The 72,089-nt window shown below is 40.5% G+C and overlaps 2 protein-coding genes and 2 long non-coding RNA genes across 8 annotated transcripts; all 4 read left to right on the top strand.

The window, feature by feature from the left end:
* Window positions 4,056-7,036, top strand: LOC109719680 (geranylgeranyl transferase type-2 subunit alpha 1-like). 2 transcript variants are annotated; one of them, XM_020246464.1, is made up of 5 exons: window positions 4,056-4,309; window positions 5,242-5,372; window positions 5,479-5,668; window positions 6,107-6,293; window positions 6,878-7,036. In XM_020246464.1, exons 1-5 carry the CDS (start codon window positions 4,262-4,264, stop codon window positions 6,898-6,900), a joined length of 579 nt encoding a protein of 192 aa, XP_020102053.1. In that variant the 5' UTR covers window positions 4,056-4,261; the 3' UTR covers window positions 6,901-7,036. The 2 variants fall into 2 exon arrangements, with proteins under 2 accessions (XP_020102053.1, XP_020102061.1); XM_020246472.1 differs by having other exon boundaries at window positions 4,057-4,309; window positions 5,272-5,372.
* Window positions 31,724-33,934, top strand: LOC109709636. 2 transcript variants are annotated; one of them, XR_002216183.1, is made up of 8 exons: window positions 31,724-31,760; window positions 31,857-31,961; window positions 32,037-32,133; window positions 32,220-32,274; window positions 32,379-32,443; window positions 32,548-32,659; window positions 32,752-32,903; window positions 33,857-33,934. It is a non-coding gene; the product is annotated as an uncharacterized LOC109709636 (long non-coding RNA). The 2 variants fall into 2 exon arrangements; XR_002216180.1 differs by lacking the exon at window positions 33,857-33,934 and having other exon boundaries at window positions 32,752-33,044.
* On the top strand, window positions 39,732-51,618 carry LOC109709625. Of its 3 annotated transcripts, XR_002216179.1 has the most exons (6): window positions 39,732-39,815; window positions 39,911-40,015; window positions 40,091-40,187; window positions 40,445-40,496; window positions 40,601-40,958; window positions 51,365-51,618. It is a non-coding gene; the product is annotated as an uncharacterized LOC109709625 (long non-coding RNA). The 3 variants fall into 3 exon arrangements; XR_002216177.1 differs by having other exon boundaries at window positions 40,445-40,958; XR_002216178.1 differs by having other exon boundaries at window positions 40,442-40,958.
* Window positions 56,415-67,550, top strand: LOC109711193 (NADH dehydrogenase [ubiquinone] iron-sulfur protein 1, mitochondrial). Its single transcript, XM_020234124.1, has 5 exons — window positions 56,415-56,982; window positions 57,129-57,375; window positions 58,750-59,044; window positions 64,114-64,488; window positions 66,431-67,550. Exons 1-5 carry the CDS (start codon window positions 56,556-56,558, stop codon window positions 67,328-67,330), a joined length of 2,244 nt encoding a protein of 747 aa, XP_020089713.1. The 5' UTR covers window positions 56,415-56,555; the 3' UTR covers window positions 67,331-67,550.

Raw genomic sequence — 72,089 nt, 5'->3', positions numbered from 1 at the left:
CAAGCCGGCACTCCGGAGTTAGCCTACGCGACTTTTGATCGCTCGTGCGGTATTGAGAAGCCTACGGGGTCGAGTGGGACAGACACATTCCAAGAGTAGGAATGTCGGGCTACCACAGGCACTTAGGCGGCACAAGCTGGACTACCTTGGGTAGGTCCCTAATTGGAAATGGAAATCGACACGGGGTTGAGGATGAATGATCACTACTAGATAGACTTAGTAGTTGGGTTACATTTACATGCTTTTAGCATAGTGTGAGACATGTAGTATACTTGGTTGCCATATTAGAACTTCTACATCATGTATTGACAAAGGTTAACAACATTAAACTAGTGTGATTGGACTTAATTGTAATGATAGAATAGATGTACATTTTGGTTGACATCATGCTTATTTGAGACACAGTAGACTAGCATTTCATTTATGCTTTCTTTCAGCAGTTTATGTATATGCTCCTTATTGCTTTTATTATTATCGTTACTTACCCTTGTTTTTGGGGCCTAGTGGAGCAAGAGCTGAGGTCAGTAATTGCCCACTGGGAACTATAAATTATAGTTCTCACGCCCTCTTTTTCTCGATGTTTTTCAGAGCCTTCCACTCAGGGAGAGGCCAGGGATCGCGGAAAGGGTATCGCCTCGGGCTAGCGTGCTTACCGAGGGATCGTTCGATAGGTGGTCTACCTCTCGTGTTATCTTTTTGTGAGAGGTTGAGAGTTGTACCCGTATATGTATAGAGACCACCATTTTTGTACTAGAGACAGATATTGTACTACTTATGATTTCCTTTATTGTCTATCCTTATCTGCTTACTTTGGTGTAGATGCTAGAACTATATTTGCTCTGATATCATTAGTTGCTGGTTATTTCACTTCTTTTATTTGTTCTATTTCTTGCTTTTCTTCCGCTTTTATTGTAGACGCCTTATATGTGTAGACATATGGCGGGTCTGGGCACGCCACCGGGAGGGCCTCCGCCGGTCCCGGGGCGTGACACAAGGTTTAACCACTAGTGGCATTATGGCAAGAGTAGCCTAGAGAGTGGCAAATATGATAAGATAGAAACCTATCATTGATATAGTGGCATTGTGGCTAGTGGCTATGCATCCTCCAAATGAGGATTGGATTTTACTCACATTGGGTTTTTGGCTTGAGGGAGGTCGCTCCTTCTCAAGCGTTTACTCCGGAGTGTAGACACCATGGGGAGAGTGCCCCGTTGATGGTCCCTCGGGTGGTAGTGCATGGAGCCTCCCCCGGTAGACGGGATATTAAGTTGTGAGTTGTTGGACTTAACAAATGTTAACAGGTTTAATTGGGTATAAGCCAAGGTAAAAGTAGAAGAGCATGCATGCATATTCATCATACATATGATTATCTATCTGTTGACAGTTTTCTTGCAGGCATAGTATTAGCATTAGTTTGGTTTCCTATTTCCTTTCTTTGAAATACTTATGCCTAAATAGACCTAATGGATAAGTCGGCGAGGTCGGTGGCCGAACCCACTGGAAACTTCATTGTAGTTCTCACACCACTAACCCTACAGATCCGAGCACGAGTGGGGCGGCGGAGGATCGAGACAAGGGTATAGCGTCATAGCTAGTGGCCGCCAGAGTATTTACATCTTAGTCATTCCCTTTTGTTCATGTATCACCTTTTATTTTGTTGATCAAGTGATGTAAAAGTTGTAAACAATCATGTATTTTGGGGTTGGATGATTATGATGTAAAGAAATTATTAATGAAAGTAAAAATGAATATAATAGTTTTAGTTTACTTGTATCTGGTTAAAATGTAATCAAATATTATGTATGTGGTTGCTTGTAGTAGATTAGAGCTTTCATTCTCATTGTTGCTTACCCTCGTACAAACCTTGTATAATTGCAAATCTCATTGTTTGATTGCTTAATTATACTCGTTGCTAGAGCCTTGGGCGGGCAAGGAAGGCTCTGTCCGTTCGGCGTCTGTTGACGTGGCCCAAATCCGACCAAATTGGCGTAACTCGGGGCGTGACATATGTAGAGTGTACTTTGTTCCTATCTGTTGTAATAAGGTTATGTGTTGCATAAGTTTATGAACTTTTAAGTTTTGCTCTGATTACCAGTTAAAACATTATACTTTTGCTATGTTAATTGTAAACGCCTAGTATACACTTGAGGTCGTGGTGTATACGGCGGGTCTGTGCACGTGACTGGTGAGCTTCCGCTGAAGTCCAGGGTGTGACATTAGACTTGAGACATCATAGTTGTTTCACGTATAGTTTGCTACATTTGACAGTACTAATACTTAGACTCTAGACACGGATTTATGTTCGGTACTGATTAGCTGTAGTGATGTATGCAGGGAGGCATGTGAATGTGCAAAAAGGAATCCAACACTCTCAATGATGAGGGAGAACATCATATACAGTTTATCAGACTCGACTCGAAAAACCTCTGGCCAGGATACATAGTATATAAAAAGAGTTTCCAACTGTGTTGCTATATTGAGTTTAGGGGTGGAAATGGGCCGGCTTGGGTCGGGTAATACTATGCCCAAGCCCGGCCCAAAAGAAAATGTTGGGCTTCGAGTCAGGCTTTTACCCAATTTTGTTTAAAAATTAAGGCCCGGCCCAAGCCCAAGCCCAATGCCCAATACCCATCGGGCTTTGTGAAGGCCCATTTTATACATTTATCATATAATACATAAATACTTTTATTTGTATAATAATATGTACCATATATTTACTCATAGATATTTATAATTAATTAATTATATATAATAATACTATTTAATATATCCTAATATGGAACTAAATATTTTGTTAATATATAATATATCCTCATATATATATATATATATATAAGTATATACCATTAATAACACTATATAGTATATATGATATATTATATAATTTATTCTTTTATAAATAAATATTATATATATATAATTAAATATATTATTTTAATAATTAATATATCGGGCTTTTGGGTCGGGCTGGGGCCGGGCTTGGACATGCCCAAATAGGCCCAAAATTTTTTCGGGCCTAAATTTTGAAGCCCGGCCCGAACCCAAAGTTAAGTTTTTAATACCCAAAGCCTGGCCCAAACATGGCCCATCGGGCCGGGCCTTGTTTAGGCCCGGGCCCAGTTCCACCCCTAATTGAGTTAATTTCAGATATTCTAGTCATATGGTCGAATCATAAGGTTTGGCGAGTAACCATGATCTTAGTTCGCTTGGGACATTATATGTTGGAAGGAATTAATCACACGGTAATTGTAAGCGGAAAGTTTCATTCTTCATCACCATTCTGAACTGCCATGATATTGTCATGCCCCAACCCGAGGCATAACAGACGCCACATACCTGCTAAACTAGCAAATATACAAGGCTATAGAACCAGACAGAAACTAGCAAAAAGATGATCGCCAATTTTTCACTAAATTCAAATAATCAAAAGATGGGACTAAGAAATTGAATTTCAACTGGAATCAAACTGAATTCTAAGCTTGCTACGAAACACAAGAGAAATTCGGTCCACTAAATACCATAATTACACTACAAGAAAAGATAGTATTGGTGGCAAAAATAAAATGGCGACAAAATTTATCGCCACTATATAACTACTTATGGTGGCGATAAAAAAAATTGCCACTAATTAATTAACTTAAAGTGGCAATAAAAAAAATTGCCACTAATTAATTAAGTTAAAGTGGCGATAGTATTTTTACCACTAAATTACTATTTTGTCGCCACTATTTTCTTATCTATGGTGGCGATAAAAAAAATCGCCACCGATTAATTACTTTAAAGTGGCGATACTAGTTTCACCACTAAATGACTATTTTGTCGCCACTATTTAGTTATTTATGGTGGCGATAAAATAAATCACCATTATTTAGTTACATATAATGGCAATAAAAAATATTGCCACAAATTAATTAAATTTAATTTAATTTTTAAATTAAATTAAATTAATATTTTAATTTAATTTTAAAATTAATAATTTAAATTTTTAGAAAATTAAAAAAATTCGTATTCCCTGAGCTGACCTGGCCTCTCCCCTGACCCCTCCACATCCTCTCAGCTGCACTAAAGAAAAAGCCCTAACCCCCTCGAAACCTATTTCCTTAATCCGCTCCCACCCTCTCCGTCTCTTCCTTGACGAGCTCTCGTCACGGCGAACTCCTCGCCGGTGAGCTCGTCACCGGCGAGCTCCTCACCTAGGGTTAGTGCTTCGCCGCTCCCGATCCGACCGTCTCGATCTCCCCCGACGCCTCCCTCTTCTCCCATGGATCAATCTCCCATGGCGGCGGATCACTCCCTCGGAAGATCCGCTGTAAGTGATCGTGCTCTATTTGTTCCATTCATGAGCTCAGATTTGTGTTTCTACGGTTTCTTCTCAAGCATTTGTGATCGAATGAGGTGTTGATTGCTTCGTTTTCTCTGGTTTCTTTACTTCGTTGCTCTTTGATGTATGGAGACTCTTCGATCGGTGGTTCTGATTCTATTCTTGTTTGATTGGGTTATTGATCGCTTAGAATAAGTTTTCTTATCTCGTTACTGTGGAGTTAGGCCCTTTCATGTCCTTTGGCATGCTTCTTCGTTACTAATTGTGCACTTGTCATCCGAAGGTCTTCCCGATTTGAAGAATTTATTTGATTATATTGATTTTATCTCTTGATTGTTTTACGGTTGAAGGTTTTCGGAGATGTTTACATTCTTTGTTTCATTGAGAACTTCTGTTTGTGTACGAGAGATTTCTCTAGCTGGTTGAGATAACGTTTATTGGAGTGCTATATCACATTTTATGTGTTAATTATTGTATATATTGCATGTCGGCAGTTCAATTAGTGTTCCTAACTATATCTTGAGAGAATAATGCAGGATTGGTCCTCAATTTTCTGGCAATTCAGCAGAAACATTGGGATCTTCCTCCTCCATATGCAATGGATCGTCAGTATTATCTGTTGTTTGTTTGTCAGAGAAATTTATTTCCCCATGGTTAGATTAGTGAATTAGTGCAATCCATCAGATTGCTGGACTACTTATCTTGTGATTCTCGAGGGAAATTGCAGTACTTCACAAACTTATTCAGTTGAAGTAGAAGTTGGCTGCTCGGAGGGTATTGTGTCAGTTAGTGGCTTGCATTACAATCCTTCGAAGTTCAAATTTAGCATAGAGTTTGATCATAATGTTCCAGAGCAGGCTCATGGAAATTTGGCTCAGGAGCCATTTTCATGGAATTATTCGGAAAAATTCTATTCTCAGGAAAATTCAGATTTCACTTCATTTGATCAGCTGAAGATCAATGATGATGCTCTGAAAGAGGATTTAAAGTGGCACTTAGACACTTTGTCTGAAGAGATAACTCTATTTAAAGAGATGTCTGAAGAAAATTGGTTAGTGTTATCATTATTATTATTATTATTACCTTTATTTTTGTTGTTTCTATTTTTTTTTCCCTTTTTCGGCTGATTCTTGTCTCAAGTTATTCGTTCTTTGCAGTAAATTTGTGAAGTTAACATTAGCACGCCTCTTGATTGCATATGATGCAATGAAGTCTCCTGAAAATTCTCTACTACAAAAGAGGAAGCACTGTGAGGAGGCTTTAGATCTCTTTGATGTTTTGATCAAATTAGATCCATCTCATAAAAGGTATAATGAGGACGAACAGAGCTTAGTTCTATTGGATCAGGTAATCATTTCGTACACACTTCTTAACCATGTATTATTCAGTTGATGCTAGGGTGAGGGTGATAATGGTTTGAGTAATATCTGTTTTGTCCGCTTTTATGTTCGAGTTCAGCGTGACATGGATGTAGATTTCCTTATCCTACATAAAATCCGGCTTTCGAAAAAAACCTTTTTGGGGATAGATACATGCAAGTGACTTTGAACTCCAAAATTATTGGACATGACTCTTTATAGTTTTATGTAGGTGGAAAAGCCAAAGCTACAGCAAAGCTAGGCTTTGTGAAGTTTTCTGCTGGAAATATATGTATTTTTTTTAGATGATTTTCTTCTGCTAATATTGAGCATGTCTTTAATATTTCATATAATTTAATAGAAGTTTACTGTTTGGAAATTCTTTCGAGGTTTCCCAGCTCATTCTAACTTCGCTTTCACTTTGCAGGCAACTTCAGACAGAGAGTCTTTGGTGAAATATTGTTGGCAATATGATAACCCATACTTCTCTACTTTTCGTCACCACAATTGCTTACAGCTTAGCAGACTATCATTAACACGTGTTGGGTGTGTTGAACTCATGTTGTGGGTTCAGATACTGGATCTTAGTCATAACAAGCTTAGATCTATTGCAGGTTAGATCTTTTGGCTTTCATGTAATGAATAATAGTAAGGTCTCTAGGTGGCTATAGATCTTAATTTCACCCCTTTTAGAAACAAGGAATCAGCATTTTATCTTTTTTTTTTTTTACTATTTTACTTGGGACTGGTTGGAACAAAAATAAACAAATGAGAATGAATTTACTGACTTAAAGCGATCAGCATTTTACCTTATAATAGAAAATCAGATTGAACTGAGTCATGTTTGAAACGATAGGAGATCAAATTGGGCTCAATCAAGTTCGAAGTGGCAGTTGGCTAGATTGGGCCAAGCCTCAAATCAAGACCTATGTTATATTTGTGTTTGTATACTTTAAATAAATTAATTATATTTTTTTAACAGTTCGAACATTTAGAATTAACAGTTAGCGCTAAAAAAAAAAGTCTTCTGCATCCAGCTCTAGTTTTTTTGCAGATCAAAGTAGATTGTTAATAATCCATTAAATCAAAAATTCAAAAAGACAAATTGTTTGTGTATCCAACTATGCTAAAAATACTCCAACTTGTTGTAGATTGTTTAATTTATATAATTTGCTTTTCTTTTTTTTGTTTGTTGCAGGAAATGAATTGCTGTTGAAATAGGAGCTGAAGCATTTTTTTATCGTTTTTAAGTATTTTCTATTTTCAAAGTTGAGAGAGTTAGGATTGATGTTGAACTATATATCGAATATTATTACTCTTTGCCTTTAAATTGATTTTGCTATTATTTTGTTTTTAAGCTGTTGTGGATCAGAAGTTAATTAGCCTTTTAAATTGTTGTTAAAAGAATAATTTTGTTTACTTTAATATTTTGTTTGTTATTTTGTATATGTTCTGTTTATAAAATATAAGCTGTATATTTTTATATTTAGTTTATTACCTTTTTATTATTGGTGGCCATTAATTGCACAATTGGTGGCGACAAAATGTTGCCTTTATATTTTCAACTAAGGTGGCGACCGTGATAGTTGCCACTTAAGGTAAATATTTGGTGGCAAAAACGTATTGCCACCTTATCTCCATAAAAGGTGGCAACTAGTAAGGGCCACTAAAAAGTCATATTTGATGGCAACAAAATATCGCCATGCTATTTTTAATAAGGCGGCGACTAATAGTTGCCACTAAAAGTCATATTTGGTGGCGACAAAATATCGCCACACTATCTTTACTAAAGTGGCGATAAATAATGGCCACTAAAAGTCATATTTGGTGGCGATAAAATGTCGCCACACTATTTTCAAAAAGGTGGCGATTTTTCATACTTCGCCACAATTTCATTTAGCGGCAACACTTTAGGTGGCAGCTTGTGGCGACTTTAAAAGTCGCCACCTTTTGAAAAGGTGGCAACTTTTTATATATATGGTGGCGACATTACTCGCCACCAATATATAATATTCTTGTAGTGTTAACAAAGGTGGGTACAAAAAAAAAGCTAAACAAAAGAAGATAACAAACGATCATCTATGTAGCCCTAAGATTCACATCCGAAAATACTAGATATAAAAACAAAATGGACTAAAATCAAAACTGGCTACGTCTAACGTTCACTCGATCGGGAGCCCGCCCTACGAATCAGTCTCGGAACCTAGATAAGCAACCATACACCATATTAATTGGATTAAACATACAAATAAATAAATACAAAAAATAATTTAAGCGACTAGTTTTTCATTTACAAAATTTCAGAAAACAAGAATTATCAAAACCTGAAATTCAGATCAGATTGAAACTATAAATTTACAAAGCATTTCTCTTTCAGTAAATGAACGAAATAAATATTAAGTCTCCGGCAACTAAAAGGTACCCAAGGCACCCGAAGGCGCAAACAGAACAGAGGCACCCGAAGGCGTAAACAGAACAGAGGCACCCGAAGGCGCAAACAGAACAGAGGCACTCAAAGGTACATATGCAAAATAGAGGCACCCGAAGGCGCAAACAGAACAGAGGCGCGGATAGGCGCAGGCACCTAAAGGTGCAATACAGAGACGAAGCCAACTTCTATAACAGAATATATGTCGACATGACCAACATTGCATAGCGAAACACCAAGAGACATCATAATTCAAAATTTATCCAGTCACTAATTTACAGAACAAATTATCAAATTTCAAAAATTCTTTTCTTCCAAAAGAACTTGTCGATTACAATTGAAGCTCAATTTACATAAATATTTAATAATATGCATAACCCTTATACAATGAAGATCTACACCTTACTTATACTATCCTTCACCTTAGAAACACATAAGCAAATAAGATATAACCAAATAAGAGGAAAGCTAAATATCCTAAAAGATATGCTCAACAAATCTAATCTAATTAAAAAAATAATAAACTAAATCGGTTTAACCCGATCAACGTTGGTAAAAGTTCAGGCCTATTCTGCATCAAAACTCCCTTCTAAGTTTAACTAATATATTGTCTTTGCCTTTTTCAAAACTTATATGCCGGTTTTAACTTTTTATTTTCTTATTATAACTTTTTATTTTGTTAGTATAATAGCTCTATTGTAATTGCAAAATAAAACTATGTCAAAGCTGCAAGCAATCGCATGGACGTTTGATCAACTGTTTACCAACAACCACCATCGAGTCTTGGTCTTGTGGTCAAACCACCCTTGTAGATCATTAAGTTAGGGTCTCTTTCTTTTTTCACTCCGTGATATTCTTTCTCTCTTCCCTTAGTCGGGATACTTTCAATGATCCAATTTATGAAAGCATTGCTGCACTACAAATTGGTTAATACAATTCAGATTCAAGGCTCCAAAAGGTGGTGGTTTTTGTGACAACATATGCATGTCGGACCGTCAACCGCACTGCATATATGCTGTGCAATATGCTGTCAAACACGTGGTCCACATTTGGCAGTTTTTTCAGTTTTTTAAATCTAAGGTGTGATTGATTTTTTTTTAATTAAGTTTTTTTGCTTTTCATGTGGGATTGAAATGCAGTGTTGGATGGAATCATTCATTGATGATCATACATGCACACATCTATCTTCACACAAGTTTTGTTAATTATTATGCATATAAATGTAATTATTTTCATATAAATATTGTGTGTTAAGTAACTATTTTCAGATAAATATAAGCATCTTCTTATTTTTCATGTTTAGAATTTGTGGCACTATTCTTAACATATCTAATAATTACGCATGTAAATATTGGTTACTATTTTTGTAGTTGTTAAATGTTATTTTGCTAAGGTTTTTAAATGTTGGCTTGTTGGAATGACTACAAGTGACGGTAAATAACAGTTTATGAAAAGAATTATTACTTATGGAAATACATTATTTGAATTACTTCAATCTATGCGGCAGCCTCTCCTCCATGCTTTCGCTCTCTCCCTTTTCTCGATCTTATCCCTTCCTCTCTGTCTCCTTCTTTCGATCATATCCCCTGCTCTCTCTGCTTTGTCCGATCATATCCCTTCCTCTCTCTCTCTCCTACTCTCGACCTTATTCACCCCTCTCTCTTCTTCTACGATGCATCTCTCTACTCCATCCGATGCCTCCCTCTCACTTTCTCTTTTTTCCCGATCTTATCTCCTTTTACTCCCCTCTCTCGCCCATCCTCTTGACCTTATTCACCCCTCTCCTCATTCGATGCCTCCCCCCCCTCCCCCTCCGATGCCTTTTTCTCTCCCTCTCCCTTCCTATTTGCTCGGCCGCTCTTTCTCTCCACAATTGCCCTGCTGGTCGATTGAAGATCTCAAAGCAATAGCGCGATGGAGAAGGTGATATATAGATTACGGTTTGATTTGTCTTTAATCCATCGCTGAGGTTCAATTTCCTGATTGGGGTTTTCGATTCTCTATTAAGACTGATTATACTCGACATTTTAATTTTTTTTGGTTTACAATATTTACCCTTTTTTTGTAAACTGGGTGATTTATGAGAGGATTTGGTTGCTTTCGACTGGCTTTGGTTTCTTGTGCGTTGGAAAGCATACAAGAGTTCTTCATTTGTAGACAATGTGGTCATCGTGGCATGAGCATCTTTACATCTTTACATTTTTTGTAAATTACGGTATGGTTTGCCTTGATCCATCACTGAGCTTCTATTCCTGATTAGGGTTTTTGATTCTCTATTTACCGTGATTATAAAGAGAATTAAGGTATCCTTTTTTTTCTTAATTCGTAACAAAACTTACAAGAACTTTAAATTTTTTTCGTTTCCAAGTATCTTTTTTTCCCCTCAAATAATTGATGGAAAATTGTTGTTGCTGATTCAGAAATCTTCTTCTTTGAAAAAGATACTCTAATTATGATCATGTCTTCTAAGAATGTGCCTTCCAAAATAAGCAGATGAGAAGAATTTCACTAAGAGATTTAATCTCAAAAAAGTCTCAAACATACTTCTATTTTTTTCTTTTGGTATCATTTTTTCTACTGTGCCTTCTAGAATCAACAGGTGAGGAGAAATTCACTAAGAGATTTAATATCAAAAAAGTCCAAAACATACTTCTATTTTTTTCTTTTTATATCTTTTTTTTACTATTTATATCGTTTATATTGTTTTTCTTATATTTTTTTAAACTATTTATATCATCTTAGTTCTGGTAGTGCGTATGTATATATCTTCCATTATAGCTGATCTTTAAATTAGTCACCAAAGTTTATATTTTTTTATTTCTTCTAATTTATCTTGGTCATATAAATTGATAATTTTATCAATTTAATCAGTAGCCTAGCTAATATCATTAGTAATTTTATAAAGTTTTAAATTTAATTGTGCAAAATAGTTCAAACCAAATTTAATAAACAATAAAAAAATTACCAATTCAAAAAATCCTGAAAAATTTTAGGAGCCTGTTACAAAATGCTCTATTAATGAGGGGATTTCAAATAGTTTAGCCGACCGTTCTAATAGTCGTTGAAGGTAAATAATTTAAGATGTTGAACTGCAGCAAATGTTTTCTACTGTGCCTTCTAGAATCAAACAGGTGAGGAGAAATTCACTAAGAGATTTAATATCAAAAAAGTCCAAAACATACTTCTATTTTTTCTTTTTATATCTTTTTTTTAGTATTTATATCGTTTATATTGTTTTTTTATATTTTTTTAAACTATTTATATCATGTTAGTTCTGGTAGCGCGTATGTATATATCTTCCATTATAGGTGATCTTTAAATTAGTCTCCAAATTTTATATTTTTTTATTTCTTCTAATTTATCTTGGTCATATAAATTGATAATTTTATCAATTTAATTAGTAGCCTAGCTAATATCATTAGTAATTTTATAAAGTTTTAAATTTAATTGTGTAAAACAGTTCAAACCAAATTTAATAAACAATAAAAAAATTACCAATTCAAAAAATCCTGAAAAATTTCAAGAGCCTGTTACAAAATGCTCTATAGATGAGGGGATTTCAAATAGTTTAGCCGACCGTTCTAATAGTCGTTGAAGGTAAATAATTTAAGATGCTCGACTGCAGCAAATGTTTTCTCTTTTTTTTTGTTTGAGTCCTTTTCCTTTTGGTTTGAGTAAATAGACGGTAGGAAATGTATTTTTATTGTTGTATGTAGAGGTACAAAACGAATAGGTAAATTCTTCTTATGTTATGATTTGTTGTTGTTCGTTATTCTTACTGTTTGTTATTTGACTCACATTTAAATAACAAACTATGTTTTAGGACATGAATTAACTATTGCTTTAATTAATTGTTTTTACACCTTTTATCATTTGCTTCACTTGGGGATAAATATCTAATAAAATAGAAACTTACTTTGTTTAGTTAGCAAATTAAATTATTTTGTTCGTTCGTATTGCTTGATTCGTATTTCTAAATGTAATTATTTCTTCGCATATTGCTTGATTCATACTTTTAAATGTAATATACTCATTTTGGCAAAGGTGGCAAGCTACAGGATCTAGTAACAAGGTTTTAGTAGGTTCAGACAACTTAGAGCCATTTTGGCACAAAATAGTTGCGAAAGTGGAGCTCGAAAATAAAATCTGGTCAATTTTGAGAATTTTGCAGCAATTCGAGCACCGAAACATGATTAGGGCGCTCGAAAGTGCTTATGCTGAGAAGTTAGATTCGGACCTTGCTTGCAGGTGACAATTTCGGGCCCTGAAACTGGGCACCTGAAACTTACTGTAACAGCCCAAAAGTTTGGCGGTTAGATAATTAAATTGGAACTGGTAATTAGGGCTCTGAATTCAGACAACTGAATTTATTGTAGCAGCCCGAAACATTCGCGGTTAGTTAAGTCAATTGGTTGGTGACTAAGCACGCTGACCCACCACGCTGACTCACCACACTTTTGGACGCAAAACCGGGCGCCAAAAATAGGATTCTTTTTGAGATAAAAAATTTTGAATTCGAATTCAAATTGGGATGTAGAAGGAAAGAAAATAAATTGTGATTTGATTGCTATCTTCCTTAAAAGAACAAGGAATCAACAAGGAAAGAAATAAAAAAATATAGTATTGACTTATTTTCAAAATTTTTTGAATCATTTCCTAAAATGAAGTGGTCCAAAAAACCACTATAAATTGGACCATAAAAAAAAAAAACTTTTTGGGCTGGGAGAAGGAAAAAAAAAAAAAAAAAAGAGAAACGAAAAAAGAAAAGAAAGAGGCCGCCAGGAGGAGGGGCGCCCTCCTCTCTCTCTCTCTCTCTCTCTCTCTCTGATTCGTAGAGAGAGAGAGAGAGAGAGAGAGAGAGGGAGTTGGCCCCTCCCTCTCTCAGCAAACAAAAAAAAAATAAAATAAAATAAAGAAAGAAAAAAAAAGCGAAAGCAAAAAAAAAAAGAGAAAAAGAGAACGACGACGGCGCGACGATTTCGACAACGGCGCGACGACGACAGCAACGACGATGTTGACGACTTCTACGACAATAGGAGATATGCATGCATACAGATAGCGTAAGTGCGCTTTTTTGTCAATTTGATCAACCCGACCATCTTCGTGATAGGTTTCAAACCGATCAAATTTGACATTAAATCATCACTTACGCCCTACGTATGCATCGCTAATCTTCAAACCGCGCGGCCATCTTCGTGATAGGCTCGACATGGTCAAAATGATTGATCGAACCGGATATTTTATTACGTAAACCGTGCTGCCATCTTCGTGATAGGCTCGACATGGTCAAAATGGTGACCGAGCACCATTTATTTTGTTACGAAAACCGTGCGGCCATCTTCGCGATAGCCTCGGACCGATCAAATAAAAAAATAATTAAGAATGATAAACATATTTTGATTTGCCATCTTCACGATAGGCATTGTTCGAATCATTCGCCATCTTCGTGATAGGCTCGACACGATCGAACCCGCCGCATATTTGGACAGTAAAAAAAAACGATGAACATATTTTGATTTGCCATCTTCACGATAGGCATTGTTCGAATCATTCGCCATCTTCGTGATAGGCACGATTCGACTTGATCAACACGACCATCTTCGCGATAGCCTCGGACCGATCAAATAAAAAAATAATTAAGAATGATAAACATATTTTGATTTGCCATCTTTACGATAAGCATTGTTCGAATCATTCGCCATCTTCGTGATAGGCACGATTCGACTTGATCAACACGACCATCTTCGCGATAGGTTCGAACCGATCAAATAAATATATATATAGCGATAGGTTCGAACCGATCAAATAAATAAATAAATAAATATATATATATATATATATATATATATAAATATATATATATATATATATATATATATATATAAATGATGAACATATGAACCGAACCAAAAATTGAGTTGAACCTAACCCAAGGAGATAAACCGAACACAAAATGATGAACTGAATCGACTCGTGAACCGGTTCAACTCAAATTGAACTGAGACTCAAGAGCTTTGAACCAAACCAAATAATTAACTGGTTCGACCTGAACCGAACTAAAAGCTGGTTCAACTCAAACTGAACCACATGAGGATCGAGTAGACCGAACCACGAGTTAGTTCAAATCAAACTGAACCACAGAGGGGTTCCAAGTCAAGCTGAACCACAGCATATGCCGGGTTCAACTCAAATAAAAGCACAGGAGGTTCGAGCCAAGCCAAGTCGAACAAATTACAAATCGGTTCAGCCTGCACCGAACCATAAGGGATTCGACTTGAACTAAAGTGAATCCGATCTGAACTGAACCGAACCGAACCGTATCCGAACCGAACCGGATCCGGTTTGAACCATAGAGGATTCGACTTAAACCAAAGTAAATCCGATCTTAACTGAACCGGACCAGATCCTGTCTGAACTAAACCGAACAGGATTCAACTCGAACCAAGTGAGTCCAATCCAAACCGAACAAGATTCAACTTGAACTAAAGTGGATCCGAACCAAACCAGACCTAGTCTAAACCGAACCACAAAGGAACCGAACCAAATGGATTCAACTTGATCCGACTTGAACCGAACCAGGAAGGAGTCAACTTGAACTGAAGTGGATCCGATCCGAACCGAACCAAATGGATTCAATTTGATCCAAAGTGGATCCGATCTGAACCGAATCGAACAAGATTCAACTTGAACCAAAGTGGATCCGAACCGGACTATATTTGGTTTGAACCGAACCACAACGGATTCAACTTAAACCAAAGTGAATCCGATCTGAACCGAACCGAACAAAATTCGACTTGAACCGACTCGAACCGAATTCGGTCCAATCCGATCAGAACCATAAAGGATCCGACTCGAACCAAAGTGGGTCCAATCCGAACCGAATAGGATTTGACTTGAACCAAAGTGAATCCGATTTGAACTGAACCGAACCGGATCCAAGCCGAACCGGATTCTGTCCGAACCGAATCATAAAATATTCAACTTGAACCAAAGTGAGTCTGATCCGAACCGGAGTGGGTCCAATCTGAACTGAACTCAACTCAAACCGACCATGAAGGATCTGACTCGAACCGAACCATGAAGGATCTGACTCGAACCGAACCAAACCATGAAGGATCTGACTCGAACCGAACCAAACCATGAAGGATCCGACTCGAACCGAAGTGGGACTAATCCAAACCATGAAGGATCCAACTCGAACTGAAGGAGGTCCAATCCGAACCGAACAGGATCCGACTTGAACCGACTCAAGCTAAATTCGGTTCAACCCGATCAGGATCCGACTCGAACTGAAATGGGTCCAATCCGAACCGAACAGGATCCGACTTGAACCGACTCGAGCTGAATTCGGTTCAATTCGACCAGGGTCCGACTCGAACCAAGGTGGGTCCGACCCGAACCAAACCATGCAGAATCCGACTCGAACCAAACTATGAAGGACCCGATTAGAATCGAACCATGAAGGATTTGACTCGAACCGAACTAAAGCATAACAGTTCAACCCAAACCAAGTCTTGATGGGTCCCGAACCAAAGCATAACGGTTCAACCGAAACCAAATCCAAAGCGACCAAACAAACTTGAAGTCACCCAACTCAAACCAAGTCTTGATGGGTCCCGAACCAAAGCATAACAGTTCAACCCAAACCAAGTCTCGATGGATCTCGAACCAAAGTATAACGGTCGACCCAAACGAAACTTAAAAGGGGTAAACCAAGTGAAAACCAAAGGCGGTTCATCCCAAATCAAATACAAGAGGTTCAAGCCAACCCAAAACCAAAGTCCATAAATAAATCCCAAAATCCAAAGTCCACAAATAAATCCCAAAACCAAAGTCTACAAATAAATCTCAAAACCAAAGTCCACAAATAAATCCCAAAACCCAAAGTCCACAAATAAATCCCAAAATCCAAAGTCTACAAATAAAATCCCAAAATCTAAAGTTCATAAATAAAACCCAAATTCAAACGACTGAAACGTCGCTAAACTAAACCCAAATTCAAACGACCGAAACGTCATTAAACTAAACCCAAATTCAAACGACCGAAACGTCATTAAACTAAACCCATATTCAAATGACCGAAACGTCGCTTAACTAAACCCAAATTCAAACGACCGAAACGTCGTTAAACTAAACCCAAATTCAAACGACCGAAACATTGCTAAACTAAACCCAAATTCAAACGACTGCAAAGTCGTTAAACTAAATCCAAATTCAAACGACCGTAAAGTCGTTAAACTAAACAATCAAACTAAACCCAATCCAAAACATCTCCAAATCGACAGAGTTCTAAATTACATACTTAGAACTCAGTCAAATGATATCAAATTTATTCGGACTCTCATACATATACTTAGAGTTCATCTGACTAACCCTAACACATATCCTTAGGGTCTAGTCAACCTTTTGCTCTAACACATATACTTAGAGTGGAAGTCAAACCGTGCTTGACTAGTCCTAACCCATATACTTAGGGTCTAGTCAGCTTTTTGCTCTAGCACATATACTTAGAGTGAAATCCATACCCGATCGAGCTCCAATACATATACTTGGAGCTCATACAAATCAAATCCGACTACCCCTAATACATATACTTAGGGCTTAGTCAGATTTTCATTTAAGCACATATAACTAGAGTGAAAATATATTAAACTCGGTTAATCCTGATACATATACTCAGGGATTAGCCACTCTGTACTTTCGGGTAATTCGACCCACCTCAATACACATACTTGAGGTCTGGTCACATCTCCACCTTGGAACATACAACTAAGGTGAATATAATCAGACTCTAAGACATATACTTAGAGCCAATTAGACTCTAATACATAGAGTCTAATATTGACTAAGCCTTAACACATATACTTAGGGCCTAGTCAATCTCAAATCCAACTGAATCCTAATACATATACTTAGGATTCAATTTATGTACAGTGGGGGTATGCCCCTGCTTAAGCTATGTACACGGCAAATCATATTAATAAAAGTTTATTTGCCTGTTTGGCCTCCTTTATTATCAGCATTTATATTTGGTCTCTTAATTGAGAGTTCCTTAACACCGAAAGTATGGGGTAATTAACAGCAGATTCTTGAGTCTATTGAAAGCCATGAACCTATAATCCTGATTTCAAAATAAAATTCAAACAAATTTTATCTCTACCATGAATGACCACTCGCCCTAGAAACAACCTACGGCGGGGCCGGTTCGTTCGCGGCAGATAGATTCGGGCACTCCCTCAATGATTATGGACATCCATATTGGGGCAAGGGCCTCAGAAAGGCTTGAACAAGAGGTTTCGGATGCCCGAAACCTAAGAATCAGACACCCTAAACCTGTATCTGGAATGAACTACGATATCTTCAATTTATTGGATTTTGGTGTAAATCCAACCTCTATAAATAGGACCCAAGGGCTGGCATTTCTAGGCAACCAAGGAGAGTTAGAGTGAGAGGTGATAGAGAAGAGAGAGAGAGAGAAGATAAAGAAAGGAGAAGAAGAGGAAAGAAGGATCAGGAGGAAAGCTCAAGACGTAAAGATCTTAAGAGTGCAATCCACGAGGTAAGTAGAGTATGATTTGGGGCTTAATCATCTTTAAGAATACAATTCTATAATGACAAACTAGTAAATCTAGGGAATTGATTTACCCGGATTTCATGATAAAGTACTGCTATCTTGTACTCCTAACTTTCTTAAAGACATCTATTCATGTGTGTTTTCTTGTTCTCGAAAATGGTGATCTATTTTTTTATTCAGCCCAGCATGATTTCTCGCTAATACTAGGATTACAATCATTACTCTTTGATATATTCGTATGCTTATATTTGAAGTAAAAGTTATTGAAAGTCTGATTAGATATGATCAATCTAAATCTCAAGTCTGATTAGATATGATCAATCTAAATCTCAATCTTCTAAACTATATTTACAATAGTATGATCTCATTCAACATATGAAAAGGAAAAACTGTTGAATGGTCATAGAAGCTAAAGCAACTCATGATTTATGGTTATAACTGAGGATTCAGAACTAATGATTATGATTTGATTGACCGTTGCGATGACCATACCCTGCAAGGCCATGATGTGCATGACAGGTGATGATAACAGTGATATATGATACTCGGTGTGGTCACTCCCTACGAGCGCCACTTCGAACGCTAGCTGATAGATGTGTTAGACAGCCTACGTGTTGATAGTACACCTACGAAAGTACGGTCGGGGCAATAGACAGGTGCAAGCTTGACCAGACATATAAGTCGATCATGACGATTGGGTTTGATGTCTTTGTTGGATTTTATCTATTATTGACGCACACCCTTGATTGCCTTTGAGTTGATTGGTTTGGAGACCCTTTTGGTATCCTCTTTTACTCCTGTTACTCTTAAAGGCATGATAGTGCTATATTCACCCGTCTATTTCATATTATGCTCAATTACTTGTTCTTTTACTTCTGTTTACTATTCTTACCTTTGATAGACCTAGTGGTGTAGGTTGTTATTGTTATCAACTTCACCCACTGGGAACTATTCATCATAGTTCTCGCGCCCTTTGTTGTTGTCACTTTTTCATAGCATCTAGCGCCAGCGACTAATCGTGGTAAAGATCCAATAAGTTAGATAGTATCTATCAACCTAATTACAGTTGTTAGAGAATGACCCAAAAAATAGACACATGGCAGCATGATTTTGTCACTTTGATAAAGTTTGAGTTGTATTTTGATGACTGTATACTAGTGAACGTTCTGTTATTAACATGTTGCTATTTCAGTTGTACAATTAATATTCTCTGTTACCTTCTGAGTTATGAAGATTGTTTTCACAAAGTTTCATCAAATGCTACAGGCATACAGGGCATGCCTTGTGTGTCCGACGAATCTGTTGTGTACCCTGAGGCTTCCGCTGCAACCTCGAGGAGTGACACTAAATTCTTATTATAGCAAGTTGCTGATATGTTTTAGTTTTTTAATTGGCTGTAGAATGAATGATCCAAGTAGTTATGACAATTTATCACTAATGTGCAATTTGTGCTAGATTTTCTATACAACATGACTAATGATTTTTGTAGCTTCCTTACAATTGTTTTGGCATGAACTGCTAATATAGAGTCAGCGATTGCTATGACACTGAGCAAATTTGGAGGAACAATTTTAACATTTTTTGGGCGTATGGAACATCTACATGAGTGCTAATTAAATGCATTATATTTAGATTTCTTATAATATATATAAGAATACTCTAATAGACATTTTGGCTGTGTTTCTTCGGTTATAGCTTTTTGGATATTTAATTCTTGATAATTATATATTATATATTAAGTGCTTAATAATATTCAATTCTTCATAAAAGTTCAACCAATTTGTAACACATGTACATTCCTACTTTTGAAAGGTTTATTAATATGTTTTCATAAATATTTAATATTTTAAACTGCATATGCATGGACATACCACATATGCACTATATAGTGGGTCGACTGCCCGCAACATCACATTCCGTCCAGTTTTTAGAACATGATGCACAACGGGTAAATGACCTGGACTAAACTGGGAACATGATTTTTTTTTATTCGATTTAGTTGATTTGTAAGTCAGTTAGCCAGCAAAATTCAATCACTTTTCTTTGTTGTACTAAACATAACTAATACAAAGTAACAGTACGTATATTGCAAAAGCAATAGTATGTTTAGCTCATTGATCATTTGAATTTTTTAATAGTTAAATTAAAAATAAAATAAAACTTCTCATTCTAATCTTAAACAAAAATCTATGTACATATGTATTTCCAATCAAAGCACCATACGAAAAGCAACCTAGATGTATAAAATTACCAGAGCTATTCCACAAAATTGCATAGCCATAAGTTGGCCTTGTAAGATATTGAGTGAAAATTCAACCAATAATAACCTCACACTCTACAAAGGACAATCCTGTCCGTATGGTTCTCAATTGCAAATTTGCCAGTCCCCAAAAACGATATTAATTTAGACAGCATGATGTAATAAATTACATTCAAAAGTTTCTCACAAATGTCTATGGCCCTCCAAGCTGGGCCGGCAAGGAAGCATTTTGTTCGGAACTACTTTCCCTCAAAGATGTCTACCTCAACAGATGGGTCATCTGCGGAGACTTTAACTGCACCAAAAATCAATCTGAGAGGAAAGGACTTCCATGGAGCAGGAAAACTATGGCCATGTTTTCCGATCTCATCAACAATCTCGAGGTCATAGATCTACCTCTGTCGAACCAATCCTACACTTGGTCGAACATGCAACACAGACCCACCCTGGCCAAACTCGATAGATTCCTAGTTTCCACAGATTGGGATCTATCCTTCCCTTTAAGCAAGGTTACTGCTCTTCCCAGGCATACGTCTGATCACACCCCAATCCTTCTTTCCACGGGAACCAAACTCGCGCAGAGAAGATTTAGGTTCGAGAAAGTCTGGCTTTCCAAAGATGACTTTCAGGCCAACGTACCTCTCTGGTGGTCCGAAGTCGACAGTAAGAGATCTGCAATCCTCACGTTAAATGCAAAGCTTAGACACTGCAGGGTCAGAATAAAGGAATGGTGCAAAACAAACTTCTACAGCATAGGAAAATCCATAAAGCATTTACAGGAGGAGATACAGAAAATCGACCTCTTAGAGGAGCAATAGAATCTGTCCGAAAATGTACAAGAAAGGAGGGCAAATCTAAAACTGCAGCTCCAGCAGGTTTTAGAGGACGAGGAAATTCTTTGGAAAAACAGGCCCAAACAAACCTGACTAAAGGAAGGTGACCGGAACACCAAATATTTTCACGCAGTGGCCAACGGAAGGAAACGTGTTAACACTATAGATGTCATCGAGGATGAAGAAGGAGTACAACTTCACGGCGAAGAGCTAAAGCAATCTTTTTTCTACCGCAACTTTCGGTGCCTGTTTGGACAGAGGGAGGAGAGACCGCAACCCCACGGGAACTGGAGTGCGCTATACCAGCAAAACAGACTGCTGAACCCCGAGCTTCTAACGTCACCTTTCGACATCGCAGAAGTCAAGAACGCTATTTTCCAACTAGCTGGCGACAAGGCCCCTGGACCAGACGGTTTTTTCCTTTTATTCTTTCAAGCTTTCTGGGAATCCGTTAAGGTTGATATCTTCAAGGTCTTCGTCGAACTCCACGAAGGCTCAATTTCCACCGATCCAATTGACTACTCCTTTATCTGTCTTATCCCTAAGAAAGAGGGAGCCCATAAACTCAAAGATTTTCGGCCAATCAGCCTTCTTAACGGAATACAAAAAATTATCTCCAAAGTTCTGGCCAATAGGCTAGCCAATGTCTTACCGTCAATCATCTGTCCCACTCAATCGGCCTTCCTTAAAGGCCGACTAATGACTGACTCGTTTGTTACTGCCAGTGAGTTAGTCAGCTGGTGCTCTAAAACTAACACGGATTGCGCTTGTGTCAAGGCTGACTTCGAAAAAGCTTTCGATAATGTCAGGTGGAGCTTTATGAAAGATGTACTATTGTGGGCTGGCTTCAGTGAGAAATGGTGGTCTTGGATTGAACAGTGCTTGTGCAATGCAAAAGTTGCCATACTGGTGAATGATACACCAACAAAGTGGTTGAAAGCCCAGAAGGGAGTTAGACAAGGAGACCCCCTCTCCCCCTACCTATTTCTATTAGTGGCTGACTGCCTAGCTAGATTGACCGAATTCGCTAGAAGGAACAACCTTCTTTCTGGAATAGGACCTTCCCCTACATGCCAAACAGTCCTAATCCAATATGTTGACGATACTATTTTCTTTTGCGAACCCCGGAAACGTAGCATGAGAAACTTGTGTTTCTTATGGAAAATATTTGAATGGGCATCTGGACTTCGAATTAATCTGGGCAAGTCCGAGCTTTATTACCTAGGAGATAGGCCCCAGAAAGCAGCTAAACTCGCTAACATCCTAGGCTGTGTCATAGGGCACCTACCCTTCCGATATTTGGGTCTACCTTTTTACAACAAACATTTGAGAAAGGAGGATTGGTCCATTATTATAACTCGCATCAACACAAGGATAGAAGGTTGGAAGGCCAAACTACTCTCCCAATGAGGGAGGCTCACCCTCGTCAACTCAGTTCTCACCAGTCTGCCTCTTCTCTACCTTTCTATTTTTAAAGCTCCCCAGTGGGTATTGCAACGAATTGAAGCTCTTCGGAGGGCCTTCTTCTGGAAAGGTTGCAACAAAATCACTGGGGGGGCTTGCCTCGTTAACTGGAAGTCTGTTTGCAAAAGCAAGAAAGAAGGAGGATTAGGCATCAAGGAGTTGAAAGCGATGAATCTAGCATTGCTATCCAAATGGTGGTGGCGCTTTTACAACGACACGGACCAGCCATGGAACAACCTAGTCAGAACTCTTTACTACAACAAACGTAGACCTTTACACGAGGGCAGATCTTTTATACCCTACTCGCACTGGTGGAGAGGCGTGCTTCACTGCCGTGAAATCTTTAGATGCGGTATAAGCCATACTCTTGGTGATGGCGTCAACATCAAACTGTGGTTGGACATATGAATCGGGGAAACCTCTCTACGCACTTTCTTTCCGTGCCTCTTCAATCATGTGAGGAACAAGGAAGCCATAGTAGCCCAATGCTGGAACACCAACGGTTGGCGCTGGCGCTTCATCGGTCAGGGCACTTCGGGGCCACCATGTCACGCCCCGCCCCGAAACCACTACCAATTTGGCACGATAAGGGCGCGCCGAGCGGACCGCTGAACGGACAGCACCTCCCCTGTCCGCCCAAGGCTCACTACAAGAATGTGTACAAGAATTTTTCAGGAATTTAAATTCTAAACATACACATTCAACGGGCACAAATAGTGCCGGCAACTACGAGAGCAAGTAATCCACAAGAATAATATGTAAAATAAAGATAGTACTTTGCTAACTATTACAATAGTTCATCCTTTTTCATTTACATCATTTTCTTTAAATGATTACATCATTCATCCAAAATACATAGCTCTCCAAAACCTCACCTACAATGAATTTCTCTCAATACATAGGTGTGCTAATGCAAAAAGGAAAGCTATTATACTACCACGGTCTCACTGGTCGGGCGCGATGCCCTTGCCGCGGTCCTCTCTCGGCAGCCCTGTACCTACCACTGAAAATAGAGTGGGGTGAGAACTATCTTCTATAGTTCCCAATGGGCTCGACCGCCGACTCTGCCGATCTCCCAACTAGGTCTAAGGGGGCACAAGCAACAACAGATAGATAGATAGATAGATATCTGAAAGCTGTAAATGCGATAGTAGGAAAACTATGCTACTATGCCCATAATCATGTGTAATGAATGCATGCATCATATAGTAAAGGTTTACTATCATGCTAACAAATTCGATCCATGTTCGAATAATAATGTTCAATGACATTGTTCACTGTTCTCTTACCCAATATGTGGCGAAGCCCTTGGGTTCGCCAATAACTCGCCTTTCAATCCCAAAGTGGGGAGGGAGCTCCAAGTGCACCCAAGCCCGGGACCGTCTGCGGACCTCCATGTGGTCTGGACCTTCAAGTGGTCCTAATCGCCCGACACTCCGGAGTACTCGACGACAATCCCCTCCATGTGGGGATAGGGATGGCTATACCACCCCAAAAGCAGACTGTGAGCTAGATCTATCCTCTCCAAGTGAGGATACCCTACAATAGGGTCAACAACCCAATCGAATCCTCTCCAAGTGAGGATGCTCTACAACTAGAGTCAACAACCCAATCGAATCCTCTCCAAGTGAGGATGCCCTACAACTAGGGTCAATGTCTTAATAACTCATCGACAACCTCTCCATGCGAAGGTACTTAGGTTTACTAAGTTCTTTATCCACAAGGCATTTTCTAAGGGATCTATCTATCCCTAGGTTCTCAAATCTCTAGTGTCATTTACACTACATTAATGCCACTCGTTATTCTTTAACAGTTGGATGCCACTCGTTTGTTCTTTAACATTTAACACTACTTTCTATGTCACCAACCCCCATCGGGTTCATCTTTTTTCTTTCGTATCATAAAATCCACGTTCCGACCCAATCCTCACCTATCTAAGTTACCAAGCGTTCCAAGTACACTAGGTTATCAATTACAAAGCATAAGGAATGGAGCTACTATGCAATCGTACAATGCAACATGTAAAAAATGAGATTAAATGCAATCTAAGACATAGAAAGGAGTTCGAAAGCTTCGGATGGCACCCCCCCACCTTTTACCGATGTAGAGGCTTTATAAACACTCCTCGGCGAACTTTACGAAAAGGCTTTAGCCTTCCTTGGTCCAAGACAATGCTAAATCGGTCGTATTTCGCCGATAGCTCCAATCCCACTCAACGAATCGCGAAATCGATTTCGCCCCCTCGTTTTGTGACCTACCAATTAGGTTTACGAGGCCTCAAATGAGATCAATCTCATACTTTACCAAAAACCCCATTTTGGGTGCCCTAGGGTTCCCATCTTGCCATTTGCAATTTGGAACCCTAACTCTAGCTTTGATCCACCAACAATGGTGCTAGGGGTCCATTTGACCCCATTTCCAAGGCTCAAAACCCAAAAACCCTAAGTTCTACAAGCTAGGGTTTGTAGCTTACCGCTTGAGCTACTCCAATAGAGAGGAGAGAAAGAGAGGAAGATGCTCAAAGCCTTCTCCTTGATCTCCTTCTTCTTCTCCACCTTCTTCTCCTTCTTCTTTTCCTTTTTCTTCTTCTCCTCCTTCTCTTCTTCTTTTTCTTTCTAGAGAGAGAGAGCAAGAGAGTGTAAGAGAGGGAAAGAGATGAGGGGATGAGAATGAGAGGGAGAGAGGGTAATTTTCCATATACATCCCTCATATGATGGCCATTTTGCATTTAAACCCCTACACTTTTCCATCCTTGCACTGCCCTCACTTGGAAGAATTCGCGCGGAGAGACCGGTCTCCCCGACTTGGGACCGATCCCCGAGAGCCTCCCTCGGGCGCACGCGTTCGGGAACCGGTCTCTCCTTGAGAGACCGGTCCTCAAGAGACCGGTTCCTCTCAGAGAGACCGGTTCCCGAGAGCTGAATTTTCGGGACTTAGCCAAATTTCGGCACTTCTTGCTAGGACCACGTTCGGGGACCGGTTCCTCCCTGCCAGGGACCTGTTGCATCAAGCAACCCCACTACACCCAGCCGATGGAACCGGTCTCTCACCTCCAGAGACCGGTCCCCGAGAGTAACATCGGCCCAATGATGCAGTTTGCATCATTTGCTCTCGTGGACTCAACTCCAAGGCACTCTTTGTGCTTTGGACATCTCTAACTTCTCCAAAGGGTATTCTCTCGACAAATAGTCGATCCTGGACGAAGTACAACTCTGAGATTTCGAGAATTCACTTCCTTACATCCTCCCCTCCTTAAAAGGAGTTTCGTCCTCGAAACTAATTCGATCCTTTACTTTAACTCACACCCATACCTTACTCCTCAAATAGATGAGGATGGTCCTTTCTCATCAGATCCTCGAGTTCCCAGGTAGCCTCGCGATCATCATGATTGCTCCACCGAACCTTCACATAGGGAATTTCTCGATTCCTCAACCTTCGCACCTCTCGGGCGATAATCTCGACCGGAAACTCTTCATAATTCAAGTCTTCTTGAAGTTCCGGTGGCTCATATAGCATTGCATGCTCGGGATCGTGAATATACTTGTGGAGATTGGAGACATGGAACACATTGTGTACATCCGCGAGCTTCGGCGGCAAGGCAAGTCGGTAAGCCACCGTGTCGACTCGCTCCGATATCTCATATGGTCCAATGTATCGGGGGCTTAGTTTTCCCCGCACTCCAAATTGCTTCACACCCCGCATCGGTGAAACCTTCAAGAATACGCGGTCGCCCACCGCGAACTCTATATCTCTTCGGCGCCTATCTGCATAGCTTTGCTGTCTCGACTGCGTCGTAAGCAATCTCTTGCGAGCAAGGCGGACTTTCTCCTCCACTTCTCGCAACACGTCAGGGCCGAACTCAGCCCGCTCACCTACATCGCTCCAGTGTATAGGAGACCGACACGTCCGCCCGTAGAGAGCCTCGAACGGTGCCATCTCCACACTAGCATGATAACTATTATTGTAGGCGAACTCCGCCATAGGTAGGTGATCACACCAACTTCCCTTATAGTCGATGACATACGCTCGCAACATGTCCTCCAGAGTTTGAATGGTTCTCTCTGTTTGCCCATCGGTCTGAGGATGAAATGCGGTGCTAAAGTCGAGCCATGTGCCAAGGGCTTCCTGCAGGCTCTTCCAGAAGTGTGAAGTGAACGTGGGGTCACGATCCGACACGATCGATTTCGGCACCCCATGCAGTCTCACTATCTCGTCGAGGTATACCTGCGCTAACTTGTCACCCGACCACGTGGTGTGGATCGGCAAGAATTGAACCGACTTCGTCAATCCGTCCACAATTACCCAAATTGCATCGTGGCCACCCGTTGAGCGAGGCAAGCCGACCACGAAATCCATCGATATATCCTCCTACTTCCAAACGGGGATCGGTAGGCTTTTAAGCTTTCCTACTAGAAATCGACGCTCTGCTTTCACTTGTTGGCATTTTTAGTCCTTGATACATCTTGGTGCCGCCCGGGTGGTCAACATATGGAGATCGGTGTGCTTCCTTTAGAATCAATTCACGAAGCTCTCCATCTTTCGACACACACCATCGGTTTCGAAACCGAAGCGTACCATCGGCGTCTACATTGAAATCGCTACCATGCCCTTCCTCGATGTTTCGCCGCACCTTTTGGAGTTCTGGGTCTGCAAGTTGCAGATCTTTGATCCTCTCCAACAAGGTCGGTTGGACAACGAGTGCCATCGACTGAGCTAGAGTCTCGGGAGTAACTACTTCGAGGTCCAGTCGCTCCATCTCCAGCCATAGGGGTGATTGATTTGTAACCGACATGGCAAGGTTCTCCGCTGACTTCCTACTCAGCGCATCCGCCACCACATTTGCCTTCCCGGGGTGGTAGAGGATATCAACATCATAATCCTTTAATAGCTCCAACCACTGCCGCTGACGCATATTGAGCTCCTTTTGTGTGAACAGGTATTTCAAGCTCTTGTGGTCGGTATAAATCTCACAATGAGCACCATATAAGTAGTGCCTCCACAACTTCACGGCGAAAATTACCGCCGCTAGCTCCAAATCATGGATGAGGTAGTTCTTTTTATAGCTCTTCAGCTGACGGGATGCATAAGCAATTACCTTCCCGTTTTGCATCAGTACACACCCCAATCCAAGATAGGAGGCATCGCTGTAGACCACGAAGTCTTCGCCCTGCACCGGTAGAGCGAGCACCAGAGTCGAAGTCAATCTTTGCTTCAACTCTTTGAAACTCCGGTCGCACTCTTCGCTCCAAATGAACTTGGTGCTTTTCTGGGTCAGACGGGTAAGTGGAGTCACTATCTTGGAAAAGCCCTCCACGAACCGTCTATAGTAGCTCGCTAAGCCCACAAAGCTTCGAACCTCCGTGACATTCGTCGGGCGCGGCCAATCCTTAATTGCCTCAACTTTCCTCGGGTCTACAGAAACTCCACCCGCGAAAATCACATGCCCTAGAAATGCGACTTCTCGGAGCCAGAAGTCACACTTCTTCAGCTTAGCATATAGCTTCTCCCCCCGAAGGACTTGAAGCACTATTCTCAAATGCTCGGCATGTTCCTCGTCACTACGAGAATAGACCAATATGTCGTCTATGAAGACCACGACAAATCGGTCCATATACTCTCTGAAGACACTGTTCATCAAATCCATGAACGCCGCTGGAGCATTCGTGAGTCCAAATGGCATGACCGTGAATTCGTAGTGTCCATACCGCGTGCGGAACACAGTCTTTTGCACATCCTCCGGCTTGATCTTCAACTGGTGATAGCCGGGCTGAAAGTCTATCGTCGAGTACACACACGACCCCTGCAACTGATCGAACAAGTCATCGATTCGGGGTAGTGGGTACTTGTTCTTGATCGTGACTCTGTTCAATTCTCGATAATCCACGCAGAGTCGAAACGATCCATCCTTCTTCCGTACAAACAACACCGGGGCTGCCCACGGTGATACACTTGGCCGGATAAATTGCTTGTCGAGGAGGTCTTGCAATTGACTCCTCAACTCTTTCAATTCCACCGACGCCATTCGGTACGGAGCCTTCGAGATCGGTGCGGTACCGGGAACCAAGTTTATGACAAACTCGATCTCCCGATCAGGTGGCATCCCCGACAACTCTGCGGTAAATACATCCTAGACTCCCGCACCACCGATAGCTCCTCTAAAGTTGGAGCTACTAGTGTGGCCTATTTGGCTAACATTTCTATTAGTGATGGAGGAGTTGCTAGTGTTGATGATATTCCAGTAGTACGGGAGTTTCATGATATGTTTCCAGCTGAATTACCGGGTATGCCACCCGATAGGGAGGTTGAGTTTGTTATAGATCTTGTTTCCGGGACTACCCCAATCTCAAAAGCACCCTATAGGATGGCACCTGCGGAGTTGAAAGAGCTGAACGCACAGTTGCAAGATCTGCTAGATAAAGGCTTCATTCGACCGAGTGTAGCACCCTGGGGAGCACCAGTATTATTTGTTAAGAAGAAAGATGGATCTTTCAGATTGTGAATTGATTATCGTGAAATCAACGAAGTCACAATCAAGAATAAATATCCGTTGCCACGGATTGATGATTTATTTGATCAGCTTCAAGGATCAAAAGTGTATTCTAAGATTGATTTGCAGTCTGGTTATCATCAATTGAAAATCAAACCTGAAGATGTTTCTAAAACTGCTTTTCGAACACGGTATGGGCATTATGAATTCACAGTTATGCCATTTGGACTGACGAATGCCCGACAGCTTTTACGGATTTAATGAACCGTGTCTTTAAGCCCTATTTGGATAGATTTGTGGTAGTTTTTATCGATGATATTTTGATCTATTCTCGAAGCGACGAGCATGAAAACCATATAAGATTGGTGTTGCAAGTCCTTCGAGAAAAGAAGTTGTCCGCAAAGTTAAAGAAATGTGAATTTTGGCTTTAAGAGGTAGCATTTTTGGGGCATGTAATTTCAAAAATTGGGATTGCTGTAGATCCAAATTAAGAAGATTGAAGCAATTAAAGACTGGCCTAAGCCGACCAATGTTACTGAGATTCAAAGCTTTCTTGGACTAGCCGGGTACTATCGGAGATTTGTGGAAGGATTTACTAAAATGTCTACACCACTTACTCGGTTGACACATAAAGGGGCTAAGTTTGTGTGGAATGAAGTTCGTGATAGAAGCTTTCAAGAATTGAAGAAACGGTTGACTACCGCCCTGATTTTGACATTACCAGTGACTGGTGTGGATTATGTAATTTATAGTGATGCGTCACTGAGTGGATTAGGGTGTGTTCTAATGCAAAATGGAAAAGTAATTGCATATGCATCGCTTCAATTAAAGGATTATGAAAAGAACTACCCTACACATGATCTGGAGTTGGCAGCTGTAGTATTTGCTCTAAAGCTATGGCGCCACTATCTTTATAGTGAGCGGTGCGAGGTATATACATATCATAAAAGCTTAAAATATCTGTTTACTCAGAAGGAATTAAACTTGAGACAACGCAGATGGTTGGAGTTGCTCAAGAATTATGATTTGACTATTCTCTATCACCCGGAGAAAGCAAATGTTGTAGCAGATGCTTTAAGTCGAAACTCGACGAAAAATTTGGCGATGTTGATAACCTCACAATCAATTTTGGTAAAGGAAAATGGAGCAATTGAAACTAGAAGTTGTAGCTCCTGACACACCTTGGAGACTCATGTCGTTGGTGGTGCAGCCTACCCTGATCGATCGAATTAAAGAAAAGCAAATTCAAGATGAATTTCTGCAAAGAATTCGGGCCAAAATCACTGCTGATTATACTGGCGAATTTCAAGTGGATGATCAAGGATTGTTGAAATTCTGCAATAGACTTTGTATACCCGCAGATCTAAACCTTAAAGAAGAAATTCTTACAGAGGCACATCGGGCACCATATGCATTGCATCCTGGAAGTACAAAGATGTATAAGGATATGAAGTTGACTTATTGGTGGCGTGGAATAAAAAAGGAGGTTTCAGAGTTTGTAGCTAGATGTTTAACTTGTCAGCAGGTTAAAGCTGAACATCGACTCCCTGCAGGAAAGCTCCAGAGTTTACCTATACCAGTATGGAAGTGGGAAAAGATTACTATGGATTTCATCGTTGGTTTACCTCGCTCACAAGCGGGCCATGATGCTATTTGGGTAATCGTGGATAGATTAACCAAATCTGCCCACTTTATTCCTATTCATACTATTTGGTCAGGAGAGGGACTCGCCCAAGTATACCTTGATGATATTGTACGATTACATGGGGTACCTGTTTCTATTGTATCAGATCGAGATCCTAGATTCGTGTCGCATTTCTGGAGGAGTTTACAGGAGGCTTTGGGTACCCGATTGGATTTTAGTAGTGCTTTCCACCCTCAGAGTGATGGGCAGACCGAGCGCACTATTCAGACACTCGAGGATATGTTACGTGCATGTATAATGGACTTCCGAGGCGGATGGCCAGAGTTTTTATCTATGGCAGAATTTGCTTATAACAACAGTTATCAAGCAAGTATCAAAATGGCACCGTTTGAAGCTCTTTATGGAAGAAAGTGCAGATCACCACTTCATTGGAGTGAAGTAGGTGAAAGGTTGATCTTGGGTCCTGATGTTTTGCAGGAAGCCGAATCTAAAGTCCGACTTACACGGGAAAGGTTGGTGACCGCACAAAGTCGATAGAAGAGCTATACTGATAAACGTCGACGGAAATTGGAATTCTAAATTGGAGATCATGTGTTCTTAAAAGTCTCACCGACAAAAGGAGTAAAAAGATTCGGCATTCGAGGAAAACTAAGTCCCCGATTCATTAGACCTTATGAAGTATTAGAGCGGATCGGTCCAGTAGCATATCGACTTGCATTACCGCCAAATCTATCTGGAGTGCATAATGTATTTCATGTATCTACTCTTCGAAAGTATATATTTAATCCGACTCACATTTTGGAGAGTATTCCAATGAAATTACAAGAAAATTTGAGCTTTGAAGAGCAACCAGTTGAAATTTTAGCTCGAGAGGTGAAACAACTTCGAAATCAGGAAATACCCTATGTAAAAGTGCTTTGGAGCAATCAGGAGGAACGCGAAGCCACCTTGGAATTGGGAAGTGCAATGCAGGAGCACTATCCTCACCTTTTCTGAAGAAAACTTGAGGTAATGTTTTCGTTTCGCGGACGAAACTCCTTTTTAGGAGGGGTGAATGTGATACACTGAACTTTAGCAAATTACAAAGTTCGAGTGTAGAGATGATGCTTGGAACCATCCAACATGTTTTAAAGGGTTCGGAGAAGTTGGTGATCAAATTTGAAAGTGATCAGAGCACGGGAAGCAAGAAAGTGCATTATTGTAGCTTTGTTTCGAAATTCTGCACTGTGTAAACGGTAACAGGGGTGTATCTGTACCGGTACACAATGCAGACTTAGCAGCAGCTGCGTGGCTTTGGGGATTTTTTGGTCTTTTCACCTTGAGCTTATCCCTTATTCATTCCATCTCGACTCCTGACCAGATTAGCATCACCCCTGAGCTGGAGAATAAGGTTTGGAGCTTCTCTTTTCTCTCTTTAGTGTTTTCTTTTCTCTCTAAGATGAAAACAAGGAGCTAAAGCTTGATTTCATCCCCTCTTTGATGCTAGCTGTTTGGGAAGGCTTGGAGCTGGCGTTTGGAAGGGGGAAAGAGTCGTTTTGATAGTGTTCTTCAAGCTTATTACAGGGAATGGTAGATGGAGAGCTGTAGAAAGGTAGTTAGCTTCACTTTTCCTTAATTTGGGGATCTAAAGTTGAAGTTGATGCAGTTTTGTGAACTGTTGATGCAGTCGGCTTTAAGGGATATCCAGCAGCAGTACGAAAAGGTGTTTTGCTGTAATTTCTTTACTCTAGTACAAGAAAGAGCTGAATTGAGACTTGGCAAAGGTAATTAGCCAACTAATTACTCTATTTTGATGCTATATAAGGTTTAGTAATGGATAATAATGTTGATTTTAGTTGTTGGCTGACAGCAACTACAAGTATTACTTTGTGCTGAGGTTGTTATCTTGTGGGTTAAGTCGGAAGGTATTTCAGCTTATGATTTAGAATTCTTGATCGGAAATTAGTTAAGTAAGATTCTGACTACTTTATGTAGTCATACAAGTATGTTGATGCTGTTCTTTTTCTAGGTTGTTTCAGCAGATTGGAGGTGAAGGATGTGCTGAATACCTAACACTTGAGAACTGGGTTAAGGGTAATTCAATCAACAAGAAACCGAACTACGAGTAAGAGATCTATGTAAATGAAATGGAGCCTCAATTGAGATATCCTAATGCTGTTTCTGGATCATGTTCACAGCAGGTGGCGACAGCTCATTGAACTGTTTTCAGCTGTGAATTATTCAGTTAGAGCTGAATCGAAGGGTGATTTTGAGCAGATTTGAGGTGTTGTCATCGATGTCGGGGAGGAGGTTAACCCTATACTGAACCTAAGTAAGCAGTATGCTGAATTTGAGGATTTTAGTGATGATGCTAATGTAGTTTTTATAATTGTTCACAGCAGGTTTGAGTATTGCTCTAGGCTGAGCATTGGAACTGTTTTGAGTTAGAATAAGCTGAATTTCAGGGCAGTTCAACCTGAATTAAGTTGAGGGGAATCGAAGACTTCAGATCTCCCACAAGAAAGTATAATTGGATGAGGTTGTCGACTAGTAGGTGGGTTTGACCTAACCAGAGCAAGTGAAAACCCCCTATGTTCTATATGATACTATAGAGTTGGTAGTATGTGCAAATACAAATGACTATTAGTTATAGAGTATTGAATGCCATAACCTATTTGCCATTGAATCGAATGAATCTCTATAATGTAATAGAATCATGAGTAGTGATCTTTATATTGGGCTCAAATGCATATTTAGTAAATGACTTTGTCCTACTTTTATGAAGTATAGAACAAAGAGGTTCGTTTGGTATCTGGATAGATCATTCGTTTGTATTGATAAGTTCTCTAGATCATTGACTTATGTATCTTTGTAACACTTTTCTATAATTGCTGAACTAGTGAATACTAGCATTTTCATTATATTAAGATTCCGACCTACAGGTCGAGAGTGTGAACTTTACATGTTAAGATATGATCATTGGGAATTGTTGAACTATGGATAGTGCTTGTTTGCCATTGTGCTCATTCGCACATGCTTGTGAGGGTCGCTCCCCACAAGCCGGCACTCCGGAGTTGGCCTACGCGACAGATTGCTCGCCTGTGCGGGTTTGGGTGCCGAAGTGGGTTGCCGTAGGGAGTGCATACTACCACGGGGCCATTAGTCACGGCGCAAACTAGACTACCTTGTGTAGATCCTTATGAATTAAACTAAATTACTAAAGGGTAGTAATAAATGATTACCATTATCCAGTGTACAGTTACCTTTTATATGACATATTTATGTGTGAAGTAATCACTTTACTTACTTCTGTTTGGTCGATACAATTAATAGTATCATACATGTTCAATATTAATTATCGTTGATTTATCTATCATGCAATAAATGTTCTTACATTTCTAATAGTACATCATGAGCCTATTGGTGTAATTCGCCGAGACTGGCGGCTTACCCACTGGGAACTATTGTTTAATAGTTCTCACGCCCTCTTTGTTGTTGTTTTTACAGAGCCATCCACTACGGGAGAAGCTAGGGACCGCGGCAAGGGAGTCGCGACTAGCTAGACATAGCGTGAAGTCCTGATAGGTAATCACCTCGCTACTTAGTTTTGGATGGGCGAGGTTGATGTTGACCAGTGTATAGAGAGACCCCATTATATATAGTTCTTTTGAGATGACCCTATATGTAAATGTTGTATTTATAGTTTTGAGTTTGATCGCTTGTTGAGTTTCTCTGAGATTAGTACATACTTCCCTTTTTTTAGTAGTACTGTTGAGTTATACTTTGCTCTGATATCAGGTTATGATTCCTTATGATTTGTACCTCTTTGACTTGTGTTGGTAGACGCCTTATATACTGCAGGTATATGGCGGATCTGTGCATGTATCGGGTATGCTTCCGTTGATATCCGGGCGTGACAGATTATAGTGGTATCAGAGCCTAGGGTGGAGTCTTAGTGGACCTAGCAAACCTTAGGTTGGTTGTACCGTAGGAAATAGGCTCGTGAGAGACGATGTCTATTTAATTTTATAGCGAAAGTATTGTGATTGGGTATTATATAAACTCCGATTAGTTGGAGTTTGATTGAAATGTACAACTATTAACTTTGCAGAGGACCACGTTGGCGGCCGACAACGTGACATCGGAAGTTAGTATGTGTTACATTTCATTACTTTCGCCTGATTGGGGGTTATTTTTTTGAGTGGGGTTGCGATAGAGTGTTTTATTAACTTACGCTTATTATGTTTGTTGCAGCTTAGGATGCCTACGACTCGTTCCAGGAAAGTCAGAGCAGCCGAGGCAGCTGATGCGGAGGAAGTGGAGACCTCCGTTACTTCCGGATCTAGTGAGGTCCGTGAGTTGCAGGATTAGCTTGCAGTGTTGACAGACCTGGTGACACAGCAAGCAGCAGCAGCGCAACAACAGATGGATGCTGCACGCCGGCAAGATGAAAGAATGAAGAGATTAGAGGATTTGCTACTGCGATAGACGACTGATAGAGAGGTCCCGAGTTCGGTGCCAACAGTACCTGAGAGGGATACGACTGCGAGAGTATAGTCACCAGTACCAGATACTTCACCGCCAACCCCACGTGCTGAGCACCAACCGGAGACAGTGGTACCACCCCCAGTGCCTGTGGCTGCGACAGGGACAATGTTACCAGAGATGGTAGGGCCTGAGGAGCGAGAGCAGATGATGGAGCGACTGAATGAATTTCGCCGTTGCAATCCTCGTGTATTCGACGGCGAAAAAACTGATCATTGGGTAGTTGAAAGTGGCTAATGCACATAGAGAAGTTATTTTACGATACCTTTGTAGAGGAGCGAGACCGAGTCTGGTTTGCGACACACCATATGGATGGCGAGGTGTACAGGTGGTGGTTAGATATTTGCGAGGATCCCCGTACTGATTTATCTATGATCACTTGGAAGAGGTTTAAGGAATTACTGTTGACAACTTACTTTCCACAGAGTATAAAGAGACAGATGGAGAGAGATCTGAGGAATCTGAGGTAGGGGGACAGGACAGTGGCTGAGTACGAGCGAGAGTTTTCTCGATTGTTACACTGTGTTCCTTTTGTGGTCAGAGATGATGAGGATAAGGCCCGTATTTTCGAGGTAGGGTTGGGACTTGCGATTTTCAAGTTGGTTCAGGCGTCAAACCTATCGACTTACAGGGATGTGGTGAACCAGGCATTGATTGTTGAGAAGGGGGCAGAGATTGTGAAAGAAAGGGAGATTGTGGATCGAAATAAAGAGAAGAGGCCGGGGGCTGAGAGTAGTGGTCAGCAGCTTTTCCGGAGACCGCCAAAGTACCCGAGGGGTCAACCGAGCCAGTTGAGGGGGCGAGGTTCTTCCGCACCTCGAGGAGCACCTGAGCGTCGTCGGCCACCGCGTTGTGTGATCTGTAGTGGTCCTCATTTCCCACTGTAGTGTCCACAACGTAGGGGCAAGTGCTTCCTTTCCGGTCAGGAGGGCCATTTCCGTTCTGAGTGCCCGAGGGCTTCTTCACCAGCACCATCATCAGCGTCAGCACCTGCATCTTCAACTCCGAGTCAGGGGACCCCATAAGCACCGTACCAGTCGAGGCGACCACCTGGATAGCGACAGTCTAAGAGTTCTCGACAGGGTTCGAGTGAGCATATGTATGCCGCACAGACTGAGGAGGCTGCAGCAGTAGAGGAGGTTGTAGCAGGTATCATTATGATTCATGATGTTCATGTTCGTGCATTATTTGATACTGGTGTATCGCACTCTTTTATTGATCCGCTATTTGCCGAGTTGCATAGCATTCTGTTAGTACCTGCTTTGCATTCGAAAAGAGTTATCGTGCCCGACCATACCCTGGATATTTGTGAGTATTGCCCTCACTGCCCAGTTCGGGTAGGTGACTGGATTATGCCAGTGGACTTATTAGCACTACACAAACTAGGTGAGTTTGATGTAGTATTGGGTATGGACTGGTTGGCACAGTACTATGCTACTATTGATTGCACGAACAGAACGGTGACCTTTAGGGAACCGGGCCAGCAGGAGTTTGTTTACAGGGGATGTCAAAGTTCATTGTTTGCTATGACAATCAGTTCTTCGCGAGCACGACAGTTTATACGAAGGGGTTGTGTGGCCTATTTGGCTAACATTTCTATTAGTGATGGAGGAGTTGCTAGTGTTGATGATATTCCAGTAGTACGGGAGTTTCATGATGTGTTTCCAGCTAAATTACCGGGTATGCCACCCGATAGGGAGGTTGAGTTTGTGATAGATCTTGTTTCCGGGACTACCCCAATCTCAAAAGCACCATATAGGATGGCACCTGCGGAGTTGAAAGAGCTGAACGCACAGTTGCAGGATCTGCTAGATAAAGGCTTCATTCGACCGAGTATATCACCCTGGGGAGCTCCAGTATTATTTGTTAAGAAGAAAGATGGATCTTTCAGATTGTGTATTGATTATCGTGAAATCAACAAAGTCATAATCAAGAATAAATATCCGTTGCCACGGATTGATGATTTATTTGATCAGCTTCAAGGATCAAAAGTGTATTCTAAGATTGATTTGCAGTCTGGTTATCCTCAATTGAAAATCAAACCTAAAGATGTTTCTAAAACTGCTTTCAGAACACGGTATGGGCATTATGAATTCACAGTTATGTCATTTGGACTGACGAATGCCCCAACAGCTTTTATAGATTTAATGAACCGTGCCTTCAAGCCGTATTTGGACAGGTTTGTAGTAGTTTTTATCGTGATATTTTGATCTATTCTCGAAGCGATGAGGAGCATGAAAACCATCTGAGATTGGTGTTGCAAGTCCTTCGAGAAAAGAAGTTGTTCGCAAAGTTAAAGAAATGTGAATTTGGCTTTGAGAGGTAGCATTTTTGGGGCATGTAATTTCAAAAATTGGGATTGCTGTAGATCCAAATTAAGAAGATTGAAGCAATTAAAGACTGGCCTAAGCCGACCAATGTTACTGAGATTCGAAGCTTTCTTGGACTAGCCGGGTACTATCGGAGATTTGTGGAAAGATTTACTAAAATGTCTACTCCACTTACTCGGTTGACACATAAAAGGGCTAAGTTTGTGTGGAATGAAGTTTGTGATAGAAGCTTTCAAGAATTGAAGAAACGGTTGACTACCGCTCCGATTTTGACATTACCAGTGACTGGTGTGGATTATGTGATTTATAGTGATGCGTCACTGAGTGGATTAGGGTGTGTTCTAATGCAAAATGGAAAAGTAATTGCATATGCATCGCTTCAATTAAAGGATTATGAAAAGAACTACCCTACACATGATCTGGAGTTGGCAGCTGTAGTATTTGCTCTAAAGCTATGGCGCCACTATCTTTATAATGAGCGGTGCGAGGTATATACAGATCATAAAAGCTTAAAGTATCTGTTTACTCAGAAGGAATTAAACTTGAGACAACGCAGATGGTTGGAGTTGCTCAAGGATTATGATTTGACTATTCTCTATCACCCGGAGAAAGCCAATGTTGTAGCAGATGCTTTAAGTCGAAAGTCGATGGAAAATTTGGCGATGTTGATAACCTCACAATCACTTTTGGTAAAGGAAAATGGAGCAATTGAAACTAGAAGTTGTAGCTCCTGACACACCCTGGAGGCTTATGTCATTGATTGTGCAACCCACTCTGCCTGATCGAATTAAAAAAAGCAAGTTCAAGATGAATTTCTGCAAAGAATTCGGGCCAAAATCACTGCTGATTATACTGGCGAATTTCAAGTGGATGATCAAGGATTGTTGAAATTCTGCAATAGACTTTGTATACCCGCAGATCTAAACCTTAAAGAAGAAATTCTTACAGAGGCACATCGGGCACCATATGCGTTGCATCCTGGAAGTACAAAGATGTATAAGGATTTGAAGTTGACTTATTGGTGGCCTGGAATAAAAAAGGAGGTTTCAGAGTTTGTAGCTAGATGTTTAACTTGTCAGCAGGTTAAAGCTGAACATCGACTCCCTGTAGGAAAGCTCCAGAGTTTACCTATACCAGTATGGAAGTGGGAAAAGATTACTATGGATTTCATCGTTGGTTTACCTCGCTCACAATCGGGTCATGATGCTATTTGGGTAATCGTGGATAGATTAACCAAATCTGCCCACTTTATTCCTATTCGTACTATTTGGTCAGGAGAGAGACTCGCCCAAGTATACCTTGATGATATTGTACGATTACATGGGGTACTTGTTTCTATTGTATCAGATCGAGATCCTAGATTTGTGTCGCATTTCTGGAGGAGTTTACAGGAGGCTTTGGGTACCCGATTGGATTTTAGTAGTGCTTTCCACCCTCAGAGTGATGGGCAGACCGAGCGCACTATTCAGACACTCGAGGATATGTTACGTGCATGTATAATAGACTTCCGAGGCGGATGGCCAGAGTTTTTACCTATGGCAAAATTTGCTTATAACAACAGTTATCAAGCAAGTATCAAAATGGCACCGTTTGAAGCTCTTTATGGAAGAAAGTGTAGATCACCACTTCATTGGAGTGAAGTAGGTGAAAGGTTGATCTTGGGTCCTGATGTTTTGCAGGAAGCCGAATCTAAAGTCCGACTTACACGGGAAAGGTTGGTGACCGCACAAAGTCGACAGAAGAGCTATGCTGATAAACGTCGATGGGAATTGGAATTCTAAATTGGAGATCATGTGTTCTTAAAAGTCTCACCGAAAAAAGGAGTAAAAAGATTCGGCATTCGAGGAAAACTAAGTCCCCGATTCATTGGACCTTATGAAGTATTAGAGCGGATCGGTCCAGTAGCACATCGACTTGCATTACCGCCAAATCTATCTGGAGTGCATAATATATTTCATGTATCTACTCTTCGAAAGTATATATTTGATCTGACTCACATTTTGGAGAGTATTCCAATGAAATTACAAGAAGATTTGAGCTTTGAAGAGCAACCAGTTGAAATTTTAGCTCGAGAGGTGAAACAACTTCGAAATCAGGAAATACCCTATGCAAAGTACTTTGGAGTAATCAGGAGGAACGCGAAGCCACCTGGGAATTGGAAAGTGCAATGCAGGAGCACTATCCTCACCTTTTCTGAAGAAAACTTGAGGTAATGTTTTCGTTTCGCGGACAAAACTCCTTTTTAGGAGGGGTGAATGTGATACACTGAACTTTGGCAAATTGCAGAGTTCGAGTGTAGGGATGATGCTTGGAACCATCCAACATGTTTTAAAGGGTTCGGAGAAGTTGGTGATCAAATTTGAAAGTGATCGGAGCACGGGAAGCAAGAAAGTCCATTATTGTAGCTTTGTTTCAAAATTCTGCACTGTGTAACCAGTAACAGGGGTGTATCTGTACCGGTACACAATGCAGACTTAGCAGCAGCTGCGTGGCTTTGGGGATTTTTTGGTCTTTTCACCTTGAGCTTCTCCCTTATTCATTCCAGCTCAACTCCTGACCAGATTAGCATCACCCCGGAGCTGGAGAATAAGGTTTGGAGTTTCTCTTTTCTCTCTTTAGTGTTTTTTTTCTCTCTAAGATGAAAACAAGGAGTTGACGCTTGATTTCTTCCCCTCTTTGATGCTAGCTATTTGGGAAGGCTTGGAGCTGGCGTTTGGAAGGAGAAAAGAGTCGTTTTGATAGTGTTCTTCAAGCTTATTACAGGGAATGGTAGAGGGAGAGCTGTAAAAAGGTAGTTAGCTTCACTTTTCCTTAATTTGGGGATCTAAAGTTGAAGTTGTTGTAGTTTTGTGAACTGTTGATGCAGTCGGCTTTAAGGGATATCCAGCTGCAGCACGAAAAGGTGTTTTGCTGTAATTTCTTTACTCTAGTACAAGAAAGAGCTGAATTGAAGTTTGGCAAAGGTAATTAGCCAACTAAGTACTTTTTGATGCTATATAAGGTTTAGTAATGGATAATAATGCTGATTTTAGTTGTTGGCTGACAGCAACTACAAGTATTACTTTGTGCTGAGGTTGTGATCTTGTGTGTTAAGTAGGAAGGTATTTCAGCTTATGATAAGTAGATTTCTTGATCGAAAATTGATTAAGTAAGATTCTGACTACTTTATGTAGCCATACAAGTATGCTGATGCTGTTCTTTTTCTGGGTTGTTTCAGCAGATTGGAGGTGAAGGATGTGCTAAATACCTAACACTTGAGGACTGGGTTAAGGGTAATTCAATCAACAGGAAACCGAACTACGAGTAAGAGATCTATGTAAATGAAATGGAGCCTCAATTAAGAAATCCTAATGCTGTTTCTGGATCATGTTCACAGCAGGTGGCGACAGCTCATTGAACTGTTTTCAGCTGTGAATTATTCAGTTAGAGCTGAATCGAAGGGTGATTTTGAGCAGATTTGAGGTGTTGTCATCTAAGTCGGGGAGGAGGTTAACCCTATACTGAACCTAAGTAAGCAGTATGTGCTGAATTTGAGGATTTTAGTGATGATGCTAATGCAGTTTTTATAATTGTTCGCAGCAGGTTTGAGTATTGCTCTAGGCTGAGCATTGGAACTGTTTTGAGTTAGAATAAGCTGAATTTCAGGGCAGTTCAACCTGAATTAAGTTGAGGGGAATCGAAGACTTCAGATCTCCCGCAAGAAAGTATAATTGGATGAGGTTGTCGACTAATAGGTTGGTTTGACCTAACCAGAGCAAGTGGAAACCCCCTATGTTCTATATTATACTATAGAGTTGATTGTCACGCCCCGCCCCGAAACCACTACCAATTTGGCACGATTCGGGCGCGGCGAGCGGACCGCCGGACGGACAGCACCTCCCTTATCCACCCAAGGCTCATAACAAGAATGTGTACAAGAATTTTCCAGAAATTTAAATTATAAACATACACATTCAACGGGGCACAAATAGTGCCGGCAACTACGAGAGCAAGTAATCCACAGGAATAACATGTGAAATAAAGAGAGTACTTTGCTAACTATTACAATAGTTCATCCTTTTTCATTTACATCATTTTCTATAAATGATTACATCATTCATCCAAAATACATAGCTCTCCAAATCCTCACCTACAATGAATTTCTCTCAATACATAGGTGTGCTAATGCAAAAAGAAAAGCTACTATACTACCACGGTCTCACTGGTCGAGCGCGACGCCCTTGCCGCGGTCCTCTCTCGGCAGCCCTGTACCTACCACTGGAAATAGAGTGGGGTGAGAACTATCTTCCATAGTTCCCAGTGGGCTCGGCCGCCGACTCTGCCGATCTCCCCACTAGGTCCAAGTGGGCACAAGCAACAACAGATAGATAGATAGATAGATATCTGAAAGCTGTAAATGCAATAGTAGGAAAACTATGCTACTATGCCCATAATCATATGTAATGAATGCATGCATCATATAGTAAAGGTTTACTATCATGCTAACAAATTCGATCTATGTTCGAATAATAATGTTCAATGATATTGTTCACTGCTCTTTTACCCAATCTGTGGCGAAGCCCTTGGATTCGCCAATAACTCACATTTCAATCCCAAAGTAGGGAGGGACTCCAAGTGCACCCAAGCCCGGGACCGTCTGCGGATCTCCATGTGGTCCGGACCTCCAAGTGGTCCTAATCGCCCGACACTCCGGAGTACTCGACGACAATCCCCTCCATGTGGGGATATGGATGGCTATACTACCCCGAAAGCAGACTGTGAGCTAGATCTATCCTCTCCAAGTGAGGTACCCTACAGCTAGGGTCAACAACCCAATCAAATCCTCTCCAAGTGAGGATGCACTATAACTAGGGTCAATAACCCAATCAAATCCTCTTCAAGTGAGGATGCCCGACAACTAGGGTCAATGTCTCAATAACTCATCGACAACCTCTCCATGTGAGGGTACTTAGGTTTACTAAGTTCTTTATCCACAAGGCATTTTCTAAAGGATCCATCTATCCCTAGGTTCTCAAACCTTTAGTGTCATTTACACTACATTAATGCCACTCGTTATTCTTTAACAGTTGGATGCCACTCGTTTGTTCTTTAACATTAAACACTACTTTCTATGTCACCAACCCCCATCGGGTTCATCTCTTTTCTTTCACATCATAGGATCCACGTTCCGACCCAATCCTCACCTATCTAAGTTACCAAGCGTTCCAAGTACACTAAGTTATCAATTAGAAAGCATAAGGAATGGAGCTACTATACAATCCTACAATGCAACATGTAAGAGATGAGATTAAATGCAATCTAAGACATAGAAAGGAGTTCGAAAGTTTCGGGATGGCACCTCCCACCTTTTACCGATGTAGAGGCTTTAGAAATGATCCTCGGCGAACTTTACGAAAAGGCTTTAGCCTTCCTTGGTCCAAGACAAAGCTAAATCGGTCGTATTTTGCCGATAGCTCCCAATCCACTAGTCGAATCGCGAAATCGACTTCGCCCCCGCGTTTTGTAACCTACCAATTATGTTTACAAGGCCTCAAATGAGATCAATCTCATCTATTTCCAAAAATTCCATTTTGGGTGCCCTAGGGTTCCCATCTTGCCATTTGCAATTGGAACCCTAACCACTAGCTTTGATCCACCAACAATAGTGCTAGGGGTCCATTTGACCCCATTTCTAAAGCTCAAAACCCAAAAACCCTAAGTTCTAGAAGCTAGGGTTTAGTAGCTTACCTCTTGAGCTACTCCAATGGTGAGAGAAGAGAGAGGTGAAAGTGTCCAAGGCCTTCTCCTTGATCTTCTTCTTCTTCTCCACCTTGTTCTTCTCCTCCTTCTTCCTCTCCTTCTTGTTCCTCTTGTTCTTCTTCTCTTTCTAGAGAGAGAGAGAGGGAGAGAGAGGGAGTGAGAGAGAGAGAGAAATAAGAGAATGAGAGAGGGAGTGGGCTCATAAGCCCCTCTAATGTAACAAAATTCAATTTAGCCCGTCAACTTTTCATCTCTCAACCTGCCTTTACTGGGCAGTTTTCGCCCAGAGGGACCGGTCCCTCATCGGGGAGACCGGTCCCCGAGAGCAGTCCCCGCGGCCAAAAAGGCTTCTTCGCGTACGGGAACCGGTCTCTCCCTGGGAGACCGGTCCTCAGGAGACCGGTCCTCGCCTGAGAGACCGGTCCTCGAGAGCTCGATTTTCAGGACTTAGCCGATTTTGGCCTTCTCTCGCTGGCGTCGCGCACGGGGACCGGTCCCCCTCAGCCAGGGACCGGTTGCATCAACCTCCCCCGCAACCATCAGCTACGGGGACCGGTCCTCCCTTCCAAGAACCGGTCCCCGAGAGCAAAATCTGCTAAGTTCAGATTTTCGCGTATTTGCTCTCGCGGACACGTTTCCAATGCACTCTTTGTTTCTTGGACATCTTTAGCTTTTCCGAAGGGTACTCACTCGACAATTAGTCGATTCTAAATGAAGTACCATCCTCGGATTTCGAGAATTCACTTCCTCACATCCTCCCCTCCTTAAAAGGAGTTTCGTCCTCGAAATTAACTCAATTCTTAACTTTAACTCAAACCCATACCTTACTCCTCAAATAGATGAGGATGGTGCTTTCTTATCAGATCCTCGAGTTTCCAGGTGGCCTCGCGATCATCATTATTGCTCCACCGAACCTTCACATAGGGAATTTCTCGATTCCTCAACATTCGTACCTATCGGCGATAATCTCCACCGAAAACTCTTCATAACTCAAGTCTTCTTGAAGCTCCGGTGGCTCATATAGCATTGCATGCTCGGGATCGTGAATATACTTGCGGAGATTGGAGACATGGAACACATTGTGTACATCCGCGAGCTTCGGTGGCAAAGCGAGTCGATAAGCCACCGTGCCAACTCGCTCCAATATTTCATAGGGTCCAATGTATCGGGGACTCAATTTTCCCCGCACTCCAAACCGGTTCACATCCCGCATCGATGAAACCTTCAAGAATACGCGGTCGCCCACCGCGAACTCATATCTCGTCGGCGCCTATCTGCATAGCTTTGCTGTCTCGACTGCTCCGTGAGCAATCTCTTGCGAGCAAGGCGGACTTTTTCCTCCGCTTCTCGCAATACATCAGGGCCGAACTCAGCCCGCTCACCTACATCACTCCAGTGTATAGGAGACCGACACGTCCGCCCGTAGAGAGCCTCGAACGGTGCCATCTCCACACTAGTATGATAACTATTGTTGTAGGCGAACTAGGCCATAGGTAGGTGATCACACCAACTTCCCTTATAGTCGATGACACACGCTCGCAACATGTCCTCCAGAGTTTGAATGGTTCTCTCTGTTTGCCCATCGGTCTGGGGATGAAATGCGGTGCTAAAGTTGAGCCATGTGCCAAGGGCTTCCTGCAGGCTCTTCTAGAAATGTGAGGTGAACCGGGGGTCGCGATCCGACACGATCGATTTCGGCACCCCGTGCAATCTCACTACCTCATCAAGGTATACCTGCGCCAACTTGTCGCCTGCCCACGTGGTGTGGATCGGCAAGAAGTGAGCCGATTTCGTCAATCGGTCCACAATTACCCAAATTGCATCGTGGCCGCCCGTTGAGTGAGGCAAGCCGACCACGAAGTCCATCGATATATCCTCCCATTTCTAAACGGGGATTGGTAGGCTTTGAAGCTTTCCCGCTGGAAATCGACGCTCGGCCTTTACTTGTTGGCATGTTAGGCACTTTGCCACGAAGCGTCCAATATCACCTTTTATTCTCGGCCACCAGTAGTGCATATTTAGTCCTTGATACATCTTGGTGCCGCCCGGGTGGTCAACATACGGAGACCGATGTGCTTCCTGTAGAATCAATTCACAAAGCTCTCCATCTTTGGCACACACCATCGGTTTCGAAACCGAAGCGTACCATCAGCGTTTATATTGAAATCGCCGCCTCGACCTTCCTCGATGTTTCGCCGCACCTTTTGGAGTTCTGGGTCTGCGGGTTGCAGATCTTTGATCCTCTCCAATAAGGTCAGTTGGACAACCAGTCCCATCAACTGAGCTGGAGTCTTGGGAGTAACTACTTCGAGGTCCAATTGCTCCATCTCCAGCCATAGGGGTGATTGATTTGTAACCCGCATGGCAAGGTTCTCCGCTGACTTCCTACTCAGCGCATCCGCGACCACATTTGCCTTCCCGAGGTGGTAAAGGATATCAACGTCATAATCCTTTAATAGCTCCAACCACTGCCGATGACGCATGTTGAGCTCTTTCTGTGTGAACAGATATTTCAAACTCTTGTGGTCCGTGTAAATCTCACAATAGGCACCATATAAGTAGTGCCTCCACAGCTTCAAGGCGAAAATCACCGCCGCTAGCTCCAAATCATGGATGGGGTAGTTCTTTTCATAGCTCTTCAGCTGACTGGATGCATAAGCAATCACCTTCCCGTTTTGCATCAAAACACACCCCAGTCCTAGATAGGAGGCGTCGCTGTAGACTACGAAGTCTTCGCCTTGTACCGGTAGAGCGAGCACCGGAGTCGAAGTTAATCTCTGCTTCAACTCTTTGAAACTCCGGTCGCACTCTTCGCTCCAAACAAACTTGGTGCCTTTCTTAGTCAGGCGGGTAAGTAGAATCACTATCTTGGAAAAGCCTTCCACAAACCGCCTATAATAGCCCGCCAAGCCCACGAAGCTTCGAACCTCCGTGACATTCGTCGAGCGCGGCCAATCCTTAATTGCCTCAACTTTCCTCGGGTCTACAGAAACTCCACCCGTGGAAATCACATGCCCTAAGAAGGCAACCTCGCGAAGCCAGAAGTCACACTTCTTCAGCTTAGCATATAGCTCCTCCTCCCGAAGGACTTGAAGCACTATTCTCAAATGCTCGGCATGTTCCTCGTCACTGCGAGAATAGACCAATATGCCGTCTATGAAGACGACGACAAATCGGTCCAAATACTCTCTGAAGACACGGTTCATCAAATCTATGAACGCCGCTGGAGCATTCGTGAGTCCAAATGGCATGACCGTGAATTCGTAGTCTCTATACCGCGTGCGAAACACGGTCTTCTGCACATCCTCCGGCTTGATCTGTAGTTGGTGATAGCCGGACTGCAAATCTATCTTCGAGTACACACGCGACCCCTGCAACTGATCGAACAGGTCATCGATTCGGGGTAGTGGGTACTTGTTCTTGATCGTGACTCTGTTCAATTCTCGATAGTCCACGCAGAGTCGAAACGATCAATCCTTCTTCCGTACAAACAACACCGGGGCTCCCCACGGTGATACACTTGGCTGGATAAATTACTTGTCGAGGAGGTCTTGCAATTGACTCCTCAACTCTTTCAGTTTCGCCGGTGCCATTCGGTACGGAGCCTTCGAGATCGGTGCGGTACCGGGAACCAAGTCTATGACGAACTCGATCTCCCGATCCGGTGGTATCCTCGGTAATTCTGCGGGAAATACATCCGGGAACTCTCGCACCACCGTTAACTCCTCTAATGTTGGAGCTACTTGTTCCACTTCCACAACAGTTGCCAAAAATGCCGTGCAACCGCTGTTAACCATCTTCCTTGCTCTCGTCGCCGACACTGTCGCGACGAAGCACGAGCTTTGACAAGCCCGATATGTGAACTCCTCTTGTCCTTGCTCACGGAATGTGATCACCCTGCTCTTGCAGTCGATCGTTGAGTGGTATTTCGAGAGCCAGTCCATGCCCAGAATGATATCATCAACCTCGAGCTTCCTGAGTTCCAATGTCCGGATAGGCATAATCCAGTCGCCTATTTGTACCGGGCACGAGGCGCACTCCGAATAGGTGTTAAATGTCGACCCAGGGCCCTCCACTCGCCACTTGTCACTCGCTTCTATGAGAATGTCATGCATGCGTGCGAATGACCTACTTTGGAATGAATGCGTGGCTCCTGTATCAAATAAAGCCCTGGAGCGAACTCCGTTAATTAAAACCATACCTGCCACAAGGCGATGCTCCTCCGCCTCCGCAGGTTCCTCAGCTTGGACCTGAGCGGCGAATACCCGTCCGCTCAGGGCCGATCGCGCCACTTCAGGTTGACGCGGCATCACCGTGCGTCCCGTCGACACGGCGGTCGGTGGAACTCTTCCATAGTGAGCCGGAATCGCCGGCGCTGATGCAATCGATGGGGCAGGTGAGGCTCCTCCTCCCGGGCAATCTCGAATGAAGTGCCCCGGCTGCCCACACTTGTAGCACTTGCCTCGGCCTTGCTCACAGCGCGAGACCGGGTGGTCTCCGCCGCGTACAATGCATCGTTGCGCTCCACCACTCTTCTGTTGAGTGCGCGGATACTTTGGGGGTTTCTTGTAACGTGTTTGTCCCCCCGAACTACCGCCGCCTTGGCGTTTCTTGCCCTTATCCTTGGATTCGGCTAAAAGCTCACGCTTCTCCCGAACATGGGCATCTCCGTGCTCCGCCCATAGGGCTTGATCGAAGACCTTCGCAAAGGTCGTGAGCTTGAGTATTTACACGACCTTGTAAATTCCCGGCCGAAGTCCTCGCAAGAACCACTCGGCCCGGTCCCGGTCATCCTTTACAACATCCGGGACGCAATCTATAATATGGGAGAATTCTTGCTCATACTCTGCTACTGAGCGGTCCCCTTGCTCCAACTTGCGGAATTTCTCCTTGAGCTTCCGCTTCAATGTATCGGGAAAATAGTTAGCGAACATCTCCCACTTGAATTCCTCCCACAGCATTGGCGGAAGGCCGGAAAGCCGATCCCGTTTGACGCGCTTCCACCAGACCTTCGCCGTCTTCTCCAAGCAATGGGTGGCGAGATACACCTTGTCCCTCTCCAAGGTACGCAAATCATCGAAGAGGGTTTCCATCGAGTCAATCCAAGACTCGACCATCTCCGGTTCCACCTTCTCGCCCTCGAAGGTTGGCGGATAGAACTTGTTGAACTTGATAAGAGCCGCTAATGCGCGCTCTCCCTCCACGTCTTCGGCCGACACATCGGGTGTAGCCGATCCCGATGCCGCCTGTGGTACGATCGCTGGCGGTGGGCGTGCCATCACCGGAACCGCCGCTATGCCCTCACCCTCCACCGCTCCGGGTACATGAGTCGAGGGTGCGGGCGGACCACCGCCCTCATTCACTGTCACAGCCGCCGCCGCAACCTGCCGCTCTAAAAGATCCTGGAGCCGCTCGAATCGGGTCTCCTGGCGCTGCACCACGTTGGTCAGCGCGGTCACTTGCGCTTACAACCGATCCATCACGCTCGGTTCAGTCTGCTCGGGCACCTCAGGAGGTGGTGCCGTAGTAGACCTTGTACTCGGGCGTCTCCTTTGCGCCATTGGCTCCTGAAATGCAATTACTTGGTTAATTCTCTTAACCCGTTCATTTCGTCGCAATAACGACATTTAACAACTCAACAACGAAATCGGGCGGAAGCACACAAGTGTACTCGTTCTAGACTCTTGGTATCATGTCGTCGGCCGCCGACACAACCACCTCAAGACAAAAACTCATACCACTTGAATCCGCCTCTAATCGTAACTAGAGACATATTACCAACTTCGACCCAATCGAATCAACTTCCGCCATCGTTATAGGTTCACGTTCCGCTCATGCACCTATAACCTTAGGGCTTACCAACCTAGGGTCTCCTAGGTCATCCTAGACTTTCTCTCTTTACTTGCTCTCATTGCTTTGATACCATAAGACACTGTCATGCCCGCCCCGAAACCACTACCGATTTGGCACGATTCGGGCGCGGCGAGCGGACGGACTGCCGAACGGACAGCACCTCCCCTGTCCGCCTAATGCTCATAACAAGAATGTGTACAAGAATTTCCCAGGAATTTAAATTCTAAACATACACATTCAACGGGGCACAAATAGTGCCGGCAACTACGAGAGCATGTAATCCATAGGAATAACATGTGAAATAAAGAGAGTACTTTGCTAACTATTACAATAGTTCATCCTTTTTCATTTACATTATTTTCTTTAAATGATTACATCATTCATCCAAAATACATAGCTCTCCAAATCCTCACCTACAATGAATCTCTCTCAATACATAGGTGTGCTAATGTAAAAAGGAAAGCTACTATACTACCACGGTCTCACTGGTCGGGCGCGATGCTCTTGTCGCGGTCCTCTCTCGGCAGCCCTGTACCTACCACTGGAAATAGAGTGGGGTGAGAACTATCTTCTGTAGTTCCCAGTGGGCTCGGCCGCCGACTCTGCTGATAGCTCCCAATCCACTAGTTGAATCGCAAAATCAACTTCGCCCCCGCGTTTTGTGACCTACCAATTAGGTTTGCAAGGCCTCAAATGAGATCAATCTCATCTATTTCCAAAAATGCCATTTTGGGTGCCCTAGGGTTCCCATCTTGCCATTTGCAATTGGAACCCTAACCACTAGCTTTGATCCACCAACAATGGTGCTAGAGGTCCATTTGACCCCATTTCCAAAGCTCAAAACCCAAAAACCCTAAGTTCTAGAAGCTAGGGTTTAGTAGCTTACCTCTTGAGCTACTCCAATGGTGAGAGAAGAGAGAGGTAAAGGTGTCCAAGGCCTTCTCCTTGATTTCCTTCTTCTTCTCCACCTTGTTCTTCTCCTCATTCTTCTTCCTCTCCTTCTTATTCCTCTTGTTCTTCTTCTCTTTCTAGAGAGAGAAAGAGGGAGAGAGAGGGAGTGAGAGAGAGAGAGAGAAATGAGAGAATGAGAGAGGGAGTGGGCTCATAAGCCCCTCTAATGTAACAAAATTTAATTTAGCCCTTCAACTTTTCATCTCTCAACCTGCCTTTACTGGGCAGTTTTCGCCCAGAGGGACCGGTCCCTCATTGGGGAGACCGGTCCCCGAGAGCAGTCCCCGCGGCCAAAAAGGCTTCTTCGCGTACGGGAACCGGTATCTCCCTGGGAGACCGGTCCTCGGGAGACCGGTCCTCGCCTGAGAGACCGGTCCCCGAGAGCTTGATTTTCAGGACTTAGCCGATTTTGGCTTTCTCTCGCTGGCGTCGCGCACGGGGACCAGTCCCCCTCAGCCAGGGACTGGTTGCATCAACCTCCCCCGTAACCATCAGCTACGGGGACCGGTCCTCCCTTCCAGGGACCAGTCCCTGAGAGCAAAATCTGCTAAGTCAGATTTTCGCGTATTTGCTCTCACGGACACGTTTCCAATGCACTCTTTGTGTCTTGGACATCTTTAGCTTTTTCGAAGGGTACGCACTCGATAATTAGTCGATTCTAAACGAAGTACCATCCTCGGATTTCGAGAATTCACTTCCTCACATTGATAGTATGTGCAAATACAAATGACTATTAGTTACAGAGTATTGAATGCCATAACCTATTTGCCATTGAATCGAATGAATCTCTATAATGTAATAGAATCATGAGTAGTGATCTTTATATTGGGCTCAAATGCATATTTAGTAAATGACTTTGTCCTACTTTTATGAAGTATAGAACAAAGAGGTTCGTTTGGTATCTGGATAGATCATTCATTTGTATTGATAAGTTCTCTAGATCATTGACTTATGTATCTTTGTAACACTTTTCTATAATTGCTGAACTAGTGAATACTAGCATTTTCATTATATTAAGATTCCGACCTACAGGTCGAGAGCGTGAACTTTACATGTTAAGATATGATCATTGGGAACTGTTGAACTATGGATAGTGCTTGTTTGCCATTGTGCTCATTCGCACATGCTTGTAAGGGTCGCTCCCCACAAGCCGGTACTCCGAAGTTGGCCTACGTGACAGATTGCTCGCCCGTGCAGGATTGGGTGCCGAAGTGGATTGTCGTGGGGAGTGCATACTACCACGGGGCCATTAGGCGCGGCGCAAGCTGGACTACCTTGTGTAGATCCTTATGAATTAAACTAAATTACTAAAGGATAGTAATAAATGATTACCATTATCCAGTGTACAGTTACCTTTTATATGACATGTTTATGTGTTAAGTAATCACTTTACTTACTTCTGTTTGGTCGATACAATTAATAGTATCATACATGTTCAATATTAATTATCGTTGATTTATTTATCATGCAATAAATGTTCTTACATTTCTAATAGTACATCATGAGCCTAGTGGTGTAATTCGCCGAGGCTGGCGGCTTACTCACTGGGAACTATTGTTTAATAGTTCTCACGCCCTCTTTGTTGTTGTTTTTACAGAGCCATCTACTACGGGAGAAGCTAGGGACTACGGCAATGGAGTCGCGACTAGCTAGACATAGCGTGGAGTCCTTATAGGTGATCACCTCGCTACTTAGTTTTGGATGGACGAGGTTGATGTTGACCAGTGTGTAGAGAGACCCCATTATATATAGTTCTTTTGAGATGACCCTATATGTAAATGTTGTATTTATAGTTTTGAGTTTGATCGCTTGTTGAGTTTCTTTGAGATTAGTACATACTTTCCTTTTGTTAGTAGTACTGTTGAGTTATACTTTGCTCTGATATCAGGTTATGATTCCTTATGATTTGTACCTCTTTGACTTGTGTTGGTTGACACCTTATATACTGCAGGTATATGGCGGATCTGTGCATGTATCGGGTATGCTTCCGCTGATACCCGGGCGTGACAGATTTGTGTATAGTTGGATTATATACTTTATTTTTTCTCTCTTTTTATAAGAAAAGGCGATGATGTTTACATAATGATCAACGATATTGAATTCTAATCATAATTTGTGGCTAAGTTTTAAATAATGGGCTAGCAAATATGACCATACAACAATAGCTACAACTATCTCTTTTTAACTTTTTTAGGGGCTCGATTTCTATAAGAATGTAGTCTCTGCCAGCTACTACATATGAGTGAAGTAACAAGCAAATGAATAGGCAAGATTCGAGACCATTGTCGACTCCGACGACACCCTACTAAACAACTTAGTCTACAATTACTATAAAAATTCATTTGGCCTCTCAGTAAGAGTGTAAAATATCTTATACTAATCCGAATACTCACAACCCTTTAATTAGTATGAAAAACAGGTAAAAACAGTCAACGTAGTTCAAAACTAACAATAGAGTATCAAAGAAGGTTTACTGTAGATTTATACATAACTATAGTCCAATTTCAGTATATAACATCCCTACATGCAGGTTTAACATGCCCCAAGTCCAGATTTCAGCATTTCATAAATTATTATAATGATTTTAGGCTTGAATATCCAACTTCAATCAAACAGCAACATCCATGCAAGATTTTAGTAAATATAATGGATATTCTATTGAATTCGATAAATTAAACCCACCTTGGAAGCTAATCCAACCATAGCAAGACGTCTATATTTCAAGGACCCTTTTCTCTGTTGAAGAAATCAGCAACGATTCCAAACAATTTGGCAATTGCAGTCCAAAATCTGCTAGAACACTTGAAAAATTGAAAAATCACTAAAAATTCATTTCAACTCAAATTTCAAATTTTCATTGAATTTTTATTCAATTAACCTACACATTCTGATAAGAATAGATCTCGATGAACCAAGATGTAATAAAAAACCAGCAGGTACTAATCAAAAGCTCTACTAGAAGAAAGGATGAAGAAATTTAATAAAATCTAATCTACATCCAAATTTCAGTACCATAGTGAAAGATTCACTATTTAAACTCTTACTATCCTACAAGCTTAGCTAAGAATAGCTCCCAATCAGCTGGAATTGAAGTAAGAATCTATAAAAATTCTCCAATTGATCATCAAGAAGAATCAAATTTATAAAATTAAAAAAGTATATCAACCTCTGCAATTTCAGCTCAATATATCAAGAACTGAAGTTAAGCCTTTATTTATCTGAAATTGAGTTGAAAAAATAAATCCACGAGCTCCTTTCCCTCGCAAGAACACTACAAAGAATCCAATTTTTCAACTAAAAGTTCAAAGCGAGAATTGAACGAAGAAATTCATGAAAGTCTACTAAAATTTGAATTTTTACTCATTTCTCAAAATCCTAACCTAAAAATTTAAGTTAGGAGTAGCTCCAAACCTCAGGGAATTGAAGAACAACCAGCCAAATACCTACTAATAAGCCAATTGAAGGAATCAGAATTAAGAATTAACAAAATCCAACAATTTCTACAATTTCAACTACTATGCAACAAAAACAACAATTCAACCCAAATTACCGTTAATTCTAGTTAGCAAACAATCCAATTTAAGCTCTGCTTTTTTCTTCCTCAAACCAATGCCAATTTTGAATTGGACTAACTAATCTGTTGCTGTACCCGCTGCCAATGTAGAACATGTTACTATAGCTATTACTGCAGCTTGTTGCTACTGGCAGCATGGTTGCTGTTGCTACTCTGGTGGTTGTTGCCACTAGTGGCTACAACTGATGCTGAGCTTGTCACTAGTTGTAGGGAAATAGAATTGGTTGCCGGCTATTAGCACTGTCAATGCAAAGCTGCACCTACTGCCACAATGCTGCTGCTCCTGCTAACTACTAGCTGCTGTTGGACAGCACCATCAAGCTACAATACGCCGAAAATTTCAGCAGAGAGGGAGGGAGAAGAAGGAGAAGAAAGAAATAGAATAGTATTCTCAGCTGGTTTACTACAAGCCAAAATCCTCAATCAAGTAAGTTGGTGAAGGTTAAGTTAAGCCCAATGCACTACTTAAGTGCACTAACATATTCCAGCTAAAAGTAACTTGAGTTTTGGAATCATTTGTGGCGTCAATTTCATGTCAAAATCATAGTCATTCCGCCGGTTAAGTTTTCGAAATACTACAAATTTGGTTTATATTTGTGAAGTAATAAACACATGTAGTTTTTTTTTTTGAGTCGTTATTTCTCAATTTTATTAATTATAGTTATTATTTTTATAATTACATACTAAACAAAAGAAAGAAATTGGTTAGTTTTACACAATGAAGCAAAAAATAGTTTTAACTTGCACTTTAGCTCTCAAATTTAATTTAAATTTATTAAAGAGTTGAGACTATAAAGATCAAAACTCAATAGAATTGTTTGTCCTGAATTCACTATTATTTTTAATTATCAAATATAATTTTGATTAAGACCGTTAGGTCAACAACCACAAGTATTAATAAATAATTTAAATTTTTTTAAGAGGAACCGAAGATCTGAACAAACATTTCAGAAAAAAGTAAGTGAAAAAAAGAGAAACATGAGATATGGACTATTGTTTATAGGTGTTGTCTTTGGTGGGAGTTGGATGTGAAGAAAGGGCAACTCGAGATAGTACGATAGTTGTCAGCAATGTATATGAGAATAAATAAGATGTAAAGAGCAGAAATTTAATAGGACTTTTTTCTCTATAACCTTACAAAATTTTGTAATTGGGTAAATAACCTATTCAAAAATGTAATTGGCAAAACAACCCTTATTTTGTCTACTAGATGCCACATAAGAATTTTTTTAAAAAAAAGCGGTTGATCATTCGCTGTTTTAATGAAGACGACGAATGATTACCACCTTCATAATTACCCTACAAAATGATAAATCGTTCACAACCTTATGTAAGGCGATGAATGATTCATCGCCTTTAACCAGTTTCTGTACACCTATCATGGGTGTAAAACCTGTATAAAGACGACGAATGATTCAACACTTCTATTAGGTAATTATTGCCTACTTTGTCTACTTCATTGTGCGCTCTCTCTCTTTGTCACACACAGACTTATTGCTCTCTTTCTCTTTCCTGACTTGTCATCTGCTTCTCTCGATCGCCGCCGCCGTTGCTGTGCGCCATCGCTCTCGTCGTCATTGTGCGTTACCGCTATTTGCCTTCCCACATTGCTCTCACTCTTTCTCTCCTACTGTGCTTGTGCTCATCTTCGGTGACGTGCACCGTCGCCGTCCGCCCTCGCCGTCGACCTTGCCTTCACCATCACCCTTGCACGTGTAGGTAGCTCTCTCTAACTTCTGTGCTAGTTGTTTTTGAAGAGTTTGGCNGGCTCCACACACAGATCAAACACTCGAATCTTGCAATTTGCTAAGATCCAGTGTATTACACCGGGGGAAGGGGTTAGGGGGTGGCAGTAGGGTGGTTGTACTTGGCATGCGGTGGCGACATTCGGGTGGGGTGGTTGTGCAAGGTGCGGTGATGGGGTAGTGGGAGGCAATGGATTTGTGAAGGGGGATGCGGTTTGGGGGGAGAAGGCATGATAGTAGGTAGGGAAGGAGTGGTAGTGGGAGGCAGTAGATTTTGAGTGTCCCTTTCTTTTTTCATGGTCATATATCTTTATGGTTAAGGAATGAAAAAAAATCTGAGGGAGGAAAGGGAAGGAGTGTTGCAGCTTTAAACAATTGAAGGGGTGGACCTAACTATATGAATAGTGGGAAGGAGTTGGAGGGTGGACTACCACCCTCTTTGATTGTCGTGCAGGAGTTTAGTCTAAAGATAGCAAATGATTCACTGTCTACAACAGTCGATGGAGTGGAACCAATCACATGAATGGCAAGAAAGCATTTGGGAAATTGGTCATCACCCTATTAGATTACTGCATAGAAGTTTATAACCTAAATAAGCCGAATGATTCACCATCTTTAAGGAAAAGGGCGAATGATTCATCTCGGTGAACCATTCACCATCTTCTGTAAAGGTTGTGAATCATTTGCCGTCTTTAGGCAAAACTCTTGCACAGCAATTAAAGAGTGTATCATTCACCGTCTTTTGTGTATCTTCGATTCTTGACCCTTATGCATCTACAAAGTTAAAGTTTTATATAGCGTTAAGTGTCAACCTATTGAGAGCGGTGAATATATTGTTTATCGCCTTCATGAAGGCGGTAAACGATTCATCGCATTTGTGAGAAATTTAATAGGCGGTGAGGTGAATCATTCATCGCCTTCATGAAGGTGATGAACAATTCACCATCTTTAAGAGGTAATTTCATTCTGACATTTAGTTAGCAAAAGGAGGGTTAATTTGCATTTTTTTTATAAAGTCATCTACTTAATTACGAAATTTTACGGAGTAATTTCGAAAAAGAGTCCAGTTTAATACATGAGTAATAAAATTAAAGAATTTTTGCGAATAGAGAGTAAAAACTTAATATACGGCAATTTTAATAAAATAATAAAATAAGTAAAATATACTTATTATTTTGAGATTTAATTTTTTAATTAAATATTTTTAAAATTTTAAAGGGATACAATAGCAGAATTAAATCCTCCTAAAAATCGTCTTCCAATTTGTCCAATCACGTGCCTTCCACGCGCAACCCGGAGCATATTAATACCATCCGGCCGGGCCTCACTCTCTCTCGGCCCTCCCCCCGCCCTCTAGCTGAGTCCATTTTCGTGAGCCCTTCTTCTCTGTATTATTCTACACAGCCAGATAAAACTGCTCTTCTCCCTTGCGAGAGAGAGAGAGAGAGAGAGAGAGATTGAGAGACGAGATGGGCTTCGTCCTCCGAGCCCTCCGACGCTCGAAACCCTTCCTCCAGTCCCAGCTCTCCCGTCGGAGCCCTAACCCTACCCCTCTCCGATGGATCTCCTCCACCTCCGCCCTCTCCAAGCCCGAGTCCTCCGCCGCGGCCGAGCCGGAGCCGGTCCCGGCCCCGGAGCGGCCGAGGACGCCGGTGGGCGGGGCGCGGCTCCACTTCGCGAGCCCCGCGGAGGCGATCGAGGTGTTCGTGGACGGGTACCCCGTGAAGATCCCCAAGGGGATGACCGTCCTCCAGGCCTGCGAGGCTGCGGGCGTCGACATCCCCCGCTTCTGCTACCACAGCCGCCTCTCCATCGCCGGCAACTGCCGCATGTGCCTCGTCGAGGTCGAGAAGTCCCCCAAGCCCGTCGCCTCCTGCGCCATGCCCGCCCTCCCTGGTCCGACCCCATCCCAACCCCAACTCTTCTCGATCCGCGGCTAATTCTTTTTATCTCTCTCCTCGGTGCGGTGCGGCGTGTGTTTACTCTGCTGCCGTTTCTTTCTTCTTTTTCTTTTTTTTTTTGTGGGGGGTTGGTGTGGGCAGGGATGAAAATCAAGACGGACACGCCGGTGGCGAAGAAGGCGAGGGAGGGCGTCATGGAGTTTTTGCTGATGAACCATCCGCTGGACTGCCCGATCTGCGATCAGGGAGGGGAGTGCGACCTGCAGGACCAGTCGATGGCCTTCGGGGCGGACCGCGGCCGGTTCACGGAGACGAAGAGGTCCGTCGTGGATAAGAATCTGGGACCGCTGGTCAAGACGGTGATGACCCGATGCATCCAGTGCACAAGGTCTGATTACTTCTCTTTTTTGTTTTTCCTTCTTTCTGTGACGTTCTCTTTTGAGGGCCAAACAAATTCGTTTGGGTGGAAATGTAATGTAGATCAATCAAAGTTTACGGTGGCATGAGTGTTTTATGATCCTGCTTTTACGGTACGGTGCAAAGCTAGGCAGGTAGACCTAAAATGGGATAATTACAAAGGAAATTGTAGCATGCGGTTTGACAACTATGTTGTCAATGGTAGTAATGGCGTTCATTTTGCTGCCTCTTATAATTGCTGGGACTATAACTCTTAGTATATTACCGATAAATGTTGTTCGGTGCTACATTTTTTGGAACTATGCATCAGCTTATTATAGAGGAGAGTTTGGTAGTTGAAGTTGAATGATGTTTTCATGCCCTTGTAAGATCTCTTGCTTTTCTACTAGTATGCATAAAAGCGGAGTCCTTTGAACGCTGCCTCTCTTAATCAATGATCAGGAGAAAGATCCACTATTATGCTCATATTTATAGCACATGTTGTTTTTGTATCCTTCACAATCATTTTGTTTGTTTTGAACGTGGAATTAAGTTTCGCTAGCTGACAAGTGTAGTGTATGTCATCTTCTCAACAGTCAATCAGGGAATAGAAGGGTAGTTTCTAGCTGAAAAATCTAAACAGGATTTGTTTGTTCGACTAGTTTCTATGTCGTTTTGGTCATTCACAGTAGCCATATGATTCTAAATGTTGAGTTAAAGAGTTTCTGACTGCTTCCACTGTAAAGGAACTTTTATCTCTCTATCGGCTGGTTGTTTCTTCAAATCTGGTTAGTCTTCAGTTTGCTATAAAGAAAGAAGGGAAAAAAAAAACAAGAGGAAATGTTGAACAAACAATCTCCTCCTTTAGCACCTTTAACTGGCCATTTACCTGTTTGACTCACTGGAGATTCAGTTTCATCAGATTTATGCCCGACAAGAGCCTAAATATGGTCTGAATATAGGTTTGCATCACATTTCTGGTTGATGCACTCCCATTGTCCACTTTCTGTTGTATCACCTTTGGTAATACAATGCGGATCACGCAATCGCACTGCTGTCCATAGAGTGAACATCAAGTTTTGCAATCCTCTTTTTCAGCTAAGGGAACTTTGTGCTCACTACTAGTTCGACGAATGGCCACAATTCCTTTGGATTGTTGTTGAACCCATAGACTGAGAAAATGTCAAGTATAGCAGACATAGAAAGGGCATAATCTAGGTTGAGTCATAACAATATATCAGTAGCGACTCCATTGTAAATACTTGACACTTTCTAAATGCTCATATATGCTAATGATTATCTATTTAAGTTTATTCCTTTTGTGTGGTGGTTTGATCATAGCAATGGCTCCTTTGTTTTGTTGCAGGTGTGTTCGGTTCGCAACTGAGATTGCTGGTGTTCAAGACCTTGGCATGTTAGGCCGTGGTAGTGGGGAGGAAATAGGGACGTATGTGGAGAAACTTATGACAAGTGAATTATCTGGAAATGTGATAGATATCTGTCCTGTGGGAGCTCTTACATCCAAGCCTTTTGCTTTCAAAGCCAGAAACTGGGAATTGAAGGGCACAGAAAGTATTGATATTACTGATGCAGTTGGATCGAACATAAGAATTGACAGCAGAGGCCCAGAAGTTATGAGGATTCTTCCACGTCTAAATGAGGTTTCCACTCTCTTTCTTTTCTCTTATTTGAGTGATTTTAAATCCGATGGTTGCCTCATACTTATCTGCTATTCTTTTTTACTTTTTTGTATCCTGTAAATTTAATTATGAAGAACTGCAAGAGGGGCCTTTCTCCTGACTTTGCTTTCAAATTCTTTGGAAAAATAAGTGTCTCCCTCTAAAGTTTCGTGATCCGATGTCTTGCCTTTGAGTTGGTATATTTGATGAGTAAGCCTTCTTTACTATGTAACTTTTCGTAAATTCCACGTAGCTGAAGTGGCGTGTTAGTGCTCACCAAAAAAGACTTCCTTGATACCTTCTTGTGCTGTACTATGTTTCTGTTTCCTTTTTATTTGTATTGTGTTGCATCTTTTTATAACATGACCATGGACAACATATTCAAGTGGGTTTGTAAATATATGTACATGTGTTGTCTGAAGCACACAGTATGCTTGTAGCAAGGTTTAAAGTGCCGTGGTACGGGGGCGTGCCACTGTCTGCCTGGCACGGTACGGCACCGGCACGTTTCCGTGCTGACACATGGTACGCTTGCGTACCGATGGATACGTATGACCTCCTACTGGCACGCTTTGGCACGGACTTATTTTAGTTTTTTTAGTTTCAATAAACTCTTATAATATTATTTTGAAAGATTTAATCAAATAATTATGAATATTTGCTATATATAGCTTACTATACTCATCAATTAACATACTTGTAAGCTTTCTTGTATGTAAAGTATAACTATATCTGATGAAGAATAGAAATTTTTACAGGTTAGAATTTTTAAAATGCAAAGACACCTTTTTTTTCTTTTTTCTTTTGACCATATTACAATCTTTCTTTTATAAAATACAAAAAAATAATTTTAAAATAATTTTAAAATTTTTTTCAATTAATTTTTTCAAAAAATTAGTAGAGCTATCAAAAAATTAAGCGATAAATTATATGACAAATAAATTAAATAAATTTAAGTATCAATTAATTTAATTTAATTTTTGATTTTATCAGTATTTTCAATCTTCTAACGCAAAAATAAAATTTTATGTTTGATGTGTCTTAAAATTTATTTATTGAGTTCGATTTTGTTTTCCTAATTTGGCAAAAGTTTCGCGGTGCGACAAATTTTGATAAAATAATTGGTGAAGAAAAAATGGATGTCTGTGGTGAAAGCGGAGGGATTGGATATGTAAATTAAAAATTTGCCTTATATTGATAAACAAAAAAAAAATTAAATTATAATTTTTTTGACTTGCCTAATAAATAGATCTTCGATTTGTAATATTTTTTGAGGTTGTAGGGTACCTAGAATGCTTCGGGTACCTCAAAAAATAAAACTAAAAGAAAAAAAACAAAAAGCAAAAAAACTTTTTTTGCACAGTGCACGGCACTGTGTCGCGGCACGCATCACCGTGCCGCTCTGTCTCGTGCGGAACGGCCCCGCGTGCCGCGGCATGGAGGGGGGGTCCGAGACCCCCCCTGTACCGTGCCCCTTTCTTGGTGGCATGGTATGTGCGGCACGGCCGGCACTTAAATCCTTGACTGATGGGAATGATATAATTGCATCATTTCAAACCANTCGTGCCCCTTTCTTGGTGGCATGGTATGTGCGGCACGGCCGGCACTTAAATCCTTGACTGATGGGAATGATATAATTGCATCATTTCAAACCAATTTCGATTGTGAACTATGACTACACTGTAATTGCTAATGTGTATGCGCTAGTGAAATACAAGTTCTGTATATTAATGTTTTGGTGCGTCTTATTGGCCTCAAGCTTCAAACTGTTCTATTGTTTCGGAACTCTTCCCACAAGGGCACGGTCATTATTGTTCTTGACATACTTAAGCCCTGTTTGGTATCATTGCCATATTTCTTTAAAACCACAATACTATTCAATAGCGTATGGGTGGATGGTGGGGTGCTCATAATCCACACATTCAAGGGATTTGTTTGCCAACAAAAAGCAAAATCTCTGTAGTAACATTTTATTCGCTTTTTGAAGAAGATGCTTTCCACCATCCAATCAGACCGCCTAGGAACATAGCCAATGAGGACAAGAGTAGGGGAGTTCATTCGCTGGCACATCCAACCGCATAGAAATCTTGTTTGTGAAATAAAAAAAAAATCTGCAACAATAACAAACAGGGCCTTCATTTCTTATTTTTCAGTTTATCTTTTGGCTCTGGAATTTTCCCCAACTAATGAATGATGTCCTCTGCCCAGTTTTACCACATTTTCATGGCCATAACCTGCACATTTTTTGCTTTCCGTCATTGATACTGAGACAGGTTGAGCTCTTCTATAAAAACTAACTGCATAATGCTGTAACATCAAAATTTGATTGTAAGTTTTGTTTGTAATACATGGCCGTAGAACTATTACAAAGCTATTTCTAATGTTTCGTCTTGCTTAAGCTTCCCTTTGTTGAGTTTTGATGGAATGAATGGGCTCCACTAGCATGTAACTTTTCTCAGTCCCTATTTCCATTGAAATAGTTTGACTTTCAAAAAGTTATTATCTGATGTCCTGTGGATTCTAAGCAGGCCTAGACTTCACTGGATTTCACTTTTCATGATATACATCAGCTTTAATATGTTCTACATGCTAATTTCTGATATCATTTACATGTAGAGGTGATTGGGTTATCAATAATATGTAAAAGGAGCAGTACTTTTGATCTTAATTCTTTCAGGCACAAATTCCCCAGACCAAGATTCAGATGCATTAGTTTCATCTTTCCTTTTAATGCTTAAAACTTATTAATCATTCTCTTTTATTAATGCACTGAGTATTATCTTTGGATATATTTTGGCCAGATTGAATGTGGACAATAATTCTAGCTTTAATGATCAAAATATCTCATCATTTTATTATCATTGTTAATCAACTAGATGTTTTATTCTTTGAAATGCTGCTTAGTTCTGGTTACTGCAGTTCGCCTTAAAAACCATAGTTCCTACTTGAATATTGAGAGCAACTTATTTTAATTCTTTTGCTCATAATTATTGGAGTCCATAAAAGTTTCCTTAAATTAGAACAGTGAAGGCTAGAGAAAGTAATGGCAATTCATATTGAAGCATTTATTAAGCCTGAAGTGGTGAATCTTTTTAAGTAGTTCTACTTCTACAATTTGTCCATGATTTGCTAATCTAGGTAAAGGAAATTTATTCATTTTGGTTCTTTGCTGGTTTGTCATGTGGATATGGGTCAGGAAACAAACTTAAGTATGATATTAACTCCTGCTAGTTTGGCTGTTTTACTTAAAAAACCTCGCTAGTAGCTTCCTTTAAAGTAGCAAATAGAAATTCATGCCTTGTTTGTGGAGACAACTTAGCCCTACTGTACCTTGCAAATCTCTCTATGTAGAATCTATTTGTAGCGTACGGTAGCTACTTCAGCTCTGCTTTCGTTGGAAGGGAAACTGTCTGTTTTACCCCGTTATATTGCTTAAAATTTTTCTTGCTGGATATGCTGCAAAAGGTTCATCAATATAATTGAGCGACGTGATTCCTACTTTCAGTGAGCTATTTATATCTTGACTCTCATCCTTCTATCACTGTGCTTCTCAGTCTAATGCTCTTGTTTATGTGGCGATTTGCTTAGTCATCTCTTTCATACTGAAGAATGGTTTCTTAGAACAGAAATTATTATAATTTATTCTGTTTTTCTCTGATGTTTTGATCAATGTGCTGGTCTCCATACAATCTTTGTTGGTGTTAAAACATTCTCTGTTTGTCAATTTTTTAAGTATGGGTTCCTAACCCATTCTCGTCAGAACTTATTCCTTACTAAATGACTTCTCAAAAGTTCAAGGCATAATAGTCTAAATCTTTCAGTTACTATTAACACCTGATGAGAAAATGGAGTCTAGAGTACATTTTCCTCTTAATTTTGCGACTTAGGAAAATACTTTCTCCGTTAGAAAAGGAATGGCTTAGAATGGGCAAGATACCTCAGTTAATGAGTAACTTTAAATAAACCCTAAAATTAATTGAAAACCGCCTATCCCTTTGTACAATCTACTTGTTGCTGGTGACTAGTTCTGTCTCTTGCAGGTGTTCTTTTTATCTTGCAAAACCTATGTTTTAGAAAGGCACTATGCAGTATGTGGGTGGTCAACCTACCACATATTGGATAAGCGGTATGCGGGTATGCGGACACATTTGCGTTTTTGCTACTAATATAATGTTAAGAAATATTATTGCAATTGCAAAAAATATATAATTGTGTCCTAATGTTAGAAATAAATAGATGCACTACAAATTAGCTAAAAACGTATGATGAGTAATAATTTTTTACTAAACGCAATCATTGTAGCTATCCAAGAAATTAACATAATTAAATATCTTCGCAAATAACATGTACCAATTGTAAAATAATATGCTAACATTTAGATGTATAATCATTATATACGAATGACTAAGATTTCTTCTTCTTTTCCCCTTCGGATGGCTTAGGCTTGATCTCAAATGGATACCAGATCTGAATTTCCAAAAATCTGACCTAATTTCCAAAAACAAATTTTATGGGCTCATAAACAATATGCGGCTGCATATGCGGTCTATACGGCCGAGTAGACTGCAGTTTAGAACTATGTGCAAAACAATGACTAAGGAATATCTTGACTTATGAAGGCTTAGCTAGATTTCGGCATCTCTACTACTAGCTTGATTAAGTCTGTTGGGCTATTATAAAATCAGCAGTGAAATCTTCTTTGGTTGTACATAATTGCCAGATAACTGTAATAGTTCGTTGCATTATGCATTAGCTGCAACTAAATCTCTATTAAGGAGATGATATGATCGATTTTAGTATTCTTATGCTTATAATTTGGTTGTTCTGGACACAATATATTTGCTGTAGCACTTGTTGCATCTCAAAGTTAGAATTTGTCAGTTAACCTAAATTACCTTGCTGTGTTTAGTTTAGGCTTTAAGTTGTTGAAATTGTGGTATTAGTATTACATAAGTTATTATGTACAAAATAGACTGCAGTCAACCAATAATCTTATATATACTAGATGCAAAATTTTTCTCAATGAAGTTCTTATTATTAATATTTTGTAGGATATCAATGAGGAATGGATCTCAGACAAAACAAGATTCTGTTATGATGGGCTTAAGAGGCAAAGACTAAACGACCCTATGATTCGTGGTCCTGATGGTCGTTTCAAGGCTGTGACATGGCGTGATGCCCTAGCTGTTGTTGCTGAGGTTGCACACCAAGTAAAACCAGAGGAAATTGTTGGAATCGCAGGCCAGCTCTCCGATGCTGAATCTATGATTGCACTAAAAGATTTCTTGAACAAAATGGGTTCAAATAACGTACTTTGTGAGGGGAATGGTCCGAGTCTCCTAGCAGATTTGCGGCCCAATTATCTGCTGAACTCAAATATTGCTGGTCTGGAAAAGGCTGATGTTTTCCTTTTGATTGGCACTCAGGTACTGTATTTTTCATCTTATTGGTTGGATGTTCTATTTTATGCTTTATTGGTTGGCTTACTGTAACTTGTTAGTATGCACTTTTATACCTGATTTTTCATCTGCATGCGTATTCTGAAGTAGTTATGCAGATAAAAGCATTTTCCTTCATAATGGATATTCGGTTTTTAACATACATTAAGTTATACCATCAAGCTTTCTCGCATTTCAAAAGAGTTTCCTTCTTCATATGGAAGCATGTCTTTTCTGTGGATGATTTTCTTGTTTTAGCCTGCTAATCAGTGAATTTTTTGGCTATATTAATTTCGTAAAAAACACAAGTGCTAAGATCACTGTTAAAACATTGAAAGGCTACTTAAAACTTGGTGTTGGTCATTTTTAATATGTTAAGCAGAATTGCAAGTTTGGCATTTGGAAAAAAAAATGGTCAAAGCTAAGCCAAAAGTTTGTTTAATCCAAAAATATCAGTTAGGAGTTATTGCAGTAAATAAAATATAAAATACATGGAACTGAGAATGTAGAATGTAATATTGCTTATCTATTTATTTTATTTTCTTCCATTTTCAGGGTATGGAAAGGTTGCAGTGGAACTCAATATTTATTTTAGCGATAGGTTGACCATAATTTGCTTGAATAATTTGAGTAGCATGTAGACTATTCATGATTTCTTATAATTTCCTTGCTAACATTTAGGCCCTGTTTATTCCGTGTGAGGATTTTCTAGTATGATTGTAAGTAAGGAGTGTGATTTTTGCTTTCTCAAAGGTTTTGCTATCCATGATTTTGTAGCATAGCATATTTCACCTATGAGGTGATTTGAGGTGATTTAAAAATGACTTGAAGTCCGAATATGATATTTCATTCTAAACATTTGATCACGCTTTTCGTCAATCAAATGTACAATTTTCTTGAGTAAATCAGGGGAATATACCGGAAAGGATTTTCATGCATCCAAACAAAGCCTTATAGACTACTGAATAATTTTGGAAATATTCTTCCGACCCAAAGTACTTGATTGGAAATTTTTCAAAATAATAGGAGAATTAACATAATATACTGTTAAAAATGGAAAATAATGCTTAGTTTATACCGAGATCAGTCAGATTAAGGATTCGTTGGTTTTTCAATGTGTGTAGCCACCAAATGCACGGGATCAGGGCTTCGTTAAAACAATTATTGACAGCTTTCAGTGAATGTAACAAAGTTTGGTAATTTAGCTACTTTAGGAAGTTGGGATGCATTGGAATTATGTGGTTGTGTTGAAAACTCAAGAGGGTTGAGGGTAACATACAAAATATTAATCGATAGGCTTATCATGAATCATGGTTAGAAACTTACAAGCCTACTTAACATTTTTTGTTTTTCTTTTGATGAATGTTTAGGAAATGTATTTGATATGTATTCATGAAATATCTGACCATTTTCTTAACAACATGGACAGTGCTAGAATGTTAAAATATCTGTGCTTCGTAACAAATATATAAGGTAATATGTTTTCCATTTACATTTTTCACAAGTTTGTCTCAGTAAAACCTCTCTTGTTGGTCCTCAATTTTACCTTCCCTTTTTAGATTTATTATTTTCCATGAATATCTTTAAGAAACAAGTTCTAATTTTTTTTCTTTTTAGTAGCTTGTTTGGGTAAATTATCATTGCTCTAATTTGACTTTGTTTTTACTGTAAAAACCGTCTACCATGTGACTTCAGTTCTCAAGGTGAACAGTTTTTCAAAAATCTTGTGCATCATGAAATTCATTTTGGCTATTAACAACTTATTATGACTAAGCTCACAAAATTCTTCTAGATGTGCCTTTTGTTGAAATTTTCATCTGCTGATTTTTATTTCACTTAGCAAATTGAATGTTTCTTAGTTCTTACTAAGTTTTCCAATTGATCTTTACTCTGACATCATGTTGTGCACTAACTTCCATAAAATGCACAGCCAAGAGTTGAAGCTCCCATGGTGAATGCAAGAATCCGAAAGACAGTTCGAGCTACCCAAGCGAAGGTTGCGTATATCGGCCCAACCACCGACTTCAACTATAACTATGACCACCTCGGCAGTGGGCCCCACACCCTCCTTGAGATCGCTGAGGGCCGCCACCCCTTCTGCTCAACCCTCCTCTCGGCAAAGCACCCTGCCATCATCGTTGGCGCTGGACTATTCCAACGCCAGGACTTTTTAGCCCTCTTTTCTGCCATTGAAGCCATTGCTAAATTTGGCAAAGTCATTAAACCCGACTGGAATGGTCTCAATCTCCTTCTCCTCAATGCTGCCCAATCAGCAGCACTTGACCTTGGCCTTGTTTCAAACCATAATGAAAGTATTCCGTCTGCAAAGTTCCTTTATTTAATGGGGGCCGACGATATAAACCTAGAGAAGCTTCCGGACGATGCTTTCGTGGTCTACCAAGGGCACCATGGTGACAAAGGTGTGTACCGTGCTAACGTAATTCTCCCTTCGGCGGCATTTAGCGAGAAGGAAGGAACGTATGAGAATACAGAAGGGTGTTCCCAGTGGACGGTTCCTGCAGTCCCCACCGTTGGTGATGCAAGAGATGATTGGAAGATCGTCAGGGCGCTTTCTGAGGTGGCCGGGGTCTGCTTACCTTACGATAATATTGGAGCTGTTCGGGCACGGATAAGGATGGTGGCGCCCAATCTACTGAGTGTTGATGAGAGGGAGAGTTCTACGGTGTCGGTTGAGATGAAGCCTCCGTTTGCAGAAAAGTTGAGCTTGGCTCCATTCAGAAAAGCGGTGGACAACTTTTATATGACAGATTCGATCACTAGGGCTTCGAAGATCATGGCTCAATGCAGCGCTACGTTGTCGAAGAAGTGAGGAAGTTGAGCTACTTCATCAAGCTATTATTGAAACAATTGTTCGTTTCACTCTTTTATATATTGGAAATTTGTCAGTTAACTGAGTTCCAACTCTTGGACTGTGCTGCATAACTAGCAGCAAAAACCTAATTATGCTTTTTCCTGTGTATTGTAATATGAGAGGCAGAGCCAACTTGAATAAAGTGAGAAGATGCTTAGAAGATGCCTTTTTTTTTCCCTTGTGATGCGTGAAACTGCGACCGACGCTTTACTTTTTGTTCTCTCTTTGGCTGGTTTTTGTTCATAGATATGAAATTACAGAATCTTGTTGGTACATGACCACCTAGCGCTTTCACTCTGTCAGTGCTCTTGTTTTACATAGTTAATATTTATTTTTTGAAATTATATATATATATATATATATATATATATATATATGTTTTTCGTTCTGAGAGGAAGGAATGCATGCTTTGAAAGGCATGGAAGGTGTGTAACTCGCCGCTGCATGTTGATAAGTCGATGGTAACTTCCAATGAAGTGAACGGAGATGACAATCCTCTGAAATGTAGGAAACGCCTACCTGTTCTCGGAACAAACCTTGTGGTGTTTTCAGAATCCCTTCTTTCGTTTGGTTGCTCTACAGTACGTGCCGTAGTTAAATTTTGCTATATGCACAGATCCTCTATATAAAGTATTTGAGAGGTTCAAAAGAGCATTTATTTTTGGGAGTAAACCTAAGGAAAAAAACAATTCCACCATCTCGGACTCCCTCTGCCTCCTCCCTCACGTCAAATTTTAAAATTTAAAATTTATTTTATATTTAAAATTTTAAAATTTAAATTCTAGTATTTAACTCTTATATTTTAAAGTTTTAATTGTTAGAAATTATGTGGAATAGTACAGTGCGTATCCAAACAGTTTAAAAAATGCAGCCATAAAATTTTTTGAAATTACAGGATTTTCTATTTCGTCCGGATATTTCAAACCAAAACCGCTGAATATAAACTATATGAAAATGAAAATTATTTTTGTTTACCGGCATGTTTAATTAGGTTGATATGCTTCTTTAATTTCTGGTTTAATTCTTTGTATTTTGGCCCTTTGGAATAGGTAATAATACTACTACATATAAAAGGTAACTCAGCCTCCTTTGATGTGGTACTGGTTCTTTCAGGGAGCTACGTGGTGCAGTTTTTACTTCGTGCTACCTCATCCATTTTTTAATTCGAGAAAAAAGAAGAAACAATTAGAGCAGTTTTAATAGGAGCGACAACAGCTTTTAGAGTTGTCTTCCAACGATCAAATGATAGAATGAAAAAGAAGCCAAGGGAACTCCAAAGAGACTGTGTCAAAGAAACTGCCATAATAAATCTCTGAATTCATTGTTTACTTATTCAGTAGAGGAGAAAACATGCAGCTAATGAAACTATCTGTGTCCAATTTGACTACTTATTTGACCCACTAACATTCTGTTCTAATGTCAAACCCAAATTAGATTTTATAGAAACAAATTAGATAGTGCTGAAAAAGGAATTCTGAACGAGTAGTAAAATAGAATTGTTGGTGTTGAAACAGCCTAAACAGAATTTTGAAACAGTTTTGTGTCATGCTTGGGCTATTACTGAAACAACTTAAAACAGAATTTCGTATTCCTTTGAGCTGATCATATGCATTTCTACATCCCTCTTCTTTGAGCGGACTAGATATGTGACTGTTAGATTTTATACAATGATCAAATTTGACGATAACAAACAAATTTTAGATTTAATTTGTCACTTATTAGTTTCAGATTTTAGTTGGATTTAAAGTGACCCAAGTTGAACTGGAATTGATTAAAGGCAACCATTCAATCAAATTGTTCAAATTGGCCTGGACAAACTCAAATTGTACTAAATTAGATGTAAGTGCCACAATAATAATTTGGAAGACTTCCTTGCAATTTTATTGGATTTGAGCCGGTGAACCGAGTCAAATTGACCAATTCACTTTTTGGGTTTGATTTTAGTTTAACGTCAAATTAGCCATCATTTTTTATAGGGTTAAATGCATTCATGTCTCTGCAAACATAGTGAATTACAAATATATCCATACAAAGTTCAAGTTTCATATGTTGTTCCTATAAAAGTTCTAATATTTTCAAATATGTTCCTCTGGTCTGTTACCGTTATAGAACTGTTTATATTTTAAGTGAAATGTTAATTTTGCCATCACAAATACGTCCCTCCAAAACCGCAATAGTATAACATAAGAGGGGTAAAAATGTCAAGTTATCTCATAAGTTAATCTGAGTTAAGCATTTAACCTTTGGTTAACTAAAGTTTTCTAACGAATTTTAACGATAGGGATAAATTTGAAAACATCAAGATTTTTTGTAGGAACAACATATGAAAGTTGAACTTTATAGGGATATATTTACAATTCACTATACTTGCAAGGACCTGTATGAAATTAACCCTTTTTTAAATATGATGTGAATGAGATGTGATATATGGTACAAATTGAAAAATGATTTAATTATGGCATGATTTTAAAAAAAGTTTAAAGTATGACATAAGGAAGTTCTACAAATATAGTATCAATTTAAAAGCTTTTTACAAATATAGTATGAATTCAAAAATGCTTTATATTTGTGGTATTTTTTCAAAAGCTTTTACAAATGTAGTATGAATTCAAAATTTTTTTATATTTATGGTATTAATTTAAAAGATTTTACAAATGTGGTATAATTTTAAATGAGCTTTCAAATGTAGTAATATTTCAAATGTGTTTGGCAATTCAAATTATTTTGGAATTAATTCAAATACATTTGTAAATATAGCTAAAATTCAAATTAAAATCAATTATATTTTAATCATGCTTTTAGACTTAGGCTGGAATACTATCAATAGCACCAAGCATTTGGTGCTATTAGGTTTTCGGCCCTTGGATTAAAAAATGTACGGTTAGGATGATGTGGGCCCCCTAGGGTTAAGTGAGTTGTTGGTTTAATAGTATAATCTAACGGGTGAAAATAGTCAAAGGGTTAAATCTAGCGGCGGAAAACTTGATAGCACCAAATGCATAGTGCTATAGATAGTATACCAGCTGGACTCATGCTTTTATTCTATTTTTGAAATGATAGCTAGAGCATTTAAACGGGAGCTTGGATATTTATTAAGACACAACTTCAGAAAAATTTTCTAAGTCCTATTTGTTCCTTTATTTTTGAGGTGTATTGAGAGTTGTAACAAAAATCTTGTAAAGATTGATTGTAATATCTGAGATATTTAGAAATGAGAGAATTCAAAAATTTGAATTTGATTTCAAATTTGAACTTATATAGCTAAACATATATATATAGATGTGAGACCCCAGATAGCCCTATATATGAGATATAATAGGGCTAAACTCTTAACCCGGCTTAAGCATTTTGGGTGGTGGCAAGACCCAAGAGGTTAAGAGAGTTAAAGCGTGCTAAGACGGGAGTAATCCTAGGATGGGTGACCCCCTGGGAAGTTGGGGCATCACAGATGGTATCAGAGCCAATTACCAGCCGGAAGTGTGAGATGAGTCTCGGCTGAGCCAGGGTCTGGATGACGGGCTAGCGAGATGAGTCTCACATCGCCTGGTACTTGTAAGTCTGAGCCTAACGAGGACGTCAGGGCTTAAAGGAGGGGAGATTGTGAGACCCCAGATAGCCCTATATATGAGATATAAGGGCTAAACTCTTAACCCGACTTAAGCATTTTGGGTGGTGGCAAGGCCCAAGAGATTAAGAGAGTTAAGCGTGCTAGGACGGGAGTAATCCTAGGATAGGTGACCCCCTTAGAAGTTGGGGCGTCACAATAGAGGTAGGCTGGAATACAATTGATAGCAAAAGGTTTTTTTTGCTATCAAGTTTTTAACTCTTGGATGAGAAATTGTAGTTGTTATCAAGTTTTTAACCTTTGGATGAGAAATTGTAGTTGCTATCCAGTTTTTAACCCTTGGATGAGAAATTGTAGAGTTAGGATGATTTTAGTCTCTTAGGATTCGTTTGGTTCGGGTATAAGCAAGAACTAGTTATACCAGGGATAGGTATAAGTATGGGTTTTCGTAGGAATAAGGGTATTTTTTTGTTTGGATGAAAATGTGGGTATAAGCTGGAACTAGAAAAATTGTGTTTGGATGAAAATGTGAGTATAAGGTGGAATAGTTGGTAGTTATAGATAGAAAATAATGATTTTAACCCTATAATTGAATTTAAAATTTTAAACTTATAATTTTAAATTAAAAATTTTAACTTTTAAATTTTAAAATTTGAAATTAAAATTAAAACTTTTAATTTTCAAATTTTAAATNCAAATATATCATAATATAGAACTAAATATTTTGTTAATATATAATATATCCTCATATATATAAGTACATATCATTAATAACAATATATACTATATCATTTATTTCTTTTAATAGATAAATAATATATATAATTAAATATTTTATTTTGATAATTAATATATCGGGCTTTTGGGTCGGGCTCGGGTCGGGCTTGGACATGCCCAAATAGGCCCAAAATTTTTTCGGGCCTAAATTTTTAAACCCGGCCCGAACCCAAAGTTGTATTTTTAATACCCAAAGCCCGGACCAAACATGGCCCATCGGGCCGGGCCTTGTTTAGGCCCGGGCCCAGTTCCACCCCTACCCGGGAGGGGTGGAACAAGTTGTTCCACCCCCCCAATTTTCCGTTTGGGTACAAGAGGGGGGATAACCCCCTTATTCCCCCTCTTGTACCCAATTAAAATGGTACCTTAGAGTTG

Source organism: Ananas comosus, linkage group 1 (genome assembly GCF_001540865.1).
Source record: "Ananas comosus cultivar F153 linkage group 1, ASM154086v1, whole genome shotgun sequence".
Taxonomy (NCBI): domain Eukaryota; kingdom Viridiplantae; phylum Streptophyta; class Magnoliopsida; order Poales; family Bromeliaceae; genus Ananas; species Ananas comosus.
Note: the sequence above shows the minus strand (reverse complement) of the source record. Positions and strands in the feature narration are given on the sequence as shown.

What these genes read in the sequence shown, in the direction of transcription:
- LOC109719680 (XM_020246464.1), top strand. Translation starts at nt 4,262, where the DNA reads ATGGATCAATCTCCCATGGCGGCGGATCACTCCCTCGGAAGATCCGCT. An exon ending in GAGATGTCTGAAGAAAATTG is followed by an intron (nt 5,373 to 5,478) that starts GTTAGTGTTATC and finishes CGTTCTTTGCAG; the next exon opens with TAAATTTGTGAAGTTAACAT. An exon ending in GCTTAGTTCTATTGGATCAG is followed by an intron (nt 5,669 to 6,106) that starts GTAATCATTTCG and finishes TTCACTTTGCAG; the next exon opens with GCAACTTCAGACAGAGAGTC.
- LOC109711193 (XM_020234124.1), top strand. Translation starts at nt 56,556, where the DNA reads ATGGGCTTCGTCCTCCGAGCCCTCCGACGCTCGAAACCCTTCCTCCAG. An exon ending in CGCCATGCCCGCCCTCCCTG is followed by an intron (nt 56,983 to 57,128) that starts GTCCGACCCCAT and finishes TGGTGTGGGCAG; the next exon opens with GGATGAAAATCAAGACGGAC. An exon ending in TCCTTTTGATTGGCACTCAG is followed by an intron (nt 64,489 to 66,430) that starts GTACTGTATTTT and finishes TAAAATGCACAG; the next exon opens with CCAAGAGTTGAAGCTCCCAT.